The 71,236-nt window shown below is 49.4% G+C and overlaps 2 protein-coding genes across 2 annotated transcripts in view; one reads left to right on the top strand and one right to left on the bottom strand.

Annotated features, from left to right (window-relative positions):
• The window catches only part of MAP6 (microtubule associated protein 6), a 36,799-nt gene extending 1,204 nt beyond the window's left edge, over positions 1-35,595 (bottom strand). The window contains exons 1-3 of the mRNA XM_035560498.2: positions 34,829-35,595; positions 13,072-13,285; positions 11,647-11,843 (exon numbers count right to left, since the gene is read on the bottom strand). Of these exons, the coding sequence (XP_035416391.2) occupies positions 11,647-11,843; positions 13,072-13,285; positions 34,829-35,595 (1,178 nt within the window). The remainder of the gene's footprint in view (positions 1-11,646; positions 11,844-13,071; positions 13,286-34,828) is intronic.
• An 11,151-nt stretch (positions 35,596-46,746) lies between these two features.
• Positions 46,747-65,598, top strand: MOGAT2 (monoacylglycerol O-acyltransferase 2). Its single transcript, XM_035560494.1, has 6 exons — positions 46,747-46,840; positions 53,520-53,698; positions 62,392-62,596; positions 63,439-63,613; positions 63,771-63,970; positions 65,444-65,598. The coding sequence occupies exons 1-6, from the start codon at positions 46,747-46,749 to the stop codon at positions 65,596-65,598; spliced, it is 1,008 nt and encodes a 335-aa protein (XP_035416387.1).
• The last annotated feature ends 5,638 nt before the right edge of the window (positions 65,599-71,236 follow it).

The raw sequence follows: 71,236 nt of genomic DNA, 5'->3' as shown, positions 1-71,236 counted from the left end.
AAAAAACGAGACACTTGAGACAAACCTGCCCTGTGCAAGAGGTTCATGGGGCAACACCATGTTTAGAGCCACGGGAGGACAGCTCTTGCTCAAATACTCACCCTCGTCCTGCCCTTCGTGCTTACAGGGAAGAGCCATTTATTGCCAGAAGTGGTTGGCAGAGGCTGGCAAGGCCTTTCCCCAGTGTCCCCAGTGTCACTGTATGGGGACAGCTTGTGCAGGAGTCCTCCCAGCCTACTGGCTTCCTAACTGGGAATGGGGTGAGCCCAGCACCCTAAATAAAAGGATGAGGGATAATTCGGGGCAGCTCTTTGGGAAGCTGTCCGTGTCAGGTCCGACCAGCCCTGTGCTGCCGATGCCCGGACATCTGCTGGGACAGGACCTGTTTTTCTGGACTCTGGAGAAGGCTGGAGAGGTCGGCACATCCTTGCCAGTGGGCAGCACGTCCAAGGGCACCTGCACACCACTGGGAAGGTGGAAAGCTGCCCGCAGCTACTCCAGGTGCCAAGGAAGCGACCAGGTGTCTGCACCTGGTCTACTATGGGGTGATGCAGCACCTATGGGGCCCAAGCTCAGGTCTTCTGTGTTGTGTGATGCTCCAGGTTGTAGCAGGGCAATGCCAGGCTAATCCCAGCTCTTCCCTTGGTTTGGTGTCCAACCCTGCTGGAGTTTTCAGGGGAACTCACCCTTTCCAGCAACCTCACTATGGTGCCTCTGCTGAGGCAGCCATGAAGGCTGGCGCATACAGTGCGTGTCTGCAGGGTGGCTACTGCTCCGTTTTAATCCCTTGGCCCTTTCCTTGTGAGTGTGTGCATCCTTCAGCCATGTAGATGTGACTCTGTGATTCTGTAGCACAGGCTGGCTAGGAGCCAGCCTCCTGCAGGAGAAAGAGGCTGCGTCCAATCCCCATCCTCTTTGTTTGCATTGAATACATAGAATCGCGTGATTGTCCTTCCCAGTAAATCTCATTCAGAACCTGTTTTAAGCTGGGAGGAGTATAGAGGGGGAGGTAATTACATTATTTTCCCCAGGCATTGGTGCCCAGGGACAATGCAGCATTGCACAGCCTCTCACAAGCCCCAGCTGCTCTCTGTGGGGCTGCACAACGAGGTCCAGCCCTGGGTACTGGCCTTGGGAAGAGTGCTAGGAGGGTGAGAATCAGACGGTTGGAAAGAAAGACAGATCCTGAGCCGTAACAAGTCCTAACACAAAAGCAGCAACATTTAGAAATAGTCTTTGTCTCAGCCAAGCAAGGAAATAGACTGGAGATCTTTGCACGCATGAGGGCTGTCAGCGGCCAACCATTGCCTGGCGAAACCCATTTGTGTAGGAGAGGTTAATTACATGATGTGACAAGGTGAGAAATGGAGAATGGGTGGATTGGAGGTGACAGATCATTACTCAGGTTACGGCCAAGAGACAGAAACGTAGAAAATTCAGCAGGGGTTCATTTCCCAGAGGCAGCATCTGGTGTCTGGAAAAAGCCAGATGACCACCACAGACATACTTGGCATGGTCTTTTCTTTGCTGGTCCTGGTGTAAAAGCAGGGAGCACACCAGGACCTCCAGACACTTCTGATGGGCAACATCCCTTGCAAGGACTGTGCTCTTGTGCCTTGGGGTCCAAACTTGCTTCCAGCGATGATGGGTCCTGGCGGAGTTATCCCATTGTTCACAGATGTGGGGGACCTGCCTATGGCTCACCCCTGTTTCTCCAAAGGTTTTGGTGGCCTCACATCAAAACAGAGCTGGTGATGTTTATCCTCCTCTGCAAAATTATCTTAATTCAAAGAAGTTTAACTATTTGGGAGTCATAAAGCAGAGTCAACTCCAGGCACATGGAAAATTAGACGATGCTTTCAAGAGTAACTAGAAGTAGAAGGAATCCTCTCGTGGTGGCTCAGGAACAGCAACACAGCTCTGGGCACACATATCTGTGAAGTCTGACATCAAAGGGATATTTTTTTGCAAAGAAGCATGAGAAATCTGTCTCTTCTTTCCCAGGTAACTCAGGTGAGGAGATGGCTCTCCTCTGGGGAAGAACTGACCTCTTGGTTGGGGTGCTTGCCCAGGATAGCAGTGACAGGTTCATGTTGCTTGGAAGACATAAACTCATCGATTCCTGGGCACACACTTTAATGATGATGTTAGAAAACATGGCCAGTCACTTCTTCTGAATGCTTTATTGTACTTTGCACACCAAGTTTGCTTTCAGTATAGCAGTGACAGAAACACAAGTCTTCTTTGTCCTGGGAAACAGCCTTAGTGCTGTACTCAACATCTGGCCTCCGTAACATCCCTTGGAAAAAGCAGCAGCACCAAGCAGTGGGAGCTAAACCTGCAAGTTACAGCAGGCAAACGAACTGCTTCAGCCTGGGTCTGGATCTAATCTAGACACCCCAGTGTCATGCAGGCATCTTGTCCTAAATACATGCACTCCTTAACACTGTGCAGCTGAGACTTTTGGCTGCTATTTTACACTGCTCTAGAGCATCCTCACTTTTGGAGCCTAGAGTATGTGTTAGGAGCAAGAGGAGGCACAGTGAAAGCACAGCAGGAGGGAGTAGATATGGGAGCTGTTGCCCACACCAAGTGATCCTCTTTTCCTGCTGCATCACTCCAATATCTACACCAAAATTCCTAGAGCCTGGAGAAGTCAAGCACAACCCAGCTGCAGGTCTCACTTGTCCTTGAGTGTATCTCCAGGATTCTCATAGGGAGGACTGGCCCTCCCCATACATTTCCTCTCTTCTGCGTGCTCTTGCACAGCCAAGGTCAGGCAGAAAATCACAGAAGGAAGCCTGGGGCACCAAGCACTGCTTGATCCATGCCCAACAAGCTTCAGTTTGGCCTTGAGTTAGGTCTTCTGACCTAACTTCTGCAAATGGCCCACGAAACCAAGACTGATGGCCACACTGTGAGCCTGACTGTTCGCTCAGCTTGGAAAGAGTCTCCTTTGCTTTCTGGCAGAGTGGTGTGTACTGAGACCTCCAGCCAGCATGGACCAAATAGCACTGTCAGGCAATAAATTAGGACAAGGAAGGCTGACAGTGAGCTAGGAGAGAGCAAGGGTACCCCTGAGATTTCGTCACAGTTGGGTCCCTGCTGTACTCACAGGGTGAAGGGACCATGGGCAGGTTTAGTCCAAGCCCGGGATGGAAAAAGCAGATGTTCAGGGCATCTTCTGAACCTCCAGAAGCCTCCTGTGCATCTGTCTCTGAAACATGCCCTGCTGCTAAGCCAGCTTCTGCTTCTTCCCCTGAGAGGTGCATCTGCTTGGCTTTCCAGCGATGCACTTCTGCCCACTGCTTTCTCTAGTGTGTTGAGAAACATAATTTCTTCCACATTGTCTTCTTCTGACATATAGGAAATACATTTCTTTTAACATCAGCTTCTTCTGCCCTGGGCTACAAGACTTCTCCTTTGTTCGCCTCAGTCGCTACATTTCTTGAGCCACCTGCCAGCCCAGGACATCTCTACACAATGCTGGAGAAAGGCCAAGCTCTTATCAGATGCATCAAAATTGCAAAGGACAGACGGTCATGCAGCTCTGAATACGCCAGGCTCCCACTTAGACAACAAAGCTTGTCACTGTGGCTGTAAAAAGAAAGGCACCAAGGAACAGAAACATGAGCAGAGCCATCCCAAAAGACTACAGACAGAGCTGTGGTGGCAGGACTGACTGAGGACTGGCCATGAGGACAGACACACCGGGCACTTGCAGACACAGCCACTGAAGCCACACCAAGAAATGAGAGAAAGAAAAGGGCCGTCGGAGGGTGAGGTATTGTTTATTCCAAGCAGCGAATGCTACCACACAGTACAGGCAAAGAAAAAAGGCTTACAGTCCAAGAGAGACGAGACCAGACACCAGACAGTAACTCAGGGAGGGGAAGGAGAAGATCCCTGGTAGAGCTGGGTATTTGGGATGCCCTGGAGGTGCTGGAAGTGGGAGAAAGTGAAGGCTTGGGGAAGTAGCTGTGGAGCAGAGGCTGGCAGGGAGGATGGAGGGAAAATGAGTTTGAAGGTAAGAAGGAAGACATTGTGGAGGGTGGACAGGGTCTGGTGGGGTGGTGAGGGCATTGAAAATGCATGGGAAGGAGCTGGGGAAGGATTTGGGGAGAGGGGCAAGGATGTCCCCTGTCCTGTGGCTCCAAAGCACCAATTCACCAGCTGAGCCCTGCAAGGGTGCTCCTCACCCGTGGTTGGACCCAGACCCCTCCCAGAGCCAGGCAGGGTAGAATCCTAGAATCATTATGGTTGGAAAAGCCCTCCAAGATCATCTGGTCCAACCATCCCCCTACCACCAATGTCACCCACTAAATCATGTCCCCAAGCACCAGGCCCAGCCTGCCCTTGAACACCCCCAGGGACAGGGACTCCACCACCTCCCTGGGCAACCCGTCCCCATGCCTGACCGCTCTTGCTGAGAAGAAATGTCTCCTCATTTCCAACCCGAACCTCCCCTGGCACAACTTGAGGCCATTCCCTCTGGTCCTATCACTGGTTACCTGTGAGAAGAGGCCGACCCCCAGCTCCCCACCCCTTCCTTTCAGGCAGTTGCAGAGAGCCATAAGGTCTGCCCTGAGTCTCCTCTTCCCCAGCCCAAACCCCCCCAGGTCCCTCAGCCGCTCCTCACAGGACTTGTGTCCCAGGTCCTTCACCAGCTTCGTAGCTGGGGACATGCTCCAGGACACGCTCCAGGGCCTCGATGTCCTTCTGGTAGTGAGGGGCCCAAAGCTGAACCCAGCACTCGAGGTGCGGCCTCACCAGAGCAGAGCCCAGGGGGACGAGCACCTCCCTGTCCCTGCTGGCTGCACTACTCCTGACACAGGCCAGGATGCTCCTCACAGATATATGGGAAGAATCAGCTTTTCTTTGGGGGCTGAGGGCTGCAGCGTGGCTCTGGCTAGGGTGGGGTGGGAGGTAGAGAGATGGCAACAAGGAGGGGTTCAGAAGTGTTCCCCCTTTCCACCTCTCACACCAGGAAACTGCTGACAGTGAAGGAGGGGTTATGGTTACGATGCCCCAGTGCCCTCACACATCCCCAGGATCTGTCACTACTCCTCATCCATCATTTTCTGGCAGTTGTTTTCCGTGGATTAGGCTCCCTGCAGGGAAAGCTGGCGTTTTAGACAACACAAAGGTGCCTTGCGTCCTTTAGCAGGCCTTTCTTTCATCCTTGGGCTCACATCTCCTCCACATGACAGTCCTCATCAGGCAGCTGTTTCCAAGGCACCCTGAAACAGAAAATAAGTCTGGTTACAAGCAATCTCCACAGTTCACGATAAACAGCCAGTCCTGAAGTACTCAGAGCTGTGCCACCCCTCACTGCAGACATCTGAGTTGTGAATAGGCTCAGCTGCATTACTGGAATCACTCCCAGCCCAGAAACCTCGTGGGGATAAGGGCAAATTGAGGCAGGCTGTGAAATCCCCAACTGGATCAAACTTACCAAGACACAGCTCGAAATGGGAAGAGCTGAAGTCGGTGTCTGGACATCATGATATTTTGCAGCAATGTGCAAGATTCTGTTCATGGTGCTGAACATGGTCATGTCTTCACACTTCTTCCTGCACAGCTCCTCTTCTTCAACTCATGTTGGCGTTGCTGTTGGGAAGGGTGGTTCCTGGATGCCAGGAGGTGCCAGCTACGGCAGAGACATCTTCCTAAGGAGTCCCTTTCTCTCCTGCACTGGCACGCCTCTAAACAAACCCCAAGTCCAAAGGATCCTGAGAAGCAAGAGGCTGCATTTGTACAAGGGCTGACATGTCAGCTGATGAAATACCCCTGCTCATCCTTGGACCTTGGTTTACCAGCCAGGGATGTAAGGTAATGGTCAGTGAGGTTTTTCAGAGGAAGCTCAGAGATTTGGTAACAGCAAGAAGTAAACCTCAGTCCTGTGCCCAAGCCACACAAGCCCATCTGATGCCAGGAATGGCAACATCCCACAAAGGGAGGGATGGAGAGCATCAGGCACCAATCTCTTCATCCCCAACCTCTTCATCCTCCCCTGCACAAGTCTCCCGGGTGTGTGAGCACACGATGCATCTGAAAGCACCGGATTACACCCAGCCAGCACCTCCACACCAAATTTCCTTCTAAGACAAAGCATTTAATTTTCAATAACTCAGTTCCACGCTTTGTAGAGACATCACTCTCACAACAGCCCTTGGGAATGGGTGGGCAGTGCCTGTCACTAATGACCTGGTGAAGATTAATGAGTTAGTCAGTAGCAGTGAATTCAGACAGTGATGGCTGATGAACAGGGAGCCCAGGTCCCAAATGCTTGGTCTCAGCCCAATTGGTCCTGCTGTCTGCTAGAAAAGCATCTAAGAGGTACTTTCTCCTAGAAAACCATCAAATCCCCTCCAGGTGTGCAGGCTTTGCAATGTGGAGCAAGTTCAGAGAGCAATAGGGCAGCAAGGGGATGTTCTTCAGCGCTGAGTGTGGGTGCCTGGCTGGGACCAGACCACACATCCATGCTGCAGCAGGGCAAGGACACTCTGCCTTTGTGTCTTGGTGGAAACATTTTGCTGGCCAACATGGATTGTCACAGATAAGCCCCATCAATGACCAGTCTCTTAAGAGTGAACATTTTCTCCAGTATAAACTGTGGAGGGGTGAAATGATAAATCCCAGGACATACAGCCCAGCCGAAACACTTCAGAACTCATGTAGTTATGCGTGATGGATGAATGGATGAGGCTGGTGGAGAAGGGAGAGGGAAGGCAGTGATATGGCAGGACATCAGAAAGCAGCATTGTTGTTAGCATGTAGTCACAGATGGAATAAATTCAGAAAGTGAGCTGTAAATGAGGCAGTGATGAAAAACAGCACCCAGCAATGGCAATGCAGAAAAAGGTCAGTGCTCCATGGAAGGCAGCAGCACAATGCTGGAGGAGGGATTTCAGCATACAGCCCCAAAGCAGGCAATTTTTCCCAGGTAGGTGGGGATGTTATTGGAATATCCATTAAAAGAGAAAACATGGTCAAAAATAAAAACTGCAGGTAGGAGCTTACAGGCTAGGTAAAATAAAAAAAAGAGATGAAACTAAGAGTAGGGTTCACCGTTTTGAAACCAAGCTGTGCCCTCAGCCCTGCTTTGTTCTGAACCACTATTTTCCCAGAGAGCCAGCACTCCCACCGATGCACAAGTCAGTGCTTTGCACTTCCACAGTGCCAAGTGCCTGTTCAAAGCTGGCCAGGCTTGCTGTGCATTGAAAGTGCTCATCCCAAGCATCTGCCACCTCCTTTCAGCATGGATTTATAGCTGTTGGACCCCTCGTGGGTCCTTCAGGAGGTTCTGGGCACAAGCGAAAGCTGTAGGCTGTTGGGAAAGGGCGTGTAAATAAATCACTTGGGGCCACAGCATCTCCCCTCCCTCCAGCTCCCGGAGGAGCCCGGTGTCTGCTCCCTGCTCTGGTGCAGCGTGCACGCGAGCGAGGTGCAGCAGCAGCTGGCGTGCCAGGCACTCACCGCACGGACGCTCTGCTCAACACACGGTATGCGTATATAAAATAAAAGCCAACTACCTGCTCCGTCCACATGACTTCACTGTCCATCTTCACCTTTGCAAACGCTTAGCTCTCGCGTCAGGCTAGTCTGAGGGCAGCAGGCACCTAAAGGGAGTCAGACTGCAACAGCTCAGTTGTATCCCTACGGCAGGCATGGAGGGCGGGCATCCAAACCTGATTACGGTTGGGAGGGTATTTCACTTAGCTGTGCTTCTTATCGAGAAAACAAGATCAAGGAGGTGGTATTCGTCTTTAGCATTTATTTATCATTGGAAAAAAAAAAAAAAGAAAAAACCCTTTGAGCAAGCAAAGATCACAAGCACGTCACAATCAATTGGCTATACATTAATTTGTGTGTGTGTGTCTGTGTGTGTGTCTGTGTCATTCTCATACGAACAGCAAGAATGAAAAAGCACCACGAAGAGGTGTGCTTAACACATTACAAGAGACAATTTGTGATATGCAACCAAACCCAGGCCACAAAATATTAATTAGACACTTCCTATCTGCCTCCAAGAGGCAAGAGTTTGTGGAATTCATGGGAGCCGTGTTTTTACACCAGACGCGTTGCAAATGAAGAAGCAGGTGATCGGTGTGCAAAGCAGTCAGAAAACAGGAGCTCGGTAAGCAGTTAGCACCATTTTGCAGAAAGGAGAAACAGTACAATACAGTGAAAATGAGAAAGCAAGCAACTGACAGCATAGGAACTTTCACAGGGCAGAAAGCAAAACATTACTATTTTTTTTTCTTTTTACAAGGAAAGCAAAAACATATTACAAGTTAGCGGTGAAACAGTCAGCATTGTGGTAGCTGGAAACACAGAACAGCAGAGCACTCTTTCCCAGTGGGATCGACAATCTCAGAGTCCAAAGTGAACTTGAAATGGCAGAGTTTTTGTCTCCTTTCTGATAAACCTGAGTGGGACGGATTGGCAGGAAGTCTGTGGGAGGTTGAGCAATGCAGGATTTCACCCTGAGGCCTGACTCTACTGCGGTTCCCAGCACTAAATGCGATGCTAAACCATGTGCTCAGATGTATGCTGAGGACCTGGTGCAATGGAGCAAAGGAAGGATTCACATCCCTACTCGGTGGCTCTCTAAGATGGAGGCCCTGATGGTTTCCCAGGCTCTTTCTGCAAAAATTGAAACCTTCCAAGGCTTGTTCATCCCACCCAAAGAGAGGTGTCCAAACCAGGCAGATAAATGGCCCTTGGAAGGTGACTCCACTAAAGAAGGTGCTTTGACCACTGGCAAGCCCTTCATGTCTAGCTTTGCAGTCAGAAACCTCCAAAATCTTTGTGTATTAAGGAAATATAAGGCCGCATTCTGACCACTCATTGTTCATATTTAATTCAAACACCATGACGGATGCTCTTCATGGAGAAGAAGCAACCTTGAGGACCAGGATGTTGAGTAGCTGCTCCAGGCTGTGGATATGCTTGGGTTAGGTGGTCGGAGCATGGCTCTTACTGACATCCCTTGGGCAAAATTTGGTTCCCATTGAATTCAAGGGCTAAATTACCACTGAATTCAAGGCTAGATGGTGGCAACTGCGCTGTCACTTGGAATGTGAAATTTAGGGCAAAAAAATAACCAAGAGCATGGCATTGCGTGGTCTTTCTATGTGTGCAGTGAGCTCAGCGTGCTGGACTGTTGGTAACTGTCTAAGTGCCTTCCTGACATTTTCTGCCTGCTGCCACACGTCATCTTCACGGCTGTTGCTATATCCTGAGATAAGAAGGGACGTTATTGAAGAGTGTGAAGATGGATGAAGCACCTAAATGCCAAGAAACCACACAGAGTCTTTGAAGCTGTGGCTCCTCTGGCCAGCTGCCCCTTGTGCAATGAGGTGGGAAGAGCTGGGAGCTGCATTCCCCTCCGCGAGTTCAGCGCAAGCCTTTCACCGAGCTGCTCTGGAGACAGAGCTGAGCTTTGCACTCGAGCAGTGCTGCAGGGGCTTCTGAGCACTCAGAAAAAGCAATGGTCACTATGGACAGGTCAGCGTCTCCATGGAGCATGCACATTGAAAATGCATTACATTCGCAAAGATTTCCACAGTTTTACTTCCTGGAGGATTTCCCTGGTTTCCTCCTAAACATTGGAGGTTTAAATATATATATTTCTATATATGAATATATATTTTCCACATACACAACCTGACTAGCTCATAGCACACAGTTCTAACACAGCTAAGCTTGGAAATACACCACTGAATTCAGAACACTACACTTACTTATACTCAAAGCTTTAGGCTGTTAGCGCAAGGCAAACAGGACACATCACACAATACACTGAACTTGGCATTTATTCATCACTAAGGCCAGCAAATGTCACTATCCTTATACCACAGAGCTTCTCTCCTCTTTGGAAACTGTCTGTCAGCCTTATAGCCCATCACTCACGCCTGTTTCCAAGAGATCCCATCCTAACGGGGTGAGGTTCCAAAAACGGGACTCTGCACCCTCCCAGCCCATCCCTTTTCCTATTAGGTAGTTTCACTTCTCTCAAATGTCCCAGCAGCAAGACTTTCCTCACTCAAACATCTTTACAGCAACACAGTTCTGAAGCTCTTCTCTTACACCACCTCCCTGCCCGACTTCCCGTCTCTCGCTTCGTTCTTCCCAATTGTCTACTCTCTCAAAGTTTCAAGCTGGACTGCGTGTTAGGATAGAAATATCGAGCTGCAAAAACAAAGAAGGACCCTGCACCTTCACTTGCACCTATTCTGCACAATTGCGACAGCAGAGTTTAACAGCTCCGTTTGGTCAGATCAGGGTTAATCCTGATGTATGTAGGACCCAAGACAGGAGTTAGGCACGTAAATTTGGGTTGGGACCATAGACCCAGCTCCCACTGACTCAATGACCCAAATTTTGGGGTATTTAGTGCCAATCTGGCCCTCCAGCTTGTGGAAATCCACCCAGTCCCATCAATTTGAAGGTGCTGGGCTAGTCCATACTTGCTGACAAATGGTCCCCCTCTGCTTGCAGCTTCCAAATGGGTCTTGCTGGGCACAGTAAGATTGAAAACCTGAGATCTTGCTTGAAGGGAGTCAGGGGATCCCAGCAACTGGTTTATGGTCCTGTTAGGATACTTACAAGCCAATGTGAGCTCCAACAACTAGTAGAGTCAAAACAACGGAGGCCAACAGCTCTAGCCAACCTTGGTGACTCATTTCTTTCTATTCCTTGGAAGGCCATACCTGCAAACTAAACTTTTTTCTTCTGGAATCTAGCGCTGTCTACTGGCACCCCAGAAGTGAAGAAAACAGACCAAGATTCAAAACAAACCAGGAACAATTAAAAAGATGCATATCCTAGGTGAAACAATGGGGAAGAACAACCTGCTGATAACCTCTACTGGCCTGCCACGCTCTTGGGAAGTCTTCACTGCTCTCTGCACCTTCCCTCCCTCTTAATTTGAATCAAGGCCTTCAAGTGGTCTTGAGGGGTGAAGCTGCCCTGGTGCAACCACAGCTACCCCCAGCTACCCTGGGGGAAGATTTGGCCCTTTATTTGCAATGGGATCTCCTTCCCTGTTGCTTTCTGGAGCAAAACTCCCACAGGTTTCACCAGGAGAAATGGCTCTCAGCCACACCACCAATTCTATCAGATTTATGGCAAATCCATGGCACCACAAACAAACCTCTGATCCTCTCCAAGGGCTTTTGCCTGCTGACACCAGTGGGAGATGACTGAACAACGACCTACCCCAAAAAGGGCCCCGTGGGATGCGAGCACAGCCCCTCGACGGGCACTTCCACGCTGTCAAAACACTGAAGGACCAAGCCAAAGGAAAGGGACAGGCTGCTGGACGTACTCACAGTTGATCCATAACCTTCATCTCCTACGACCCCGCTTGTGCATTCCCACATCCCTCCTGCGCTCGCCCTCACTCTGTGCAGAGCCGTGTTGTGCAGGCAAAGCAGAACAACCTGACCTCAGAAACAAGGATTCGCTAATCCTCCTTGGAAATAAAACAGAAAAGCTTCTAATACAATCAGAACAAAAAGCAGATTAGAAGCCTCTAATTAATTTTGTGGCCTTTATTTAATCAAAGGAAAGAAAAATAAAAGGAAAGAAAGAAGGAAAAGAAAAAAGAGAAAGAAAGGAAAGTGCAGTGACATTTACTCTTTCGCCTCAGCCAGTTTATTGTTCATCTCTTTACTTTTCTCCTTGTCCTCTGGTTTTGCTGTGTTGGAGGTCTCGGCGCTCTTTTTCTTGGCAGCCCGGCCCGATGCAATCTGCTTGTCTTTGGCCTTTTTCAGGGGTTTATGGCTTGTTGTGGTCTTTTTTGGTTTGGAAGGCTTTACGCTAGGCTTTTCCACCTGCATGGAGGGTGACATGCAAAACAACACAGAGACGTAGAAAGAGAGGGAGAGAGAGACACAAGGACAGGTGGAAAACAAAATTTAGATGAGAAACATCATGAACATCACTTATCTACTCAGCTATGCCCTGCCACGAAGGAGCTGCGTGCTTGTTGAGTTGCAAATGGCCAGCTCCTTTCGTGGTGTTGATGCCCCCAAGTCACAGTGTCCATGAAGCCAGCAGAGCAGTGCCCATTGCATCCAAATTGGGGCACAGTAAGGCAAAGAGCGGGGTGAATATTACCAGACATTTTATCAATTTTTCTATCTGCCTCTGACTTCAGGAGGGACTTTGCAAGCGTAGGAGGGATTGTCTCTCCGGAGTCAAAGGCAAGAAAAGATGTTCAGAACAAAGAGGCAGGTACAAATCCCCACCTTTCTTGCAGGGCATGATTCCTCCATCTGCTTTTCCCTAATAAATGGCTACAGCGGAGGAAAATTACTTGGAGGTAGCTGGTGTGCGGGCCACTGAGTGGTACCTGAGTAAACTCTACACCATTGTCTTGCATCCACCTGCTTCTACAGCCCCAAAAACAAGGAGTACAGCTTCAAAATTAAGGAGGAACAGAAGCCTTCAGCTCCTCCATGCTATCCCTCTGAGACCTCACAAATTTAAGCAGTTACAGACTCTGAAAAGGACAAACAGTCCTAGGTTTAATACTGCATGGACTGACTCCATTTATATTCAAATTCTCTGTTACTGCTAGAACACAAAGGCTGGACGAGACTTCAGTCCAAGCCCTTCTTGACACATCCTCCATCTAATCAAAGCCAACCATGCTTACTGTCAAAACCTGAGGAGCTCTCTGAATTAATTGCAGATCTAGATCTGGATCTTACCAGGTTGTTCCTGGGGTAAAGTGTAATGTGGTGTGTCTATATCATTAGAGGGAAAAAGAGAAAGCCATCCAGATTAATGACCTGGGAAATGACAAAGCAAAACCACTTCATTTGGGCCCTATTCTCACTTCTTTATAGTTTGACACAAGGAAGTTTTGACTCCAAAGTGCATCAACTTCCACTAGACTCCAACTGCGAGGTGGAACCCTTGATGCACCCACTGGTCTGAAATGAAGATGCCACACCAGGGGAATGAGCACAGGCAGGTTCAGCCCAGCCTTACTGTGTTGGCCATGTCCCACCAGGAACAGTGATGGTCCTGGGACCCTTCTGCTGTGTTTCTCACCTTTGGAGGTTCTTTGTAAGGTTCACTGTAGAGAGTGCGTATCCTTCTGCGCTCCAGGAATTTGTTATCAGCTGGAGCAGGCTTACTGGTTTCCCCCTTGAATTGAGCGCTGTAACTGGTTTCATGGGTCATTTTCTCCTCCGGCGGCTTGTACTGGGCCTTGGCTTTTATAGCTTTCACAGGCTTGACGTCTATCCATGGTCTGAACTCATTTCTGAAGATGAAAAAAAGAAAAGGGTTCAGGAATTAAAAGAAGGAAAATAGCGGTGATGTGGGAACTACCTCCCCACTGCTCTAATTGGGAGGGCTTCTGCCTTCAGTCAGGTTTACCAAAAAAAAAAATAGATCTCACAGCTCATTTTCAACCATATCTTATACGCATCGATACATTAGGAAAACTTCAAATTAAATTTGATCTGTTAAAGCCAGCCAGTCGTAGGCACTGGACAACCCATAGCTACTTCTGTGGGTGAAACCATCGAGGCTTTTCTGGCATCACCTCTGCCCTGAAGCTATCTGCAAGCAGTTCCCAGTTCTCATGGTTAGAGTGGAAATAAATATTGAGAAAACAACCTCGAAATTCATGTTCTCCTGCATGTTGGTAACTCAACCCTGGACACACACTTCTCACCAAGCTTCCCCTTAGGCAAGGTACAAGTGTAGGGAGACAAAACTTCCTACAGTCACCCCTCATGCATGTGAGTGCTGAATTGCATCACATCTACACCATTTCATCTACATTTCACCAAATTATGTTCAACAGCTTTTGTTAATTCTATAAAAGAGCAATAAAAAATAAAGCTGTCTCAGGTGTAAACCCAAGCAGATGAGGAAATGCACTGTTTATCAGGTATTGTGAGCTATGGTCTTTTCTGTATTAGATGAAGATGAATTTCAGAGTTACTGAAAAAAACAAGTCCTTCATTTCTTTTAGACAGAGCTGCAACTTTTTGAGAAAACAACAATATGTTGCAAAGATTTTTAGCATCTGTGGACACATTCTGGTTCCCATCTTTCTCTTGTATTTTTTAGTTGTCCCAACATAGCACCAACAAGTTTCTGGTTTTGAAGCAACCCATTTCATTTTCTTTCTAAAAACTGCCTTTCATCTGAGAGTGGAGATGGAGAAACCCCTGTGTGTTGCTAACTTAGGTTGTGCTCAGACGTGGTCCCAAGCAGCGTGTTCAGATCCTAAAGACTCCAAGACAAGCTCCAGGAGATATCCTAAGGGGTGACAGGAGCCCTCTGCAAAGGGGTGATTTTTCCTTGGGGAATAAAGCTCCTCTTAACTTTGTGAAGCAAGGGGAGGTTGCAGACCCCATCCCTCCTGCCCTGGCCCACTTACCCACCCACGGGCTATGTCACCGAGCCCCACGTGAGGGTACCACGTCTCTGCCATTCAATCCCTTCCTGTAACAGCTCCGAGCGTCTCAATCAGCTTCAACCAAATCTGACAAATGGTCCTGAAGATACTCAGCTTCTACTTTTATGAAAATAGGCAGTTGGACTGAGGCCAGAAGCTCAAGCAAGCTTTCATACACACACGGTCCTCCTTTTAAGATGCCTACGTTGAGGTCTTACAGCAGCTACAGGGTGACCATGTCCTTGTACTCAATGCAACACAGTCTGCGGAGCCTGGAGAGCCCTTCCCTGTCCCAAAGGTTGGTTCATGCCCAGGGTGTCCTGAATGGCTCTTGGGGCTGTTGACTGTTGGGAACACAGACATCCAGCATGCATGAAGACACATAAATGTAGGGATGTATTTTGTGAGCCAAATCCCACCTTCAACTCTCCATCCTCTCTTAATATCGACTCCAGCTACATCCAATTTTCTTTCCCCCTATTTCTTCATGTCCTTCCCCCTCTTATATCATTAAGCCCTTCTGGGGCTTGGACAGCACTGCCCAAGGTGCACCCATTCTGCCTGTTTGAAGGATGCTGTTCTACATGAAATTGCGGTGCACTGAAGGAAATATGCAAATATTCCCTTGGCTGCTGTTCACCATGTCACCCATTCCTCCACAGAAGGTCCTCTGCAGCCCACTGTTAGAATAGCTTTCCCATAGGAAGTCTTGAGAAAAGGAATAGGAAACATCTTTACAGAACTGGATTAAAGATGTGAAAACCTCGTGGATAATTTCCATCCCAAGCTCCTCCAAAGATAGGAAGCTTCTTCCTAGGATCCACTATTGTCCCATAAGTACATTTTCAACTGTTTTTTAAAGGCTACAACACCATAAAATAATTCTCTCTGTCCACGTCTATCTGTCCCTCTGATCCCTTCCTAGCAACTTCTGAACCCATTTACTATTTTCAACCACATTTGTGGCAGACGTGTAAGTCTCAGAGATGAAAATTACAACATATTTCCTCAAAATCAGCGAGTGGGCATAGAAGGAACATCTGAATGGTGTTTTCAGCTGAGGGAATGCCAGGTAAAATTAATTTTCTTCTTTCTAAGGCCACAGCCAGGTGGCCAGCCAGCCTCCATGTACCAACAGCCCACCAGCAAAGCTAAGCACAAGCTGTCATTTATGGCAGCAAAGAAATAGGGACAAAGGATGGAGGCATGTAGGGGCTGGAACTTAGTGATGGAACACAAGCCAGGGCTTTGGCCATGTCCCTGTGGAGTCCCACCAGAGCCATCCTGGACCAGCTGTGACCACATTAAAGGTTTTCAGGGCTCGCCATTTCACTCAGGAAGATTTTAAGACTTGCTCTCTGGGCATGACATGGAGGGGCTGAGCTGAAATAGAGACTACAAGTCTCCTGATTTTCTGCCCAGCTCTGATCCCAGCCTTAAAAAATATAATTGGAATCAATCAGGAACTCAGTGTTGACCTCAAATGGAAATCGAAATGAAACTCAACAACAAAAAAAAGACTTTGTGAGACATTAGATGACCTTTCCAAGCCCAGCTCAGCAGGAAAAACTCCCAGGGAAGATAATGGGAGTTTAACCCCACAAGATGTGACCAGAACATAGCACTGCATGGGATGAGAAGACGTCTTGCAAAATAATAGGCAGCAAACCATGGGGTTGGTGTGAGCTCCAAGCTACGGCATGCAACCCTCTCTGGAGATGCTCACCAACAGCCACGTAGGCAGTCATTGCCTGCATCGCCTGCAGCCAGAGCAGAGCGAAAGGGAGGATGGAGGGGGAGACGGGACCAGGTTTAACCACATCAAAGCTTTTAAAGGACTTCAAGGGGAGGCTATGTTTGTTCAGAATCAGCACGGGATGTTAAATGGGTTCTGGTGAGAGCAGTTTTACCAGCACCAAACCCAGCCTGATTCCCTCATCCTGATGTGCAAGTGTGAAATACTGAAGGGCACAGAAAAGGGAGGCTGGGAACTTCATGGTGGAGTCCTGTGCAGAGGGGACATTTGTAGCTTCATCTGCAAAATTATAGCTTAACGCACCCCCCCCCCCCAAAAAAAAAAAAAAAAAAAAACACACACAGATTTTTCACTCAAAAAAAAAAAAAGTCCTTTACAGCATGGTTGGCCTCAAATGTTTCATTCACTCTAAAATCAAAAGTTAACTTTCTTCTTCAATTTCTGTAATTGTTTTCTTTCCCATTTTTGCTTATTCTGCCCAGGACAACATGAAATGACTCTGACTACCATTATGAAGCAAAATAACAAACTGCTTCAGAAGGAATATTTCAGAAAACCACGTTCCTCCTTAATATTCCACTAAATGGAAATATACATGTGCATTTTGGCCAAACTAAGTAGTGAATTTGTCTGGGATTTTCAAATAATTTTGCCTTTCTGGAACTGTAGTTTTTGAGAATGTATTATTCTCTCCCAAATATTTTCCAGCTCCTTTCTTTCTCCTAACATAGGAAAAGAGATGTTAAGTGGAATGAAAGGATGGGAAACCTAAAATCAATGGGAATGCCTGGTCAGACTCTGCAACTCACTGCCAGCCACTGAAGTGCAGCATATAATGAGATTTAATTAAGTTGTGTCTGTTTAGATGGACAATGAGAATATTTAGTCTTACCAAAGGAAATTTCAGCAACACATTTTTGAGATAATAGCTAACACCATTCTTCAGCAGTTATCTGTTCTCTACAACCCTTGGCCACACTGAAGGAATCTCCCATCTCCCTCCATTTATTTGGTCCTGGCCAGGATTAACCAGAAGATATTGGGCTAGCTGGGCTGCGAGCAAATTTTGGTGCAGCCACCCTACTCTGCTCCCAAAGAATTGCTCGCATGAAGGGTACATGCATGTTTTGATCCTAAAGCTGTTCACTTTTTTAACGTGAACCGAGAAGTTCCATTCGGACTCAATATAACCTCCTATATATATCCTCCTACAAACACAGTTAACTTTACCGATAAGCCTGTTCAGTGGTTAGTGTCTTGCAAGAGCCAAGACATGACTCCTAAGACATTTTCAGGAATAAAGGATCATTGTTCCACGCTGAGGTCCTGAGTGCAATAGCAAACAGCACAACATGTTCCTGCCTACCAGAGAAATAAATCTGAAGTCCTGGATGTGGATGACTTCTTGCTGCTCCTGATTTTCTGACACAGCGTGTCCCCTGCACCCCAAGACACTGACCTCATCCATTTCACCCTACCTCCCATCCCACCCACCTTTGGTGATGAGGCCAATTCCAGCCAACTCCTATTGCAATGCTCTTGCCAATGTACAAAATTGCCACCGCAAGTGCAAGAAGAACCCGCTCCTTGCCTGCTGCATCAAGTGCCCTGTCTCCAACTCTTCCATGGATGCTTAAAGACAGCTTTATCCTCTAATGCCCGTGCTATTATTTTGTACACAATAATTTACTGTAAGGCTGAGCTGAGACTGTGAATGGTGTAATGAAACTCCTGGTGCCCAAGATTATTTTTTCTCAAAGAATAATAATCAACCACTAATGCATGCATGCAGGCACATGCATATATATGCACACAGAGCAAACCAGTCTGGACAAACCAGTATCTAATGAGCTGTGCACAAAGACTAAAACAATGCAATATATTAACATATGAATTTGAAGCTTTGACAATGCACAATGGAGCGAGTGTGAGCAGGCTGGGGAGGGACCAGTGTCTGTGGACATCCCTATTCAGACCTGGTGTAGAAGAGGAGGAAAGTGCTGAGCCTTCAACAGGGCAAATTCAGCACAGACTGAAGCAGGCTACAAGCAAGATATGATTAATGTACCGAAAGGGATGAAGTCAAGTCTTTTGGCAGAACAGAAGCACGCTGCAATCCATTTATGAAAGCTGCTTGAATCAGCAGCCTACAAATCATGGGTATTGCATTGCCCAAAGGCCATGCAGCTCAGCCTTCCAAGGATGCAGGATTATTGATCATGTTCAAAACCTCACAGATATACAGCTGAAGGCAACAGCGAATGTTGAAAAGGGCCAAGGAGCTCAGAGAACAAGAGATCTTTTGAAGACCAGCCCCAATGCTAACAGCCCAGAGGCTGCTCGTGCCTTGGGATAGAGAGATACCAGAGGAACAGTCAGCACCTGGGACATGGAGCAGTGTGGAGAGGTCTGGGTATGCTAAAAATGGGTGAGCCCCCACTTGCACTCCAGTTGTAGGCATGCAGCAATCCCCCAAATCCCTGTTGTAAGGCAGCCATGGAGAATGCAGAGTCCAAGCCAGCTAGACGACATCCATCAGCATCTACTCTACCTCCTGGTGGGTGAATGTTCACCAAAACGAAGAGTGGGGACTCCGGGGAAGGTAACAATGGGCCATCCCACTGATGAAATGCTAAAAAACAGGGAAAGGTCCACCTAGAGGTCTGGAGAGAGGCTAAGCCCAGCAGCAGTGTGACCTGAACCCTCCTGGTGTGAATCATATCCCTAGGGGGATTTGCCAGTTTGTGCCTCTCTAAATTTCTCTTGATGTTACACGAGCTCATTCATCCTGCAGAGGATGGAAAAAAGGGAGGAAAATATGAAAATGGTACCAGGTTTCTAATAAGCTGGTTTGTGACCAAACTCAGCCCAACTCCAACATTCACTTTGCTACAAGTGACTTTGCCAAGGGTCTAAAATATGGCTGTGCTGTCTTCGTTCGTGCAGTCTCATCCCACCTGCCCTCCACATGGGCAGCTGACTGTCCGATTTGCCACAAGGTTAAACAAACCAACCGGCTCGTGGCAGGGATGTTTTGACACAAGACTGTAGCAAGATGGGGTTTGGGAAAAGTGCTGCCACGGGGAGACGTGGCTGCAGAAACCGGAGCAGTGCCTCCCTCACAAGACAATGTGCACAAGGTCCCAGCTACCACCAAGGCACGGACACATGGATCAGTGAGGCTCCTTGCGCAGAGATGTTTTCAGCACCTTGCTTCAAGTGTCTGAAGACAAATCGGATGAATTAAAAATGTGTTGGTTCAGTTCAGCAAAATGCTCCAGCATATGCACAATGGCTCTTAGCTGCTCCTCACATGTAAATATGGCCATAAATGACTTCCTGAATCAGAGCCTGGCAGACCACATTGCAAAAGCTATACATGAATCAACGATGCGATTTTTAAAGAGGGGAATCTGGCGTGGCAAGGTGTGCTAAGGATGAGGAAAATCAAGCTTTTTAGGTCAAATGAAGCAATTGTATTTCACAGACTCGTCGCACAACCAGCCTGCCCCAGCAGCAGGAATCCAAAGGCATCACCGAGGGGCCAGGGACTTATAGGAACAAGGCAAAGGGGAGATCACCCACCAGCATTGCTGACACCAGTTCTGGTCCCAAGTGCTCCACACACGCTGCTGTAGCAGCCCCGTTCTCCGAGGGAGTTTTCACAAAGACCTTTTCCAGTTGTGGTCCCCCAAATGATGGGGAACCTCCCCTCCCCCCTTGTCCTGACTTTCCTGGAAGCTCTGGTGTGAAGCCACTTGAGCTCCTTGCCAGCTCCCGTTCCCGAGATCCTGGCCCTTCTCCAGCCTGGGGATGCGTTAGTGATGCTGCAGTTCAGCTGCATTGGAACTGCAGGGCTTGCCCTTGAGGCAAAAGATGGAGACAGGTGGTGCCGGGGATGACAGGTAAGGTTTTGTCTGAATTTCTTCAAATTATCATCCGAACCACGGATGCGGAAGGATGGGTTTCTCCAAAGGAAGGTCAGGAAATGGCTGTTTGACATGAAATAGAAGCACTGGCTTTCTGCTGTGGCGACTTTATTCATCTGGCTGTGTTTCTCCTCCCTTCAGGGAATCATTACTTCCCTTCTTTCTGCGTTTCTAATGCAGCTCAAAATTAGCGTTGCTTTTTGATTTCATTTCTAGCCTGCATGACAGGGTAATTGCTCATCCTGACATGGGAGCAGAAATAAATCCAGCGGTGAAGGGGGTAAAGGAGGAACAGGGGGAAGCTTTAACAGCAGCTATTGTTTTGCCACGGCAGTGCTGAGCTGGAGCATTGCTCTGTGCTCCTTGCTGCAGCAGCCACTACACGACTGTATCTGCACACCCTTCACATGCCGTTTGGGCACCAGATGTTCTAGGACTTAATGAAAAAACATGAAAAATTGCAGATCTATTTAGTCTGAGCTGCTGTTATTTTAAGTGCTGGTGTAGGCTTTCATATAAGACATAGTCATCTGGTTTCAAAATGTTTAAGAGGCAACAGGGCAAAATCAACTGTGGGGTGGCCATGCGAGGAAAAGAGGGGGCTCAGGTCTGGGTCCCTTTGAACATTCTTAGAGAAGCAGAAGAGCCATGAACCGAGCTCCATGGCAAATTTTGTTTCAAGAATAAGCAGTATTCAAGTTTTTCCTTACATTGGGCTAGAGCATTAACATGTTGCCAAAAGTCCAAGGCAAAGAAAATCTTGAATATTATGCTTTTCTTCCTTACTGCCCAGGGCAGCTAAGGGCACAGCCTAACCCCAGCACCTCCTGGCAGCATCCCCTCTACCTGTGATGCTCCAGCAGGGCAGACGGAGATCCCGATGGAAGGTCAGAGCCCAAATTGCCACTCACACCGATGGGTCTGTCTCCTTGATGCCTAATGGACAGAGGAGCCTGCAGCCCAGCTTAGAGGCCAAGCTGAAATCTGAACTGCCTCTTATTTTCTGTTAGACCACTGAAATCTGGGTGCAGGAACAGCCAGGTGCCTCCTAAGTGATCTACTTCCACAGCTCAGATCCTCCAAGCTAAAATATCACCTGCAAGAGCAAAGCACACATGCATGCTTAGGCTCCAAAACAGACTGATTTTATCCTATTTTAGTCTACAAAGTAAAATACAAGAAATAATAAATAAACCAAATACGTATATAGGCTTTGATGCATAATACCATATTCTCAGAACAGGAAAGGGAATTCAAACTCATGACACACCATACCTCATCCGTCCAGCAGGCATGTTTGTACTTGAAGAGGTAAAATATGATGTGTGTGTCAGCTCAATAAGCTGCATTTCCACCGTGTCCCAAGCACACACCACCAGCAAGCAAAGCCAGTCATGGGGAGCACGTTGTATATGACATGTGCTGGGTGACAACTACACAGCTACCACTAATGCAACACACCAAGTATACGAATGCAAGATTAACCTACATTTGGTCCGATCACTCGTTTTTGCTGTGAAAATGTTCATTCATGTATTTGGGTTTGTGATATTTCTTTACCAAATTTTTTTGGCATGTATAGTGACCAGAGAGTTGCTGGCTTTGACAGAGTTTCTGAATTCTGCTTTCTATTCTATGCCTTCCCGTGCCATGCACCCATTGAGTGCTTCTTTAGTTAAAATTAAAACTATTATTTTGGAAGAAGTATAATAGAGATGAGGGCGAAGGGCACGGATGAAAGAAGAGAGCTGAGTCCTGATAGACGATCTTGACTTTAACATTATTAAGCTGTTAAAAAAAAAAAAAAAGCAGTTAAAGGCTGAGTCAGATTTCCCCCCCATCTTGACCCTTAATACAGTCTCACTTCAGGGGCTGCAAAATATTGACGTATATGTGCTTCATGCTCTGGATGGTAAGGTACAGAGCTCCCACTCCAGAGTGTACATGAGAGAATTAATAGAGAGACTTTAAAAGCACCATGGAAAGACTGAACAGGGGCTGAGCAGACAGTCTGAGACTCTCAGAGGATGCTGTGGGTTTTTTGGAAAGAGGAGAAGAAGACAAGGCTCAATTTGCCCATGCAGCTCTTTAGGAAGCGACAAAACCCAGCGTCACAAGTCCCTGGGGCTGCACAGGTGTAATGGAGACCAGAATTAGGTGCCTATTTCTGAAGATATCATACCATTAAAGCACATCGCATTTAACTTCGTAATACTCAGTCCACGCTGCTTAAAGTCAACCCATCTTTCCTTAGAAGCTAACCCTGCTTGCAGGTGGCACAAAAGTAGATGAATTGTAGAAAATGAGCATAGAAAATGCTCTCTGCTTCCCCACCACCCCTCTGCAAGCCTGGGAAGCCATCAGCATCACTTGGGTGTCACTAACGATGGAGCGGGGATGGCTCGGGCACCCAAACAACTGCATGAGTCCCATGGCACCAAACCCATAAGTGCTAGGACCGTCAGAGCCATCTCTGGGGAGTCTGGGAAAGAGACAGCGCAGGGCAGTGGAGCAGATGGCTGCCTTGCAAAATCTCCTCCTAATTAACTAAAACATGGACTGATGTATGTAAGTGCACGAAGCAATTACTGGTCACTGCTGGTACCGCACTGTCCGCACGAAAGCTGTCATGAAATAAAGGAGTGTAAGGAGGACTGGGAAAGCTTCATATGAGGAAGCAGGCTCTGGAAAAAGGTTATTTTATAATTAATTGTTTGCTTTCAAAGCTTTCTCCAGTGCTTGCATCACAAGGAGTGGAAAGCTGTGAAGGCAAAATGTAGGCAAAATGGGTCGTGTCTTCCCTTTGAAGGCACTCACATGCAGTGACTGATGAAAAGCATCACTGCCAGCACTGCCCCCGGGGCTGTAAATGCCAAAACACTGGTGGAAATGCACTGCTGCCATCACAGACCCACAAAATCAGAGCGCCTGCATGCTGGAGGCACAGCAAGCAGCCAGGAGCAGCAGGCAAGGTGTGGGATTTACTCCCTGTGGAGGAGAAAGCCAAGCACAAATGTGAATTTTAATCTCCCGATGCAACATGCACCAGGGAGCTAAACCAAGAAGAGATGAAAGAAAATCCCAGGGCATGTGCATCTCCATCACGAAACGTGACATGGCTGTGTGTGCCAGAGGAGGGGATTTAGGATCGCTGTGTGCTGAAAACAAAGCCCCACGAGATGCACAGGCTGGGGAGAAACACCCTAAAAGCCTGGAAGACTTGGATACTGTTCTCACTTTTGGGAGCATTTTTATTGACGTGGTTTTGGAAGACCATGGGATGTTATCACCCAAGGGGCTGATGTCTTGGGGTCTTTTGGTACCTCCCTGGAGCATTTGGTGGAGGTTGCAAATGGGACTTTGACACTGTGCTGGGCTGATGCTCGTGTGTCCAGAGCTCCCAGAGCAGCTCAGGCTCTTGCCTGCTCCACTAGAAGAGCCTTAAAAACACCTCTGGAAATCTGCTTGTCAAAAAGGATGTTGTAAATGTGGAACTGAATAAAAAAGCGTGCCCACGACATGCTCTCTGCAATCCCAGCCCTACCTGCCAGAATACACCTGGCTGCTAGCACATGGATGTGGGCACTGCAACTCCCCTCCTAAAGCAAATACAAAAATAAAACCCTCCCAGGCAGTAAATTTGGGGAATAAAATAAATTAAAAGCCCAAGTTTTATAGCTCATCTGCAAAGAACTGGAAAGAGGACTGGTTATTACTAAGCACTTTGGTGTGCGCAGCAAATGTTTACAGCCTCTCGGAGCCATTTGTATCCATTGGGTAAATAACACCCGTTTGGAAATGAGATGATCTGCAAATACTTCTTCTTTTGGAGATGTTCCAAGCTTAATCGAGAAATAAAACATGCTAGGGACAAGCATATTAAGCAGGTACTTAATTGAGAGATGAGACAAAGGCACTGCTCTTGTCTCGCAGGCAGGGCATGCATGTTTTAAACACACTCCTAGATTGCTATTTATTGCATCCGACAGAGCAGAAAGGCTCGGGAAAAGCACTCCTTCCCCTCCCATAAATAATTCACCATTTGTAACAGTTCATAAAATGTTTATATTAACTAATAATTAAATATTGCATATAACCTACATTCCAGCCAGGAGAAAAATCAGCCTGAAGGAGGGTGGGGAAAAATGACTGCCCTAAAGCTGTCACATCAGACTAAAAAGGGCAATCCCTGCCTACACTCGATGCTCCTTCTGCTCTGTTGGACCAGACCCTGATCCTGCCCCTTACAACAGGGTTTTTCCATTGATTTCCAGGAGCTTAGCATGGACATGCTCTCACGTGCAGAAATCGTGTGGTTTTCCATGCAAGACTTCCCCATGCAATGGTTTTCAGCCAGAGGCAGTGGTCCCATATTAACCCCTGCCATTGAGCAATAATGGTTTTCACTTCAAATCCCCAGCTACGTATCCTAGCAGGATTCAAGCCCACTAATGGGTTACTGGCTATTTGGTTGTGAAAACCAAGGTCCAACATGGGACAAGACTCCAACAGCTGTACCCCAGCATGGGGTAAAGGAGCAGGAGGAAGGCAGGGAGGACAGAGGGTAGTGGGGAAGTGGTGGAGGAGCAGCAGAAGCCCTCAAGATAATATGAATCAAATATCATCATGTGTACACCCAGGCACCTTTTATTAAAACTATAATTGCTCGATCCAACCCATGCCCTGGGGAGCATAAAAAAAAAGCAAGCAGCACCAAGGTCACTGCAGACAGAAAATCAATGCAGGGAACGAATTGTAATGACTTTTTCTTTTTTTTTTTTTTTTTTTTTTTTTTCTAGAGTCAAAGAGATGGACTGTGGAGATGTCCTGCTGGCTTCTCCAGAGATGTGCAACACCCCTCAGAGCTTGGGCTTGCTCCAGCAAAACTCTTAGTACGTTTTTAGCATTCAGCATCCAAACCCTGCTCCTCTGGTGATTAGAATGGGTCCAAGCACCCCAACAGATGGCTGTATCTTGTATTTTCGAAGGCAGTGACTCTTCTGGTGTTTCTACCCAAAATAATTCAGGACTTTCCTGCTTTCTGCAGTCACCATGCTTTCTGCCCTCCTGACCTCTCTGACGGACATCCTCAGGACTCTGCCAAAATAGAGAGCCACAACCTGAGTAAGACTTGACTTTACTCATGTGGAGATATGTTACATCTTACACGTCACATTCCTCTACCCACATCCCAGTACATTATTTGCAAGAAGAGTCTTTTTTATTATTACTATTTTCTGGGTGTGCTATTTTTCAATGCGATAACATTACTGACATCTGATTTGTGATTGATTCCCTGCAGGATTGCTCCTGCACCAGCTCCTCCCACCTGTACCAGTATTATTGGTGGTTTCTACCTATGTCATACCCTCTTCCCTCCTGAACTGCTTCGTATCGATTTCAGGCTCCTTCGCCAATACACCAAGACCTCTTTGAACTCCAGTTGTAGCACGCAAAATGATTTCACCAAACACAAGCGATGGCCTCAGCACGAGAGCACATGGATGAATCTCCTGACTGCAAGAAGGAATCGGTTACAAAGGCAGGAGGGAGGCAGTACTGCAAATTTGACCTGCCTGGGGGCTATTTAAGGCTGGTTGCACCCCGTTCAGAAGGGATGAAGCAGCCCCTTCCCTCCACCATGCCGCGAGCCGACCCAGAAGGTCTGTGCTCCCACAGCAGGAGGAGAGCATCAGGGTTGCCGCACATTACATATGCCAGCCTTTTTTCTGTTAGCCCACTGGGAACGACAGACTATAGCAAAGGCCCACACACAGCAACTGTCATCATCTAAACAATATCAAAGATCCGTCCAAAAACGAGTTTGCTGTTGCCAGCCAGGGGAAAACAAGAGGTGAAATAAGGACTCAGCGGCTGGTGTCCCTTAGCCTATGTGCTGCACACCAGTGATGTAAATATCTTTTCTTTCCATATGGTCTTACATTGAGAATTATACACTATTTTCCTATTCTTTCACATTTTCTGAGCATGCAGTCACCCAGGCATGTTTCAAGCCATGCAGCCGCAGCACAACCGCCCTGCTTTTGCCTCGTGGGGTGCTCATTTGTTCCTGCACGAGCTCTGAGCACACCTGCAGCACCTCTCCACCCTCCCGAGGGATGTCTCCACGTCTCCAAACGCAGCACAGGGAGGGAGAAAATAACAACCCAGACCAGAGTGATTCCCCTCGTTTCACCTTCTGCATGGTGTCTGCTGAAATCCAAATCTGGGACCAGGTTAAAACAATCAGAACTGTTTGCCAGCTTGTTGAGAGCTTAAAATAAAATGTGTCCTCTCCGTATTTCAGTGCCTAAATGCTGGAGCAAAGTGGCTATGAAAGCAGCCTGTGCAGAAGAAGACCGCTTCTAGGCATGCTAGCCTTTTCCATGGCATAAAAGCAATATAAACCAGCTGTTTTCTCCCATTTTGCAACATGCCAAAAGCGCTGTGCAGAAGCACCACGTCCTCACTCCCTTATGGCTTCACAGATCATCCTGTTTGACTTCCCAACCTTCAAACAGCAGCGTGACATGGTCAAAAGCCTGGTTTCCAGATCCTGCATGGGAGCAACATCCCCAGCAGGCTGTGAACAAGACTGTGATGTGTATGTCACCCCTGAAAGGCTGCTAGGTGTATCTGAACAGACACTGGAAGACCAGAGGTGCCCGTGGTTTCTGTAGGTTTCCAGCCCTTGCAGTGGTCAGGGAGAGGCAAATCACAGGTGGCCAGAGAAGAGAAATCTCTTTTTCCTCCATGGGCAGGTGTCAGCAGGTTAGTTAGCAAACCCAGGACAAACATGAAGGGGAATTGTGGCAAACAGGTCTGGAGAGGAGCTCAAAAATCCACAAACCCAGCAAAGAAATGGGGAAAAAAAAAAATCAGACTTTTGCATCTAATTCCCCCCTTAGATGAAATAACTCCACCAATGCAGAGCTTGCTCTGTTGCACTGGCAGCAAAGCGTGGCTCGAGCCGCAAAAAAGCCTGCAAGGCACCGAGCATCTTTGCAACCTCCTGCCCAAGGCTCTGGGTTGCTGGAGCTCCACAGCCCATCAGGGGATGTGGGCTGGGAAAGGGACCCCCGCTTTGCTGGAAAGTGGCACCTGCAGCTTCTCCTTCAGTGCCTCTGCAAAGAACCAGCCTTGGGTCCCGCTGCTTCCCAAATCTGGGAATGGGACAAGTTGGGATTAGTGGCCCTTCCTGTGTTTCCAGCCCACCTGAGCACGATGCACAGATTTCTTTTAGGCACAGCTCCCTGTCCCAGAGCAGAAACGTGGCCACCTTCATGATAAAAGGCAAAAGAAAAGCCTGAGGCTCAGCCATCAGGGCTGGTCCCGAAGGACTTCCTCACTCCACATCGGAATAACCCTAAATTTGAGTTTTCTTCACTGCAACATCCTGGCCTGGCCAGCTCCAACCTTCTAAAGGCCAATTTTTAGATGGTTTAACTGGGTTTCTGCCTAAACCCAAACTGTTCTCTCCCCCATAAATGCATGTTTCTTAAGGTGTCTGCTCATCTTTGTTTTAAGAGAAATATGTTGGATCCCTTTATTTGGGAAATGATCTCTCTGCCTGTGCAGCCAGAGTACCCCTCTAGCTGGATTAATGAGAAGGAATTAGGAGAAAAAGGACAAAGAGGAAGAAAAAGCCAATCTAATCACTAATTGCATATGAACATCATTTAATCGACAGCTAGCCCTCGCACAAAGCACCCCCACAAGAAGCGTATCGTTTATAAAGGCAGCAGGGTTGGGATGAGTGGGGAAAAGGAAATCCGAGCCATCAGTGCAGGGGCATGAGGATTTAATTCCCTGCCAAACGTGCCGGCAGCAGGGATCTGCAAGAGGACACACTGGTCCTGCAGGGCCCTAGGGAGAGCAAGGGGGCCTGATCCGGGCTTTGGGCTGCGCTAAGACCCAGCACCAACCCCGGTGCTCTAGGGAAGAGCCCTATTGATTTCTAGGAGCAGAAGCCCTGCTGTTTGCAATTAATATATAGCTCTTCTCCAAAAGGCCACTGTCTTCCTTAAACACCTTCTTTTTTTCCCCCCTTTTGAGCAAGATAAGCAGCAAAGCACCTGCACAGCCCTATTAAAGAGCCAGAAAAGAAAAGCAGCAGCCCAACATCAGCGTGGCGCCAGCGACCTTGGGGAGCATCTCAGCCTGAAATCTCCGTCTGCTCCCCAAATGTCACCTGGTGGGGCTGGGGGGGAAAAACGTGTGAGTGCTGAAGGACATGGGGAGGGATGGTGCTGTGCAGGAGGCGGGCTGCATCCATGGGGCTGGTCCTGCAGGGCTTTTAAGCAAAAGGAGCTATTGATAAAAAGCAAAACGTGTTTGCTCCCAAACACCTGCAGTGTTGGACACAGGGAGAGGAGAGCAGGTAGAGGCTAAAGCAGCAACTTCCTGAACACTCCTATACACGTGTGTGTATATAAATACAGCCAGAGAGAGAGGACATCTGAAGGATATTCAGGATGCTGAGTTATAGATCAACAGAAATCCAGCTTCCAGGTTTCCTGAACCTGTCCTTCCCCATCCAACTGGTGCTGTGCTCAGCCCTGCACAGCACAAGGCTCACCTGGAGCTATCAGCACCAGGGAGAGCCACAAATACATTCAGCTAAGGGCAGAGAAAAGCAAGATTGATGTGGGATGGAGTGCAGGAGTACTTAGGAAGCAAAGGTTTTAGGAGACAGGAAAAGCAGAGGTCATGCTCTAAATGTGAGAGAAGACAAATTTACAACAGCTCTTTGTGATTTATCTGGCAAAGGAAGGACGGGAATAGTCCTGCTGTCTGAATTAGATGATCCGTCTCCTCTTATCTTTATTTATTGTTTACTTTCACAGCATCAGCTTGAGGCTGCCAAGTGAAACTGGGGTCTGTTCCACAGCATCTTCTCCCGCGTGCAAGAGAGGCTGGTGGTCTGAACAGACACAGCAGCACTTGGGAGGGCAGCAGGGATGTCTGACACATCCTCTGCTACGAGAACCAACCTGGCAGACAAAGGAAATGTGAAAATCTATCGGAAGGCTTCAATCCTGGGCCACGTGGGAAATTATTAATTAAGCCCGTGACCGTGAACATCAGCAGAATGGGAAAATGGGAAAGGGAAATGCGAGGCATCAGAAGGCTGAGCTGCAGCCTGGAAGGAGGTTAGCAGTGTTTAACATTTTTAAGGTTGACTTCGGCACACAAAAAAAAAAAAAGTAGGGCAATAGTGATGAGACCTCCTAATGACACAACACTGTAGGCAGCACCAGCATGGAGGAGGATGGGGATATCACAGAGGAAGAAAGGGATTGACCTTGACCGTCTTGTTCGAAATGGGATGAAAAGGTAGTAATAGTACTAAACACCAGGATATCTTGCTATGGGATGGCAGCTCCATGGCTGGGACTGCCTAAGAGAATGATGTGAGGTCCTGGTTATCAGAGGTGTTCCTCTTGTGGTGTCTGATAGCAGAAACGTGACATGGAAATGGGGAATCTCCTCTCCAAACCCATGAACAACACTCTGTGTCTGCACCTAGAAATGCTGATTTAATTCAGGAAGATTTTGAGGGGAAGGGTTGATTCAGGGAACATAACAGAAACTAAAAAGCTTTGGCTTGCTAGCTGCAGAGCCAAGCAATCTGATGGACTAAGGGACACAGGGCAGGGACCCCCCGAGAGAAGAAAAGCACTAAATAACCCAGTGCTAACACAAAAACAAACCATAACCTGGCCGTTGCCATGTTCAGGCTGGAAATGAGATGATGCCTCCGAACCACCAGGCTGGGGTCTTGGCACACTGTTCAAGTTGGAGTCATGCAAGTAAAAATCCCTAATTTCTGAGAGTGGTACCACACGTTACTGAAAAAGGCTGAACAACGGGGTGCCTACGATTTGATTTACTGGTCCAGAGCATCCTATCCAGTCCTACCTGCGTAAAGGTCCCTGCTGAGGTGATGTAGCAGAGCAGAAACAGGGGAAAAACTGCTCAAAAAAAAAAACACAAAAAAACGGGAAAAACTGTGACAGTCCTCACTTACATGATTAAACTTTTTAACCCCCAAAACTAGGTGGTTGCACCCAAGCTGTGTGTTGGTATCAGTTTTTGGCTCGTACCCCATCCCACACCCAGCCTGGGAAATATGCATGGGACCACTGCACCACCAGAAAGGTGCAGGTGATCACGTCCCTGTGTCCAGGAACGTGTCCTGGCAATGTTTAATTTATTAATGTAGACATAGCCTATGATCTGATCAGAAATCTCAGAAGACAAAGGAGAATTTCCAACCAAACCTGTGTGAGCAGCATTGCTGAGCATCTTGCCAAAGTGGGCCATGTCCTCCAATGGAGATTTTCAAGAAAAGATGGGATAAAAATCAGCCTGGCATGGTCTAGAAACATCATCTCCTTCCTCAGGACTGGAATTTGGACCAGATGGTCTTGGGAGGTCCTTCAGCCCCACATTTACAGTACCATAACGATGCAGTATGGATTCCCCATCCTCACACAGCCTGCTCCAGCGCTCCTGTGTGGACATCCCTCCCCGAATTAGCTCCTCTTTCTCAGAAAAAGACCCAGCAGGTGCCCAGCACTGAGTCATTCATCTCTACAGCTTCTACAGTCTCCCCTTTGCTCTATATCCTTAGTACCTCCAGGGCTTGAGATGAATGACAGCACATTAGCAACAGGCAATTCATTAATACCAGAGGCAGTTCCAATTTGTCCGTTGAAGCCTCTCTTGTTTTATTTCCTCTGATAGGAAAAGAAATTGGAGAAAAAAAAAATTGCTTCGGTCAAAAAGGATATCTTTCTGGTGAAGAACTTGAGAACTAGGTTTCTCAATATCACTTCTCTGGGGAAAATTCATTGCCTTATTACTCATTTCAACACAAAGGGAGCAATATTTCTCATTTCTGCAAAAGGGGAGATATTTCCCCTTTACCTATCACATCTTTTTTTTTTTTTCCCATGGAAATAAAAAGTTAAGAAAGCAAGATGGAGGAAAACAAAACAAAACAGAATACATCTAACTTTAACATTTTTCCATCATTTTCCAAACAAAAATGGGAAACCTTCATTCCTTTGTGTATTTTTGCCGAACACACCTCAAATTGTTCCACTGCCGCCAGCAAACCCCACTGCCTGCACACCTGGTCACCTTCTGTCCCTGCTCCCAGACCCCCAGGGACAGCTCCAACCTGGGAGTCCGTTCATCCCCATTGTCTCCATTCCCATCCTCTCCATCCCTATCCTCTCCATCCCTATCCTCTCCATCCCCATCATCTCCATCCCCATCGTCTCCATCCCCATCACCTCCATCCCCATCCTCTCCATCCCCATCCTCTCCATCCCCATCGTCTCCATCCCCATCGTCTCCATCCCCATCACCTCCATCCCCATCACCTCCATCCCCATCACTTCCATCCCCATTACCTCCATCCCCATCCTCTCCATCCCCATCCTCTCCATCCCCAACACCTCCATCCCTGCTTTGCTCCACCCAGAAGAGTTCAGGGGACAAAGCCCACTCCCAAGCTCTCAAGCACTGGAGTCACCAGGGCCACCTTTGTGCCCAATGCAGATGAAAACCCATGATGATGCCACCAGGTCCCCTTTCAGGACACCAGAGAGCTAAACAAGAAAGGGCTCTACGCAGCAGCAAAGATGGGGCCCTTTCCAGGAGTTGCCCCCAGGCCAGGTCCTGGCTCCCATTTGTCCACCTAAAAGTCCTATCAGCCACCTAACCCTAGTTGTCCCAGCTGCTGAAGGATGCCCTGGTCCTTACGTTGGTCCCTCACGGTCCACAGGCCACCACAAGGAGCAGAGAAGAGAGTGGCGAAGGGAGATGCAAACTGCCCCCATAGCATTGCTTGGGCAGCCCACATTTTTGGGAGGGAAACTGAGGCAAGAAGCACCTTGGTGCTGGAACCTGCATCACACCAAAGCACACCTGGCCACAGCGGTGGCTTCCAGCACCTCAGGAACAAAACAGGACACCAAACGGGCATGATGTCCTGAGGCTGCACTCTGCCCCCAGCCCTACAGCATGGTGTGGGTTCAGGTAGGTCCCTGCCTCAGTTTCCCCACTGCAGAAGAGGAACCAAGGCACCAACTGGCCAGCAGATGCCATTGTGCACAACTCAACCACCTCCGAACCTCCTTGATCCCAAGGGCTCCAGCCCATACGTTGCCCCAGGAGTCACTTCACACATGGAAACCTTTAGGACTGAGCTCATCCTCCCAGCATTTCCCTTGCTCTTCTGTAGGATCCCTGGGGCACGCAGAGGCTCCTGCAGATGCATGCAGTCCTGCCATTGCTGCTCCAGCCTTGCTGAAATCTTCTGGGCTCAGACATTAACAAACACAGGGCACATCCTTGGCATCCATCACCTGGGCTGGGAGCAGCCCCCGTCCCCCGTGTCTATCACCACCAGGCACCCTCTGCTCTGTGGTGGAGGTCCCAGTGCACTATTCACTCGGTATAAAGAGGTTAAAAGGGGGAATTTCTCCCTTTTTCATGGCCTGGGGCTGGTCGCTCGATGTTCCCTAGCCGCTAAATAACACAGCAATGCAGCAAGTTTTAAAACCATCAAAAAAATGCTCCTTGGCTTCACCCCTGAGCTGCTTCCCAGCATCCCATTACGCTGATCTGCAGCGGTGGCAAAGGGCTGTAAGGAAATCTCCCCCTTCTCCCTGTGCTGGTGATCGCAGGGAGGCTTCACCCCCGCACGAGCACAGCAAAGGGCACAGAGGACAAGCCCCGTGTTAGCCATCCTTGCTGCTCCCCAGTCATTAGGGGATGGTTTTGGCTCCTGTGTGGCCCAAAAGCTTGCCCAAATAGGTTTTGGAGTCTCCATCCTTGGAGATGTTCAAGGCTCACCCCGTAGGGGCTCCTGGGAGCAGCAAGGCTCTCAATAGTAACACGGATTTGGGGAATTTGGCTTTAAAAGAGAACCCAGACAATAAGCGACACTTAAAAGATGCCTAAACTGAGCAGAAAATGAGAACAATTAGCCACAACATCGCTAATGCATTGATGAAGAGGCGCTTACGGCGCAGGGCTGAGTGGCAGAGCAAACAACTCCTCCTGCAATGAGCTGCAAGGAACAAAATCATGGGGGGGAAGCTGGGAGGAAGGAGAAGCCCTGGGGGTGTCCTAAAAGCTGAGGAGCAACACGGAGAAGGCTAAAGCCTTCATGTTCCCCTTGGGTCCAACACCTGCACTGCCCCGAGCCTTTTTTTAAGGGGGGATGCACAGCCCTGCTGCAACGGTGACTGCATGGAGGGGCGGGATGCTGAGCATCCAAAGATTTAGGGGAAATAAGCCTAATTACCCTTTGCACCAGTGGAAGAGAGCGGCACAGCAGCTCTCCAGCTCCTGGACAGCTTCCAGCACCAAAAAACCTACACCCTGTAAGACGAGCAGACAAAAACGCCCCAAGTCGAACATCACAGAGGCACAAAGTGGGTTAAAGGACGGCGTGTTGCGCTTGGAAAACCTTTTTCCCTACCAAAGGGTTTAACCACAGCAAAAACAGACAACCCCAAAATCCCTGGCATCTCAGTGGACTGCCAGCAGCTGGATGCACAGCGCCCACAGCATCCCTGGCATCCCAGGGGAGAGCCAGGCCTGGCCCCAAACTACAACCCCCAAAATAATCCAAATCTCACTGTTTGAGCCATTTCCTGGCCAGGGAGTTTGAAATCCACATGGATTTATTACCTGTTTGATGCACAGCCTGCTCCCTAACCCATCCCCGGGGAAGAAAAGCGGGCTTTTTCCTAACACCATCACCACCGTGGCACGCACGTAGGCGCGGGGAGAAGCGACAGGACCGCGGTGAGGCTTTGCTCCCAGCCAGCCCCACCAGCCCCGCTCTCTGCCATCGCCACCCCACTCTCGGCGGCGGTGGGCTCTGCCAAAAGAAAGCTCTGGAAAACACAATCGCAGCAAATCCCCGTTGCAAACGTACGTGGCAGGGCAGCAGCCACCCCGCCACTTTTTGTTTTGCATTCCCGACGCATCCAGAAACGCCAGCGGCGAGGAGTTTGGCGCCGCAGATCCCGAAAGGGGGTCCCTTCCTCGGGTGAAATCGGGGCACCCGGACCCGGGGAGGGGATTAAGGGGGGGAGATATTGGGATATGCCACCCCACGGCGCGTTAAACATGGCAGCATCCGAAGGCTGCCCCACCCAAGGACGCGCGTCACCCGCATCCCGCCGCGTCCCCGGGATGCTTTGTCTCGGGGATGCCGCCGGCCCCGTCGCGAGTGGGATCGGTGCCGGTGGGGTCGCAGCGGGTTTCTGGGCACATAAGGATGCGCTGGGGAAGGACCACAGGAGATCTGGGTGTTGGGGTGAAACGGTCCAAAGCTCCCCATGCTAGACAAGCTGGTGGCAGGGGGCGAGTTTGGGGGTGGGAATTTTGTGGGTGGGAATTTTGGGGTGGGAAATTCGGGGTGGGAAATTCAGGGTGGAAAATTGAGGGTGGGAATTTCAGGAGTGGGAATTTCGGGAACTAGGAATTTCAGGGTAGGTAATTTGGGGCTGCAGCCCCACCTGGAGCTGTGAACCCTCCCCAAAAGACCCCACACATTCCCCCCCTGCACAGCACCCACCCGTACCCCATCGGCATCCCAAAGAGACGGCCCCACAAAGCTTCGTAGCCTCATTCCCCCGTCCCGCCGGGTGGGCAGGGGTGGCCCCGGGGGGGTCTCACCTGTAGGACGAGCTGACCCCCGCCGCCACCACCTCCTCCTTGATCTGCCTGTTGAGGGCATCGGCAGCCGCCCTGCCCCTGCCCGCCTCCGCCTGCTGCCCCCCGGGCTCCTCGCCCTTCTGCCGGCCCTTCTCCCTCCCGGCCCCGGCTTTGGGATGCTCTTCCTCGGCCTCGGGGTCTTCCTCCTTCTTCCTCCTCTTCTCCTGAGCCGGCTTCTCCGGGGATGCTCGCTCCGGACCGAGGACCGGCGAGGGTCCCGCTTTTGGGATCCACGGGTGATCCCCCCTTTTGGGGATGGGCCAGGCGCGGAAATCCTTCTGGTACTGCGTCTCCTTCTCGAAGGGCGCATCCGAAGGCTGGTACTCGCTCTTGGGCTTGCAGCTGGGCTCCGGCCGCTGCACCTTCCAGGGTTTGTAGTCGTGCCGCATCACCGAATCGGCGGGGGGAGAAGCGTGCGGGGCCGGGCCGGGCCGTGCCGAGCCGGGAGCCGCTTCCCCACCGCCTCCTCCTCCCGCAGCAGCAGCAGCAGCATCGGCACCGGGCTGGGTGGCGATGGGGACGGAGGGGCGCTGCGGGGGAGCGGGGACCACGGGCTGGGGCTGCTGCTGCTGCTGCTGCAGGGGGTGCTGGGGATGCTGAGGATGCTGCTGCTGCTCGGTGGCCTCCGAGTATTTGGTGAAGACCAAGGGCACGGCGATGTCCGCCTTGTCCAGCTGGTTCCAGAAGCGGGCGATGCAGCAGGCGCGGGTGATGCAGGGCCACGCCATGGTGGCCACGGGAGGGGACCGGGAGAAGGGACAGAGAGAGGGGACGAGGAGGGGGACGAGGAAGGGGGACGCGCCCGGGGAGGCGCAGCGCAGGCACCGCGCAGCGCAGCGCAGCGCAACGCGCCCCGCCCGCGGAGAGGAGGGGGGGAGGGGGGAGGGAGGGAGGGAGGGAGGGAGGGGGAGGGGTCTGTTTGGGGAGGGGGAGGGGTTTTAGGGAGGGGGAGGGGTGTACCTGCACGCGTGCACCTGGAGGGGGCGCGTGCACGGCCGGGTGTGCAAGGTGGGGAGGGGGGGGGAGAAAAGGAGAGCGTGGGGGGAGAGGGGTGTAAGGGTGTGCAGGGAGATGCGCGGTGCGTGTGCACGTAAATGCATGTGTGCGTGCAGGGGAACACGCGTGTGCACCCATGAACGCACGTGCACACGCATGAACACACGTGCAACACATGCACAAACACAGTGCACACATAAAACATGCACATGCGCACACAAGAACACACATGCAAGACATGCAACACATGAACACACATGAACACACGTGCACACTTGCACACACGTGCACACGTTCACTTTCACACGCATGCACAGATGTGTGCACACATGAACACATGCGCACATGTACTCACACATATGTACACACGTGCACACACATGAACACACACACAAGGACACAAACACGCATGCACACATGCATGCATACATATCCCTACACACGTATGCACACTCACACATGCACAGATACCTGCACATGGCTATGTGCATGTGCACATACTTGTGAGTACTCATTCCTGTGCACATGCATGCACACATATAGGCAACAGTCACAGATGTGGACAAGACCCATGTGACCAGACAGACCTGCATTCACATATGTGCACATGTGCATTTGCATACATGCATGCACACTCAGAGTTGCACATGTACATGCACATACATGTGCACACACAAAAATGCAAACACATACAAGATGCACACGTATGTCTCTTACACGTGTGCACATTTGCACAACCATATGTGCATGTGCATGCATGCACACACCTGCACCTGTGCAGGCGCACACACACGTGCACACATACCTGGAAGACATACACATGTGGAAGACATGCACACACATGGACTTATTGAATAAACATACATGCACACACGCACTCTCATGTGCTCATGCACATACACACTCATATTTGCACATTTGTGCAGTCACTCACACACCTGCACAGATATGAATATGCATGCGCACATGCACATACACATGTTTATAAACATATGCACACATATATGCATGCACACACCTGCACATGTCTGTCTATATACACACACAGCAGCACTCATGTCTGCACACACATGCATGCACACTTACACCTGCGCACACCTACACATGTGTGCATACACCTATGCACCCACATGAATGCACATTTGTGCACACATGCACACGAACTTGCATATGGAAACACACACATGCACACACGCTTGCATGTGCACATGCACACAGATCAACCACATGCATGAACACTTGTGCAAATACATGGATACAAATGTGAACACAATCACACACACCTACATACACACATGCACATGCATGCACACTTTTATTTGGATACATGTGTACATTTACACACACTTACACATGCAAGACATTCATTCACATGTGCACAATCACATACATGCACAAGCACACACATGAACACATTTGCACACATACAATCACACATATGCAGTGACATGCACAGTCAGGCACGCACCCCCACATGTGCACACATGCACATATGTGGGCACACACTCGTACATGCATGTACATATGCATGCACACGTTTGCATGCACACGTATACATGCATACACACATGCACAATAATATACACACATGCAGGCACAGGTGCGCACACACACGTGAAAACAGGGACACATGCACAGGCATCCACACGTATTCACATGCACACTGGCACAGATACACTCGTGTGCAACATAGACATTCATACAGAGACATACATGTGCATGCACATACAGATGCATGCGCACACATGCTTGCACACAGATTTGGACTCAGACAGACACACATATATGTTCACATATGGACACCTGCACAAATGTACTTGCATATAGATGGACACGCACACACACGCGCAGAAGCTTGCATGCACATATGTGTGCAGGCATGCACACATGCCTTGCATGCACATTCATGCCTACATAAATACACAAACATACATGGAAGTACTTGCACACACATAGATGTGCACATACACGTGTGCTCAAAGACACACATGCAGACATGCGTGCAAATAAGTGCACACAGATGCACGCAAGCGCACAGATCTTGAACAAGCTGCATTGCCAGGCTGCAATGGACTGATTTCCCCTGCCTGTCAGTTTTTTTTGTGGATAAAACTGCACACACACACGCACATGCATGCAGACACGCACATGCATGCACAGCCACATGCATGCACACACACAATCATTTTATTTCGCCTGATTATTTTTCCACATTTCACTGCAGTGTTACAGCTGCAAAACTGAAGCAAAACACCCCCTCCCAACCCATGTTTGCTGCAAGTCCCACCAATGGCTCCTCCTAACGCTCATTCCTGGCATGGACTCAAACCCCCAAATCCCACCTGGCAGCCCTCTGAGACCCTTGCATCCGAACAGTGCGTTGCAGTCAGAAAGCTGATCCCCACCAGACAGCGCCTGCAGCTGCTGGGAGTGCAGTGAGAGGCAGGATTACTCGTGCTGGGATTGTTTCTTTACTTCAAAGCTTTGCAAACCCTTACTGATTCAGGCCCTGAGGGTTTGTTTTTATTATTATTATTATTTTTCCCATCTTTGCTTTGATTTGCTTAATTTCATCTTGCCTGTAGGTAAATAGAGATAACCTGTTCTCCAGATGGCATCGGAGCCCTCACTGTTAGGGTTGGCTGAATGGAAGGGCTGCCCTTGAAAAAAAAAAACATTATTATTTGCAGATAGAGGTGTCTATACACAACCATTGCTTTAGCCACCAGGATTATATCATCCTTGCTTTTGCAACCGGTGCAATTAGAAGAGGTGATCATCATTAAAGATTTAGGCAGCTCTTCAGCATTCAGGTGGGAATCACAATTTTTTTTTAATGCCCCATGTATTGCATTTATAATAAGCGTGGTATGTGCTCCTTTGTACCCACAACAGAAGTGCTAATCACAGCGTAGGCCAATTCTTCCTCTTAAACCCACTATGATAAAGGCAAACCCAGGAGGGAGCAATGACAACTTTGCATTCAGCTCTCCCCACGCTGCACTTTCCTTTTGCACAGGATGAAGCCATTGGCTCATCCAGGCCATGCAGCAAGTGATGGGAGAGTTGTCCCAAAGCTGCTGGCATTGGACTGCCTGGCCCAAGTCCTGCTTTTTTTTTTTTTTTTTAACCTACTGCTTTCTGCACAGGATGATGCCAAAAGGCTTTTGCAGCCGATGCACTGTAGTTTTAAAGAAATAGATTGGAACAGCAACATGGCAAAGTGGAAAAGCATCGCCCTACGATGGGAAAACCCACCCAAGGTCTGCAAGATTGCAAAGGGATCGAGCTTGTCGGCTGCTGAACCTCAAAGATGTGCTTATTTTTAAATGCTCTCTGTAATTCCATTTACCTGAAGCCTGCCGTGGTGATTTATTAGGGTGTAAAATGCATCTTGGTCTGAGATCTGATACCTGCAGTGAACATGCTCTGCAGAAAGCATCCTGAACTCCATCCATGCTGCTGTCGGGTTTGTTGCACTAAGGGTTATCAGTGTAGTTAATGGCCCTTAGCAGTAACATGGAGCAGGAAGAAATACTTTCAAGACCTGTTCCCACCCCAGTCTCTTACCCTGCCAGCTCTGGGGGCAGTGTCTGCCTTCAGGCAGGTCTATGTGTGTATTTGCAGCACCAAACCCAGCCTGGTTCAGCTCAAGGAGTTGCACCAATGCGGCAGCAGCTCCGTGCCCAAGGTGATGCATTAGTGTGTTTCTGGTGGCTGCAAGCCCATACGAACCCACTGTAGCAGCTCCCATTTTGCAGCTGCAGCATTCCCAGCCCTGCATCCAGCACGCCTGCTCACTGGGGTTCTGCACAATGCCTCGCATCCCTTTGGGACCTGGGGATTTGCATGTGCGCAGCGACCTGGGGTGATTCTGAACCTCTTTCTGGGCTCATCTCATATGAAAATGATCAGTCATGCACCACCCATCTCCTTTTTTTCTTAAGCTGAGACATGGGCAGTGCTGCTCTGGGAGGTTTTGCAGCGTCAGGAGGCTCTGCAGATACCAGGCAGACCTGCATGAAGCAAGGAGCTGCAGAACAACAAAAAAAAAATGCTTGGTGTCTCCTGAAGTGAACTATACAGTTATATATAAATCCTGAAGCATAGCTGCTCATTCACTTTCAGGAATCAGCCATGGAAATAGTTTAATCGCTTACGTCAAGTAAAATCCATTAGCTCTAATCAGCCCGATTGAGTTGCTGGCTACAAACCTCTCTCAGAGAGCATGGCAGTTAAATAAATAAAAATGCCTCTGCGTTTAAATTACAGCCACCGCGGCAGAGAGCAGGGACAGCTTTCCCCGTCCCCAGACTCTTCTGGGAAACAGCCACAGCCAAATGTGCTGCTGCGTGGTGGGACGTAGGGTTGGGGATGGCCAAGGGCACTGGCCATCGCTCTGCATCGGGCTGTAACAAAGTGTGCACGACAATAAGGTTACCATGGAGGGTTGCAAAAATGGAGAAAACCCCAAATTTTGCAGCACCCAAAATCAGTGTTGCCTTCAGGCAGTGGTCCTGTGTCCTGTCTATGCTGGCTTCCTTTGGTGCAGAGGCAAGGAACAGCTCCAGACGCCCCCGTACAATGCTGATGGACATGGTTTGGGAGCTGATTACTGGGGGACCTGGTGAATCCTCTCCTGGCACCCTCAGATGAAGCCAGGATGATTTTCAGCTGAATTCCAGCTACTGGTGTCCAGCCTGGGGCAGGTCTGAAGCTGCTTCTGCTGCCACTGTGAAGGCTCGCCCAGATTTCCATTTTTCCCTGCTGGAACCAGTGGTGAAGAGGGCTCGGCTTTTTGTCTCAGATCAGCAGTTGACATCTTATCACATGCTGTCTGTGCACGTTTCCTCCCCATGCATACACATACCCCCCAATAATTCCAAGAAGTAACGATATGGCATTGTAGGAGCAGTGCAGCAAAGCTCAGTGCAAGACCTTATAGGAGGGGAAGATGGTTTTATTTGAAAAAAAAAAAAAAAAGGAAAAAGCAGCAGTAGCCATCTCAAAGGGAGGCACCTGGGGATCACCGACATCCCCACCGGCATCGGAGGAGGGAGATGGCAGCTCAGCCCATTGCTCATGGGAGATCTCCAATAAGAGGTGTCATGAAGTAAAATAAATAAATAAATAAATAAATAAAACAAAAAAAAACCACCAACAACAACAACAACTAAAAAAGTTGGGGTTGTAGAAAGACTCCCTTAGGAGTCTTTCTCTGCCCTTATAGAGGGACCCCGGACGTCAGCTTTGCTGGCTGAAGCTGGTGAGACCCCAGCTCCAAGGTTAGACCTGGATCACACCTGGACCCCCCTGGAGAAAAGCATTCAGCTCCACACTACCCTGGTGAGGTGCAGAAAGCTCTCTTTACCTCTATTTGTGCCCAATGGCTCTGCTGCCTCCATGTCCCTGCCACAGCACGATTGTCCCGGGCACCCACACAGCTTTGCAGGCTCTGTCTCTGCAGCAGTGACACTTCTGAATTGCTCCTGTCCCCAGCAAGGTGCCACCAGGGACAAGGGAATATGACAGCACAGCAGGTGGCCACTTACAGAGGACTTTTGGTGGCATCTCACGTCTTAAATCATTTTCTAATCACACACAACTGCTGTGAATGAGGATCTGCCTGGGGTGTTCTTGTTCTCCTTGTCAACTTTGTTTATGATTCCTATATGTTGGGAGGGTGCTTCAAGGCTGAATGGGATGGCAGCTGAAGGAAATCCATATCAGAGAGCTGCATAAAGAGAATAATTCCATGCACAGAGGGAAGAATTCGAGCCAGCCAGATCTCAGAATAAGTTTTTATGGAGATTTTGCAACAGGTAGATGAGGGTGTAATGTCTGAAAGACTGTTTATTGAAAGGATCTGCATTAAATAAATAGCAGCAGGGAGAAGTGGGCTTCCGTCTCACCCAGAGCTGGGGATGGACGAAGAACAAGCTCAACGCAACGGTGTCCCACGAGCTTGGGGAGTGAGGGGCTCCACAGCAAGGAGGACCTTGCAGGGGAGATGCATTTACTGCTGGTGGAGTGAATGGGCCGAGAAGGGATGGGACTCAGAGGAACCACTGGATAGTTGCTAAAAGGTTGTCCTCAGCTTCCTCCTGATATCTTGGCCTCCCACTGGAGGGGAAATAAGGCTGGTGGGAAGACCTAGGTGCCTGTATGGATGACTGAGGTTCTTCGGAGAAGAAAAAGAGGGTTGTCTATGGCCTAGAAGAGAAGGAAAGTGATTTGGAGAGAGCTTCTAGCTCTTCCACGGGTGCTGTGTGACAGAGGAGCCTACATGTGGTGGAGTTTCAATAAGAGACTCAGACAGGGGTTGTATCCAGCTCTTATTAGCAGAGCAAAGCAGGACAGCAGTGGAGTCTCCTGGCTTCCCCTACACGCAATACATGTCACTGCCCTGCTCCTTGCACCGTGCAGGTCCTCCTCAGCCCTGATCCTGGAGCGTGGCCAGGTTTCCACGTGGAACCTGCTCTCTTCTGGCCATGCAGGCTCGTGGGGACACCCTGCCATGCTGATTTGCAAAGCTTGGTGACTTGCAAAGCCCGCAGCGTGGTGACTCAGGGCTTTACGGGTTCCTTCTCGTACTCAGAGATGGACATTGATCAACTGAATCGCAAGGGCCGCTGATAAAGGGATTACAGAGGACGACCTATTGAGGGATTAAAGGAATTTATGTTCTCAGATGAAACGTAAACCACAGGAGATCGGATAAATAACTATAAATACCTGAGCAGGAAAAGGCCAAGGAGAATGTGGCTGAAGATATATCATAGAGCACATGAGTGCAAGTGCCCGGGTATGTCAGGAAATAAGGAGAAGTGGTGAGAAACTTACAAAAACTGAGAAAATTGAGGTTTAAAAGCCCTAGGGCTGCGAATAAGTGTAAATTAAACAGCAGCAAAATTCCCCAGGAGGTGCTACCATGGGACTTGTAGGGATTACTTGTAGGTGGTACTGGAGGGGGATGCTCTGCCTGCAGTCCCCACTCAGTGATGATCTCCCTCTGATGCTCCTAAGGAAGAGCTCCTGCTCCATCTCTTCCACAACTAAAACCCAAGCCAGCAAAGAGAGAAGGAGAAGGAAGATGTAAAAGCAAGCAGAGAAGCATGAAGTAGCAGGAGGAACTGTGTGGGCCTTTTGGTAGGCACGTCCTGCCATGGGGAGATTCATCTGAGGGCCAGTGAAGTTTTCTCATCGTTATCATTGCTCTTGAATTTCAAATCATTACCCAAATCTAGGAAGGGAAAGTTGCTGGAAGTTACACGGAAACCCTGGGAGTAAATCTACATCTTCTCATTGCCAAATAAAAGATTACCCTTCTCATCCCCTATCGTCACTTCCCACTGAGCAGGGACGAGGATTGTGGCACTGCAGGGGCAGACCTGAGGTAAGGTTGCTCTTAATTACATGCTCTGTATTAAGCATGGCTCCTTCCTACAAGAAGGACACTGAAAGGTGATCCCCCGCAGCCCCAGCACCGTGACTTTTCACCTCTGCATCTTTGGCCCATTGCTGCGTGAAGCCACTCCAAAGCTAAAATCCTTCTTGCGGTTCTGGACTAAGGGGTTTCACACCAACCCAGATCCGTCACAAAGTCTTATTTTTTTTTGTTGTTGTTGTTGCTATATTTTTTTCCTCAAAGATGATCCCATGGCTATTAAGAGTTGTGAAGGGGACTCCTGTGGCAGCAAGACCCTTTAGTCAGGATGGGGGGCCCACTATGGGACCAGGACCTCTCTATAAAGCAGTGCAGAGCTGATGGAAGTGCCTTTTTCAGTTGTCACCCCCATCTTCCTTTCTCCTGCCAGAAATAAGTCAGCAACAGGAAGGGAGAGCAAGAGGAGAGGGGCAGAGCAGGACAAGGGGACTGGTAGAGAGCAGGATGAGATCTTTGGAGGTGCCTCCCTGCAGAGAGAGGAATGACTTAGGCCTGGATGTAGCCTGAGGTGCTTATGTGAGCCAAAATAGCCCCTTCGCAGGCCTGGAAGTAGTCTGAGGTGCTAATGTGGGCCAAAATAGGCCCTTTATAGGCCTGGATGTAGCCTGAGATGCTACAATGGGCCAAAATAGGCCCTTCATAGGCCTGGATATAGCCTGGGGTGATAATGTGAGCCAAAATAGCCTTTTCATAGGCCTGAATGTAGCCTGAGGTGCTAACATGGGCCAAAATAGCCCCTTCAAGTTCCTGCTCCTCAACAGCTCCGGGCTGAAGTCTTCCCTAGCATGAGACCAATGCCTGCAGGGAGCAATTTGCCTCCTTTGGAGCTAGACAGCTGAAAGAAGAGAGCTGAATGCCCGTGAATGCCTGGCCTGCTGCAATCCTGTGGGAATCCTGGACTTGGACTTCAACATCCCAGCACTGGGATGGTGGGGCCAAGGGGTGGGGCTGGTTGGAAGTGGTCTTGGGGGTCTCATGGTTTGGGGACAGCCTTCAACAGTACCACTAAAAGCTCTTCCAGAAACCACGGTCCCTGCTTGGATGCTTGTTGGGTGTCATAGGCCTCTAGACACAGCCCTCATGGAAATATTTGTCACCTTTCTGCTCACCATACAAATTCTTTTCTCCTCTATTTTACCTACTCACAGCAGAGAGCTGCATCTCTCTTGCCTCCTCCTGGCAGTCTGGGAATCTCCAAGCCCTTTCTAATTTAAGCCGAAGATTTCAAAGGCCTTTATAAGCATTTTTCTCTCCTGATTTAGGGAAACAGAGATACAAAAAGCAAATGGCATGCCCGAGGCAGAGCAGGACATAAATATTTATTACCCAGCTGAGCCTCGCTTCACTCTTTGGTCAGCTTTTCCAAGGAGCCGGCTTGTACATCAATAAATCCGAAACATGCTTTTTTTCTTGTAATAATAAGCCACAAGCAAAGAGCTGCTTAGGGAAACAGGGGCACATCTGCTTTGGGGTTTGGCCCGAAACATCTGGAAACAGAAAACTCTTCCTAGCTGTTTGGGTGTCCTTCGGGGCTCAGGTGTGACCCTTCCCACCAGCAGGACTGCGAGGACTGTCCCCTAGTTGGTCCCCCAAGAGCCTCCCCAGCCACAATGGGGCATGCACAGTGCAGGAGGACCAGAAGCCCTGCACCTGCAGCTCTCTGCAGGGCGTTTTGGGAATCGCTGGTGGTTTCTCACCAGGAAACATCCCGTCTCCAAGCAACAGAGCCAAACGGGTTAAAAGCCTCCTTTGCTTTCCAAAGCAGACAAGGCCTGGAGACAAAGGATGGTGAAGGGGAGGGATGCAAATAGCACCTGAGCCAGTTTTAGCTCAAAGAAAGCAACCGGTGTCTTTAGGAAAAGAGCCCTTGGGGTTTCACCAGAGCTGTGCAGTTTGTATTGACTATGGAAAACGGAGTCTAAAAGCTGTAAATTCCTTATAGCTTGGCATGTTCCTAGGGCCTGACAAAGGGGAGGATTACTTTTCAGCTAGCACCTCTGATTTGCTTTTGCCAAGAGTTGCTTTTACTTTTTGTTCTGTAATTCTTGGGCACGGTGAGCTTGGGGATTTGAAATGCCCCTTAGACAAGCAGGCAACGCCTTTGTATGTGCGCCGGTGCTTTCGTAGCAGATCAGCTTATTGTTTAATTCAGTCTGTTAGCTGTATTACTCTGTATCCTGGTTACAACAAGACCCTTGGTTTTCTTGGGCCTCCCATGAGATGATTTCTTTGTTTACCTGAGCGGCTTGTGAGTTCTGCAAGGACTCTTTTTTTCCCCAAATTTCTGAAATTTTTCCATGCGGAAAATTGCAGGGTGGAATTTGATGCACGTGTCATGTCAAAGGTGCAGCCCGTGCACCTGCTTGGAGGCAGAAATGCAAAAACGAGGTTGTGTTTCCTTTCTCATTCATCCATGTAAGGATATGCAAGGATGCACATGGACACTTGTCTGCCTCATCCATCCACCCAAACACCCGTCCATCCACCCTTCCACACCCCCAATCCCCCACTCAGTCATCCACCCACCCCATTATCATCCCACCCATCACTCCATCCATCCACCTATGCCTCCATCCATCCCTCCATCTCTCCATCCATCCATCCATCCATCCATCCATCCATCCATCCATCCCTCCATCCATCCTCTGGCAGAGGTGTGAGCCTGCTTGTGTGCCCCAGTGAAACACCCATGTGCTGTTTGCATGCCTCCATGGCTCACACCGAAACCCACCCAGCCCTTTGCACGCCCAGCAGGCACAGCCTTGAGCTTTATCTACACATTACATATTTTGAATCATAAAGCCACTCCTCAGAAAAGCCTTTTTCCTCCCACCTCAGCCAACACTGCTCCCACAGTCTCCTTCCTTACATCTCTCTCCTGCTCTCTCCTGCAGTTGCTTCAGCAAGAAGGGTGGTTGGATTTTTCTTTTCCAAAGCTGTAGTGCTGGAGGAGACTTGCACATAGTCCCTTCAGCTTCATATCATCAGCAAATACAAGTGTCCTGCCCTTGCTTGTCCCTTCTTCTTGTCCCCACCTGCCATGCACAGGGGTCTTGTAGGCGAGGGGGCAATAAAGCACGTGTGGTCATGCCTGGCTCACATGCACAAGTGCCCAATGTTCTCTAGAAGCACCTAAATATTGTGAAATTTGAAGGTGACAGGCACATGAAGGCAGAATTCTGTCCTGACGGAAGTTTAACTCCTAGATTTGGGTGGGGAAAGCTTGAAACCCTCACCATCTAACCACATGGTGACTTTCACATTGGCACAAAGCCGGTGACACCTCCCAGCACTGTCCCTCTCCTCCCCGTGCCACTGCACGTTGCACAACCCCCTATACTGTAAGACTGGGTAAATATTGACGGGCGACTTTGCACTTTGCATTCGCCACTTGCCGAGCTTCCTTCTCCTTCCGAGGCGCACACGCAGAGCCAAGATGAACATCGAATTTGCTCCGCTCTCTCTGCCTTTGCAGAGAAGGCTTCAGACCGCGTCGGTGGTCCAGTGGGTCTTCAGCTTCCTGGGTCTAGGTAAGAGGCAGCTCCTTTTCCCTCTCTGAGAAACCAGAGCAGCTTTTTCCCCAACCCAAGAAGACTGAAGGTCTGGGATTGAAGGAGAGGGGCATTTAGGGAGCCTGAGTGATTTGCAAGCCATGTTAGGACAAGTGGCTAGCAGCAGAGGCTGCACACACATGCCTCTGTCTTGCAGCATGGGTGGCTCCGTCTTACCAAAGCATCTCCTTTCTCCTCCTTGTTTTTGTCTCTTCCAACCACCGATCACAGCATGGTGGCCCCAGGCTGCGTGTATGTGCTTGGGCATATCTTCAGGTTTTATGCAGCCTTTTGGGGGTTTCAACTTCTCCTGCTCCTTGGGTTTAATGTTTTCCTGGTCTAAGGTGCTGCACCGCTCAGCATTAGTCATGAGAAATGACATTCCTCTGCCCGTGGGGTGGTGCAATGGGAAGAACATGGGGACTCAGCTTTGCAACCCTGGGAACTGAAACCCCACTTTGTACAGACCCTGCTGCCTACCCCAAAAGGGCAGGTTTTGGGGAAAACCCAGGCAGGTTGGAGAGGAAACACAGCAGCAACCTGGGCCCCTGACAAACTCACTGCAGGGGCCATGCTTCATGTTCAAACACACTGCTGTGTGGAGGGCATCAGTTGCTGTTGGAAATGAGAGATGTGCAGTTATGGATAGGATGGACCAAGCAATCACAGAATCAGTAAGGCTGGAAAAGACCTCCAAGACCTTCTGGTCCAACCATCCCCCTATCACCAATATTACCTACTAAACCATGTGCCTAAGGAAATGAGAAGATGGGAGAGACAAAGCCAGCTTATTAGAGGGTGAAAACCATCCAGGGTGATCAGGAGCCAGGCTATGAGGTGGCTTCCCAGAGTTTGCCGTCATCATGCCAGTTGGCTTCGTAATTTCAGATGGAGTCTGTGTAAAGCCCTCTGCTTTATCGCAGCAGGACAGTTGTTGGGCAGTCCCAACACACAGCGGCAGCAGAACTTTGGGTTTATAATTGTCCTGGCATGCAAGCATCTCCGAAATGAAGAAAGCACAGGTTATGCTTTAGAGCCTCATTAAGTTTCTAAGATGGCTCCATCGAAACTCTTCTACAGACCTGGGGCTGAATGGCTACCTCTGCACCAGTGTCTGGTGGACTGGAGCACTGGGCCATACTGGTCCAGATGGTGTGGCTGCTTGCCTGCCTCGTGGCACAGGCTTGGCCCCTGCTGAGCAGCACTCTGCCAGATTCTACGCTGGAGACGGCCTTGCAGGAGGAGATGTGGACGTTGGGAGAGATCTGGAAAAGAACATGAAGCCCCGGACCTGACCAACCAAACCGGGGACATTTTGGGGTGCACTCTGGCTCTCTCCCTGCCCCTGTCCCCAGGTTTTCTTCCATGGTGCCTGGCAGGGATGGGAGATAGTGGAGATGTGGCCGTGATGTTAAGGGATGTAGAAACCTGTCCCTGTGTTCCAGCACGGATGCAGCCAGGGCTTAAGGAGTGTTAATGGTTATTTTCCAGCAAAACAACTTGCTTCTTAGGTTTGCCCCTCCTTGGTACCAGGAGCAGGCTGGCACTTGACTTTTCAGTGATGGAGATGACTGCTGGAGCCAGCTGAAAGCCAAAAGATGGGCGGAAAGGAGAAACCCTCTGTGGTCAGAGGGTAACATGGAGCTGCTCAAAACATGGGCTCTGCCTCCTGCAGGGAAATGCGGCTTGCTACAGGTGAAGATGTGGTCCTTAGGGACATGGTTTAGTGGGTGACAGTGGTGGTAGGGGAACGGTTGGACCAGATGATCTTGGAGGTCTTTTAACCCCCAGGCACAGAGGCCAGCCACTCCTCGAGCAATGCAGGACTGCCAGCTGCTCCTCTCTTGCTGAGGTAGCGCCATGCTTCCTTCTGCTGCCAGAAAAGGGCTCTCAAAAACACACAGCCACCTGCTGCCAGACATTTCTGCAGCCCTTTGGCTGGAGATCGCCCTTCGGCTGCAGCACCGTGGGCTGCTGTTGCCATGGCTGTGCAAATGCATCCCCACAAGGGGCTCGTTCATCCTCTACTGTGCTTAATTTGGATGCTGATGGTTGCTGGAAGGGGATTTCATGGTGCAAGGATGGGTGTAGGGTGTGGGGTAGGGACCCTGTTGCCTTCCCTGCTTTCCCCTCCCAGCACAGACCAGTGCCACCTCCTAAGGCGATGGGGCTAAGCTTCTGTAGGGCACTGAAATCGTCAATTTGCTCCAACACTTCCCCCAGCCTCTCTCATGCTTGGGCACGGGCACCTTTCCAGACACACCACGTGGAAGGACTCGTGGCCGAGGCCACACTAACCAGCCCCTGGCAGGGGCAGGAGTCCTGTGCCCGCTGTTTTTCCGGAGCCAGCACAGCACACCCAGCCCTTGAACTCTTCCAGTCTGCAAGGCTGGCTCAAAGGGCGTGCAGTGCCAGCGTGAGTCAGCCCCTTGGTGGCTGGGAGTAGCCCACAGCCTCAGCTCATCTGTGCTGAGAGCTCTGGACTGGCACTGAGGACCACAACGTGCATCTTGCAAATCCTCCTGGTAAGTACAGCATGAGTCTGACCTGCTCTAGGGCTGCTGCAATGCCCAAAATCTCTTTCCGAAGGCTGCTGTTCCCCTTATTTGAGGCTGAATGAGAAAATTCTGGGTGAGCAGCAGTGCTGGGCCCAGCAGCTCTTTGACAGGACATGGTCCCTGTGTTGACTTGGCCAAAAAATTCTTTTGTGTGCTTATAGCTCAGGACTCACATGGAGCCCATGGCATGTATGTGTGTTTTATGTGGTATGCCCATGGTTTTGGTGCAGCAGGGTTCACCCCTCTGCCAAGCCAGCAGCAGTGGTTGCCCAGACAAGTCTTCTTTTCCATCTCTGTAGCACCTCATCTCCCTTTGGAGATGCATCTTGAAACCTCTGTACCCATCTGCTCAGCAGATAAACCCTGCAGAGCATCCTCGTCTGGTTCCTGTTTCCCTCCAGAGAGGGACTTGCAGCTCACATTAAAGCTACTTAACCCAGGATGCCCACCACCAAGCACTTCATTTTTCCTTCAGGAGGTCCCTTTCTTTGAGGAAAACCTTCCCAGAAAAGTGCCCAGCCTGCGAGGGGAGCCAAGAGGGCCATCACGCCCACATGGATGTGCCTTCTCTTTGCTGGCTCCCCTCTGGCCATGGAGATGTGAGGTGCCAGGTCCTGGACAACAAAGTGTCCACGCACCTCGCCATGGACAAGGGCAGAGAAACCTCCTGGCACCCGGCCTGAACAGAAAATGAGAGGTTTAGGGTCTGCATGGAGCTGTCCTTGCCAAGGGCCCTTTGGTTTTAGGTTGAAGGGGTGTCTCCTCGCTCTCCACGGCAGTGCAGGTAGGGCTGCAGACAGTCTCAGCCCAGCCTGGGATTATCTGGCCATTTCCAGATAACCAAACTGATGTGATTGCAAGGACACAGTGCCTTCAGACCCATGACAATACCTGCCTCGAAAGGTCTCATAAAGACATAAGCCATTTCCATACCCTGCCAGTTCTGGGTCTCCACGGGGCAATATTTGCACAGAACACTCTTTTTAGCACAGTTTGCTGTGTGTGGCTGGCTTCCCATGAAAAGTCCAGACCTGCAGAAGGAGGAGATGAGGATCAGGTCTGCCTGATCCAGCATCGCTTACCTGGCCCCACACCCCCAAACCTGCTCATTCCTCCTGGTTGTGCCAACGTGGCCTGAAAGATGGGAGCTTGGGGCTGGGAAACAAGGGGGCTATGGGGCAGAGAGGTGGGTATTGTAGAGATGCTATGGCCAAATACTGGAAATAGTATTCCCCTCCCTTTCCCTTAAAAAATAATGTAAAGGCAATGTAATAACCACATCCCACTGCCACGTGTGTGCCTGAGGCACCTGCAGTCCCCATCCTTGCTGGGTCCCTGGCTCTTCAGAGCCCTAGCACCTGAGGGGGCCCAAAGACTGGTTTCAAATGAACTGAGGACTTGCAGGTTTCTCCCCATCCCCATCACGACACAGGCTGTCATCGCTTTCAGAAGCTTTTCTGAGACCTGACGGCTCTTTTTGGACTGCTGCGTGGGCACAGCGGGTTGTATGTCGGCTGCAGTTTGGCCCCAGAAGGGAGATATCTGCTGAGGTTCCCTGGCCAAGGGCCTAATGCCATGTTCGTTATATCCTTTAAAGTGTACGCCTGGCAGGGAGCCCAGAAAATGACAGTTGTTTGTAGGAAAGCAGATGCCAAGGAAAATAGGGCTGTCATCCGCGCAGCTCTGAAGTGGTTGCTGGTCGAGGGAAGGGCAGGCAAGAAACCCTTGGCTTTCCTCATCTTCCTTGATTCAGGCAAGTCTGGGGGTCTGCAGGAACATAAATAAATCTCAGTCCTGCAGCACGATCCTTCCCTCTAGCCCTTAACTCAAATAGTCACAGGATTTGGCCCTTTCTCCTGTGGGATGTTATTTTTCAGTGCCTTGTGAATCGGGAATGCTCTGCTTGTGTTGAAGAGTTTGAGGACAGGACACACGGGTGTCTGTTAGCAAGTCAGGGCCGTGCTGGCACAGGAATAGGTGCTTCTCTTGCAGCAAGCAAAACGCCATCAGATTTTACAAGCACTTAATATTGAGTGAAGGTCACCGCGTGCAAATTCCGCCCTGCCAAAAAACATTGCATCACAAATGAATTGAGGGAGAAACTAATTACTATATATTGCAAGATAAAGCCGAACTTGGATGATAAGTGCATGGATCTGGACCGGAGCCACTCCTCCACCTTGCAGGGCATACCTTGAGCTTTGCACGGTGTGATAAAAGGAAAATCAGGCATTGCACAGCTTTGCAGCAGACTTGATGACCTGGCTGGTAGGTGCAGTACAACCTGCAACCTCCCCGAGCAGCACTTGTGTGTTGTCTGGACCTTGGAGCTTCCTTTCATGTTGGATGCTGTTTTCCTTGAGAGTTATAAAGATTGTGGCTGGGGCATTTCAAAGGAGTGGCACCAGTAGCAGCAGTTTGTCCTGACCTGGAGCTTTGAGGAACTGTGCAGAGCTCTGCAGTGCTTCTCCATGCTCTGCACCCAGGTGCCTGCCTTGCCTTCCCGTTCAAACACTGTTCCCTGCAGTGCTTCTGCCTGCATGAGGACAATAAAATCCCAATTCAGCTTTAAGAAGGTTTAGGATCCTGTCAGATTATTCCTTTTATTATTATTATTATATATATTATATATATATATATATCATTTTTTTCCCAGTAGGAATTATCAGTGCCATCATGCCAGCAAAAAAGTGGTGTTTATTTGTTTGAACACACAAAGCTCCGGGATCAGGGTGACTTATGACAAAAATAGACTGCAGACCAAATCTACTTATCCTTATCAAGATATTCTCTTCCGATGAGAACACGTGAAATGCTCCCAAAACCTGAAAGAGGTCAGGCATCAGGGACAGCATCATAGAAAAACACATTTTTTTGAGAGAGAAAACTGCATCGAGGTGCATCCCTTGGTCCCTTTATAGTAAAAGCAACGACGAATTAAAAGGAGGTCTCAATATATAGCATCATATACCTCTTCTCTGGCAGAAAAAAACACCACCCACAGTGTAACCTATGAGCTGGGGAAGGCGAATGTGGTTTTTAGCTCAGTCTTTCCCTTCCCTGACAGCACCCTAAAGAACAGGGCCACCAAGGCTTCCACGGGGGCTGATGGAGAGGACACAGCTCTCCTATTTCCCAGGCACTTTGTAGGGTATCTGCTTTACCTGGTGGCCACCAGTGCTTCCCAGTTTCTGTGCAGACACACGGTGCTGGGCTCGGGTGGTATTTGATATGCCAAGCGATGCTTGTTGGCACACAGACTTTTCTTCTCTTGTTCACCTGCCAAAACGCAGGGCGAGAGGGAGGCAGGAGGTAGAGGACAACGCTGAGCACTGACTGGAAGCAACTCAGGAAGGTCTTTAATGACTTGGGAAAGTCCCAAGTCATTAATGACTTGGGGAATGAAGTAGAGCACGCTTATAAAATCTGCAATGACACCAAGCTGAAAGGACTGAAAATCCTCTTCAGGCCAAGATTAGGGCTTACAGTGAACCCAAGAAGTAGAGGAAAAGGCCCAGAATCAATAAAAAAAAATCAATAAAAAGTAAACTCTTATACATGGGAAGATAAAAATAAAATAATCGTGGACAGTAATTGAAAATGAGGAAGCCATGGCTCAGGACAAAGTGGTCGGGGCTGTGCAGACAGGACATAGTGCCCTGGTTTGCTGACATCGCAAAATGCCAGGTGCTGTCTGGGGATGTTAACAGGAGCATTGGGGTAAGACATGGACGTTCATATGGCAGAGGTTGGAGCAAAGGAATGGAGATGGGATCTGCAAGACCCTCTGCAGACAGAGGTCCATCAGTCTGGAGGGAAGAGGGGGAAATAGATGGAGAAATTTGGAGAAATAGATGGCTCTGCAAGGACTGGAGTTAAGCTGCTCTGCAATTCCTGGGGCAGATAGTAAAAGAAGAAAAACCACCTCTTTGCGTCAAAGGTGCCTTACACTGATAAAATAATCCAGCACTGAGCCCAGCTCAAGCTTGGGCTTCATGTATGGGCCAAACAGACCAAGTCCCTTCAGGAGAACCAATTCTAACCATTCCCACCTAAGTCAGCCCCCCGACTCACCGCTGCTTTTCTCTCTTTCCTCCCAGCACAGTGCTGCATAGCTCTCTTCATCGGCCTCTTGTTCACGAGATTTTGGCTGCTCAGTGCCCTCTACGCTGCGTGGTGGCTCACGGACAGGGAAGCACCCAGCAGAGGAGGGAGACGGATCCAGCTCTTACGGAACAGCGTCGTCTGGAGATACATGAGGGACTACTTCCCCGTCACGGTAAGCGCCGCCAATCCCTTTGGCTTTTAGGGATTTTGGGGGACCAACCTCTAAGGGCCAGCCTCAGGACCTCCTTTGTGCTTGGAGGTGGGTCTGGGGGTATCCGCTGTGGCACAGGGAGGAGGAGGTCAGTGATGAAGGCAGGAGGCAAAAATTGTCCTCCCAGCTCTCCGAATGACTGCATGACCCAATATCATCCCAATCACATCCTTTAATCACCTGTCTTTTACACACCCATTTAACCTTGCTGCATTCTAGCTGATAGGAACATCTCCCCTGGCCCATTTCCCATGGTATATTGCAATTCACCTGCTCTTCTGGCTGCACACCATTTACCCAGTGGATGCAGAGATAAATTTTGACCAAAAAGCTTTGGTCAAAAAGCTCTTTTTTTTTTTTTTTTCTTAGGCTTTTGATCAAAGCCTAAGAGGTTGTATCTTCCTGCAAGGTCAGCCTTCTCCACTGGAGAAGAGGCTGGATGGGCAAAGCAGAGGTGTCCTGGGCCATGTCACAGAGATGCCATTCCCCTGAGATGCACTTTCATGACATTTCCTGACTTACCTTAGTGCATGTGGCAGGCTTTTGACCTCAGTCTTTATTTAGTTTCCCCTTGGCATGACATGAATGCGTGGACCATGATGAAGTCCTGCCTCAGCACCATCACAGGTCTGTGCATAGCTGAGCAAAGCAACAGCAGCATCCATGGGTCATGCAATAGAGAGAGTTTTTAGGGTAGATCAAGCTACGCTTCACTCTGGGAATTTACAAGATGATTCCTTTAAGGAAACATTGCAGTTGAGTGTCAAAGTCAGCACTGTCCAATGCCCACATTTCCCTTGCAACTTGTGACTTGCTGCACAGGGAATCCTTCTCTGGAAGGCATCTTTCAGTGCATATCCTCTAAAATGCTTGGACTGGACTGCTGCTGCTACTGCCCTTTCTTGAAAGACACATGATAAAGCAAGCCCTGAAAGCAAGGAGATTAATTTAGGGCAGAAATCAGAGCTGAACAACAACAACAAAAAAGAATAGATGGGGTCTGTCTGGATCTCTCTTACCATTTCTGAATAGATGCAATGCATATTTGTATTATAACAGCTCACTTGGGCACATCTGCCCCCAAAATAATGGTGCCTAAAGTGTAACTTCTGATGTTGTATAACCCCATTTTGCAAGCCACAACTCAGTACGATACTGAGCCCAGTGCTGCAGGTAAAATGTGGGCTTTGCCACACCACAACCCTGTTGCACAGACAGTGTGTCCCAGAAAACATTGCTCCTTGTCATCAGAGTGGAAACATCACTCGGTTCTGGAGGAACCACCTCCAGAATACTCCAAAATCAAATGTTGCACCAGGAAAATCAGAGCTTTTTGATTTCTCCTTTATTCCGCTCCCCTCATTTTAATTTTCATCCCATCCTGATATGCCTCTTAGGGTGGTGAAGGTGAAGAAGCAAAAGGCAGTGCTGGCTGTGACCGTGTCCAGTTAGCGGTAGTGTGCAAACTGGGATCGCCTCTCACCAGATCAGGGTAAAACTGGTAGAAATAGATGTGCTGGGTTTAACTGGACCATCACCCTCTCTCTCCACTGTTGGAGATTATTTAATTTTGTACTGGAAGCTGGCAAATGCCAGCCAGACTTCTCCAGACTTCTCCAGGCCCTTGTCCAGGGCCCTTATCAGGAGCTTTTGCAGTGATTTAAGGGTTTCTGGCTGAGCTCCAAGGCAAGCCCCCCAAAAGTACACCATAGTCTCCTGGGGAGGAATGGGAACCCAAGCCAGGAGAGCTTCTGGTGGATTTTGCCATAAAGGACAGGTAGTGCATTGCAGCATTTAATAGGAAACACCAAATGGGTTCCCAAGTAATTATTTCAAGGTTAGAATTGCTGTGAGCTATCCACGTGGCTCTATGCAATATATATTCTGTCATCTGTTTCTGGCCATAAGCTTCTGTTTGAGCAGTGTCAGACCAACCTCTCTGCTAACACATCGCTGCCACCTGAACTCAGAGACACCTCTTCTGGCTGTGTACAGCCTCTACTGAGCATCACCCTGGGCTGTCCGTCTGTCCTTCCCTCCCTGGGTGGCACTGCCAGGAGGAAAGACCAGCAGAGGGAGCATGGCTACTGGTTTTGGCTGCAGCTCGCTGGTCCTGGGGTGCAGACAAGGCAGGGTTTCATAGAATCACAGAATCATTAGGGTTGGAAAAGCCCTCCAAGATCATCTGGTCCAACCGTCCCCCTACCACCAATGTCACCCACCAAACCATGTCCCTAAGCACCACGTCCAACCTTTCCTTGAACACCCCCAGGGACGGTTGGAGGAGCCTTTGTCCTTGCTGGTATAGGAGAAATCAGAGGGTGCCCAAAAAAGCACAGTGGAAAACTTGCCTTGTTTCATACCCCACCTCCTATCTTTTTTTTTCCCCACCTGAAAACCCCAAATGTGCTTTCTTCCTTGTGTGGCAAGACATTTCATCTCATACCTCTGAGCATGAGGTGATTTGCTCCTAGCAGCGTGGAAATTAGGCACTTTAAAGAAACCTTGCTTTTCCATCCCAGCTCTCACAAGGAGCTGAGCTTGGTCTGAGCACACCCACCCATACTCTCCCCCCTGCCAAAAAAAACATCAAGGATGGGGATAAATTGGGAGCAGGATTTGGGGGGGCCTGGATGGGGTGGGCACCCAGCACCGTGGGCTGTGTTTGTGCGTAGATTGAGTTCGTTCAGCCCTGGAGGATTAGGTATTCTGGGAAGATTAAATGTGGCTCCTAATCCTCCTGGATCCCCGCTGCAAACAGCGTGGTCAAGTGTCAGGGTTTGGAGGTGGGGAGGCAGCAAGAGCTGCCTGCGCCGCTCTGCCCTCTGGTATTTCAAGGAGGGGATTTAAACGCTGTTTTTACAGGATCTCGGGGCATGTTTATGGCTGCGGAAGTGAAGAGAGGTTGGGATGAGCGTCTGTTTTCTGGGGATTAAGGCAGAGTGAATTCGCACTTTGCTGCAGCAAGCATCTGCCACGCAGGAGCGTGCAGGCTGCGAGCGCGGGTGAGGAGCACCCTCTGCTGATCCTAGCTGTGCAGAAAAAACACTTTGCTGCTCGGTTTTGCTCCTTGGAGCTCAGCCTATTTTAGTTAGGTGGTTGGCAATTGTAGGGTCAGACAGGACCTGAATGAGTTTGGGTGATTTTTAAAGGCAGGTGAGGAAAAAAAAAAAAAAAAAAAGCGTGGAGAATCCAGGGGGGTGCCCAAGACCTTTTCCAGAAAGGTTATTTCTGCTTCATCCCCCTGTATTCCAATATTCCAACCCTGTTCTAGTCTTTTTTTTTTTTTTTTTTTTTTTTTTTTTTACACAACCACATGATATGCCTGCAATACATGTTGAGCTCAGCTGGGTCTTAGAAGTGGGGAAAATATCCCAAAATGAATCTCTCCAGGCAGTGTGTGGTTGAGCAGGTATCCGTTGATGCCTGCTAGGGGTTGATGGTGCCTGCAGAGAGATTTTGGATCCTGTGGATGGCCCTACCTGTGCTGTGTTCAATCAGCAGTCAGTAATGTGTCTGCCACTGCCAGGTCTCTGCCCAAACCCTTATCTCCATTCGCACATCTCCTTCTCCACCAGAAGGAACCTCTGTTGTCATTGTGGCCCCTTTATCATGAAGAATACACCCAGTGCTGAAGTAAGAACAAATTCCTTCATCGTGTGGCCAAGAAATCGCACATCTTCACTGCTTCTTCTCCCCAGCCCCAACCCCTCCAGCCAGAATAAGTAAGCTCTTTGGTAACCTCCTCTGAGAAGCACCAGGGATGTGCAGAAGCGGAGGACTTAGAGGGACAAATCTCATCTTTGTGTGCTGTCATCATTTACAGCAACCCTGGCAGGCTCCATCTTAGCAGCTTTATTTGGGGCAACCTGAGAGGTTCCTGCTGTGTGGAGAAGGTCCCTGTGGACTTCACGGCACTGTTTTCCCCTCGTGGGGAGCCAAAGGAGATTTCTGACCGACTGTGGGGTTGTCTAAGTGCCAGCTGGACCTGGTTATCCACAGCATCTGGCAGAGCCTCAACTTCTGCCGTTGTGCTTGGCCACTGGTTGGCTTTCTTTTTGTTGTTGTTTGCGGAAATAAAACGCATCACTGGAGACTTTGCAGCCCCCTAGGAGCTCTGCTTTGGGATGGTTCCATCCCTTAGCTCATTCATTCTCACAATTGCATAAACCGTGACTGGGGTTATTGGGGTGCGTTGTGGTTCTGGGTACGTAGGAGGCGTTGCAGGGTGGGAGAGGTCCAAGCCCCCATGAACCAGGGCTTGCCAGGGACGTTCTCTTTCTTTTCCTGGGAGCACGGTACTATGTGTAACTGGGGAACTTGTGTCATGGCCCGTGACGTTAAATATAATTTCTGATTTTCAGTACTCGTGGCTATTCATTTGACTTCCTTCTGTTGGATAGAGGAGAGAAGAAGGCAAACACAGCACACAGCCAAGTGACCCTGAGCCACCTCTCTCCCCTTTGCTGAGGAGCTTCTCCGTCCCATGACTTGGCGCTCTCCTCTCTGCCCCCAAGTGTCTCTGGTATTGCAGCTCCTGGAGAAAACCCCAGTGCCCAGAGCCACCTTTTTCTCCAGTTATCCCTCTCAGACCCCCTCCATTGCCAGGACCCGAACCCCATTTGCCCGGGGAGCTGCTGGCAGTACTCATTCACACTTTCTTTGCTCTCCCACCCCTGGGTGACCTGCCCACCTCTCTTCTTGGTGTAATTCCTCCTTCTTTGTTCCTCCGGTGGTTTCATCCTGCAGAGACACTGGCTGCATGCCTCCTCCTGTGGGAGATGCTCTTTGGAGGTGCCTGGTGGACAGCAAGGGACCTGAGGATTTGCTTAGGGTAAAATTGAACAGAAGTTTACCCTGCTCAAGAGCAGATTGATTAATGGATATAACACCATTGAAAGTGGAGTTTGGGGTCGGGGGGATAAAAATACAATAGCAACTCTGCAATATCTGCAAGCCCCCATGCTCGTCGCAGCCTGGCTCCTTCTAATTCCCCACTTAACCACTTCTGGCTCCCTCCAGCCCTACAAACAAGGCTGGCTTTGGGGCTGAAAATTGCTCTGTCCCCAGGACAAGCTGGTGTAAACCTCTGGGCTCAGGGAGGGTTATATTTTCACACCAGCTTCCTGCTTTTTTGCATTTGGAGCAAAACAGTCCAGGCCACAGGTGACACCCAAAAACCCCCAGCCACATCTCGAGGGGTGAATTAAAACATCCTCGTTAGACCAGCGCTGAACTCCTGTGCTGATACAGCCACTCAGAAGCCCTAATTCCAATTAGCTTAATTCCCCTCCAAAATGAATTAAAAATCCAAAACAAATACCAAACAAAGGCCACATTAATTCCAGCTAAGAGCATCTACTAGGGATGTTAATGCGGTTTAACTAATCCAGTTTAAAATTAAGTATGCCTGAGATCCTCACTGTTACATGGTCTCTTATCAGAGCTGAAGTTCTGCGCGTGCAGCCCCCTAACGTGGCTGAGGATGGCACGTGGGGCAGATCTCAGCACTCCTCTGCAGGAGCTGGGGGATCTGGGGCAGGGGTTTGCCCACGTCTTGGACCCGCATTTGTGTAGAGAGAGTAAGGGGAGGGTCTGCTACCAAGAAGTCACTGGGAGCAATGAACAATTGCAGCTATCAAAGCATTTATCCATGAGGAAGGCTAAAGTAGACCCCATCCTTCAAATTCAAATTAAAGTTTGAGCTGGGAGGGCCATGATAACCGCAGATCTGGAATTGAGAAGGCTTTCTGCCCTGCATCCAAACCTCCCAAGCCCACCACTAAAAGCCAACAGCAGCTCTTTGCCTTCAGGCCACGGGTCATACGCGTTAGCTTGGCACCCATCAGACACCACTGGGATCAGAAACTGGTCTCGCCCTACTAAGAAAACTCCGGGCCAAGATCTCGTCTTCCTTAGATGTTTGCACACAGACCGGCTTGGCTGCACCCTCGAGTCCTTTGGCAATGATTAAAGGTTCAACTCACCCAGAAAGCCCAGGGCAGCAGGCGTCATCCGGCGGGTGCAGAAGTGACAGGAGCCAGGAGGAGGAGGAGAGTGCCACCCCTCTGCACCTCAACCCCAGCCCCGCAGCCCCCAGGCAGCCCAGTTAAGCATTTTGGGGCCAGAACAGACAAAATGTGGGCCGTGTGGCATCAGGTATTAACTTCCCTGGAGGAGAGGGAGCAGCCTGTTTTGCGTGACCTCTGGCAGGAGGAGGAGGAAGGAGCAAACAAACAGAAGGACAAACCAAGTGGGAGGATTGAGTTACTGTGTTAAAGAGTTTCCAGAAGGGTGGTTTAGCATTCAGGGGACTGACCTATGGCTTAAAGGACATTGCCCAGGTCTCTTCTCTGTGACAGGTTTCCTTTCTGACCTTGTTCGAGCTCTTTGGTTTCTCAGTAAGCTCTGGCCCAAACCATGAGCAGATGCTGTGACAAGGACAGGGACCTTCTCTCCCCTCCGGTTTACAAAGCTGGAAGAGGCAATTAATTCAGCAAAGCCACTCAGGCGTGGGCAGTGCTGCTGAAGAAACATCGACCGGATCCATCAACCCTTGAGCAACCAGGCTCCTACCCTCCTATTGCCTGCGGCTTAGAGCAGGGAGCTGGATACGTGGATTAGGTTCAAGCCCCATAACACATGGGTGGTTCTAATGGCCCAAAGCTATGGTTGGTGGGGGTACAGATTTACCGGCATTGAGGCCACTAGGGATGCAAAGATTCACACATCAGAAGCAGATGTGCTATCCAGGAGCATCACTGAAACAGCTGGGGTTGCTTTTAGCTTTGTTTGTGGCCATAAATACCTTAAAAAGTTAAAATAATGAAAAATAAAATAAAATAATATGGTAATGCAGAGAAAGATGAAAAATCTGGCAGCTGAAAATAGGTATGCACTGCCACAGATAAACTACATCACAGGGTGATCTCAATGGAAAGCATCAAGAGGAAATATGAGCACCCAGAAATAGAGCTGGGAATGAACTGCTTGGTTACGTGTAGCAAAAGCAATTCCTCCTGTAAGCCTCACTGGCTGCTGGTTTGAAAAATGGTTTTAAAAGCTACAGTGCTGTCACCCCCATAAATTGGAGTATGGCTGCAGTCCCAGGACATAGCCTCCCTCTTCCCTCTCCTCTCCTCTCCTCTCCTCTCCTCTCCTCTCCTCTCCTCTCCTCTCCTCTCCTCTCCTCTCCTCTCCTCTCCTCTCCTCTCCTCCATTCCTCTTTCCCTGCTTCTAAATCACACGGGGATGAAAGGCAGGAGGTCAACGATGAGTGCAGGAAGCACTGAAGCGAGCTGAAATCACTCAAAAAACGAGCACATCGTGGCGGGGGCTCAGCACCGCAGCCCCCATCTGCCCACCTCCGCACCCAGGCACAGTTGTTTGCTCACTCCCCTCATTAGGAGCAGGCACAGGCAGACAGTCAACAGTGCTCTAGGACAGGTGGGAAATTGGCCACGATGTGAAAAGGTTAAAAACAGACCCTCGTGACTCTCACCCACTCTCTGCCACGAAAGCGCACACACCATTAGCTGCAACCTGCCTACGGATGGGAGCGGGGCACTCGAAGGGTTGGCGGGGTGAAGCACACCGAGGTTTGTTTCTGCTTGTCCCGGGGTGCTTGGGGCTGTCTGGATGTTCCTGATGGCTCTGTAAAAGGGGCAGCCTCAGCACCGACAGCACCAGCAGGAGGGGTGTCACAGCAGTCCTTACCCTCCAGGCGGGTCCCAGCAAGTCCAAACCCTGCCTGTCCCTCGTCTCTGTTTATTCACCCTCTCTCCAGCTGTGCCACCCATTCTCCTTCCCAGTTTCCAAAAACACTTTCAAGTGGCCAAGTATTTTGGATTGCCGCTCAGCCAGCCCCCAGGGGCCAACCCTGTGCTGCACAACACCTGCAATCAGCCCTTCCCCAGAACCTGAGCACAGGCATTTCCCATTCCAGGAAAAACTGCAGCAACCGTGGGCATCCATTGCTTTTTGATGGACCCATCGATTGATTCCTTTGGGTTACTAACACAGGCACAAGAGGCTGGGTTCTTGCAGGTGTTCCCATACGGTAATAAATCCCTCATTTTGTTCCCTGTTAGCTCCGTGAGAGCTGGGGGTCTCTCCCCACGATGTACAAAAGCACCCTCTGATAACTTGACGTGTTTCAGGATGGGAAGATCATTACTGGGGTGGTTCTGGTCATGGGGTGGTGGTCGTAGGGGGAAATAATCACCCCCGTCTCACTTTCTACATTTTTTTCCCTTATTGGAAAATGGACAGGAGGAGGTTTTAAAGAAAAGAGGTTCCCACCAGCATTGAGGCCAGATGAAAGCAACACAGGCTTTGAGCAACCAGATCTAGTGGGAGGTGTAGATCATCCAGTTGGGCTAGGTGATCATTGAAGGCCCCTTCCAACCCCAATCTATGAGTCTATGATTAAAGAATTGTGCCACTGGAACAGTCATTTTGGGCCACAGGGTGGTGAGAGATATGAAAACAGGCAACAAAATACATCGCAGGGAAAAAAAAAATGGAGTTTTTCAGTTGACCTTTCCCAGCAGAAGGCACGGTGGGTGCCAGGGCCCCCCTGAGAGCCCCGCTCCATAGCCAATGCTCCATCCCCAAGGTGACGGCACTAACCCATGGCCCATCCCTGTGCCCAGCTGGTGAAGACAGCGGAGCTGGACCCCAGGCAGAACTACCTGATGGGATTTCACCCCCACGGGGTGCTGGCCGTGGGAGCCTTTCTCAATTTCTGCACGGAGGCCTCGGGATTTTCCACACTCTTCCCGGGCATCACCCCGCACCTGATGATGCTCTCCTTGTGGTTTCGTGTCCCCTTCCTCAGGGACTACCTGATGGGTGGAGGTGAGCAGGACGGCAGTGGGATGAGTGGGTGAATCGGGTGATTTTTTGGGGAGGGAGTGAAAGGTGAAAGCACCAGGGAGGCTTGAGATGATCAAGGGAAGAATTTGTCTCCATCTGTGGCCAACCTGATCCCATCCATGGACGTGGGTGCTGGAGGTGGCACCCAAAATCTCTCTAAAGTTAAATAGCAAGTTAATAGCTATTAATTAATAGTTAATAGCTGTGTTGCAGAACCACAGGGCAGGAGAGGAAGAAATGAAGAAGAAATGAAAATTTATTGATTTTTTAACATCCGTTTTATTTTATTAATTTATTGATTTTTTTTTAACATTTTGAATTATGTTTTCTGTTTAACCAAAACAACATGGTTTTGTTGTTTCTGAATTAGAGATTTCTAATCCTTGTAAGCAAATAACATCAGGGGGCCAAACTCTGCACCAAATGTCACTTTAAAATAGCAACAGGCACTGAAATTCCTGTGTGTTTTACCTAAAGCCAACATTTCACTGACTCTGGAAGGATTCAGGGTGGGACATGGTTTAATCTGACAACAAGCCGAAACAGATTTTCCCTGCAGCTAGTTTTCAGCTTACTTTTTTCCTATTTTTTTTCCCCTGTTCCTCACTTGTAGGCCAGACAGCAAAGGAATAATCACATATTCACGGGGCAAAGCCATGCATGAATCCAGCGCTGTTCTGGGGAGTTGGGCTAAGATTTACTGGAGCGTAGGAAAACTGTGCAAATAAATACTGAGCACCTCTCTGGAGCTGGATAATGGGGAAAAATGGGAGGAAACCACAGCTAGCCAGGTTGTTAATTTTTTCTTCCTTTCTGCCTCCCAGGCCTTGTGTCCTCCGATAAGGAGAGCGCATCCCATGTGCTGCAGAGGCCAGGCGGGGGGAACCTGCTGACCATCATCGTTGGCGGGGCGCAGGAGGCTCTGGATGCCCAGCCGGGATCCTGCACCTTGCTGCTGAAAAATAGGAAGGGATTTGTTCGCGTGGCCATCGAGCACGGGTGATGAAAGGGATGGGGTCAGGGGGAGCTTGGGGAGGGATGCTCTGGGCTGTGGGCGGTCACTGGGATGTTCCTGCTGAGTTGGGCGGGTGGTGAAGGGTTTTAGGGATGGGTTTGTTAACCTTCATGGCCACATTTTGGGTTTGTCTTCCCACAGCACCCCGCTGGTCCCTGCCTTTTCATTCGGGGAGAACGACCTCTTCGACCAAGTGAGCAACCCCAAGGGCTCCTGGCTGCGGCGAATCCAGCACCGGCTCCAGCAGGTCATGGGCATCTCCCTTCCCCTCTTCCATGCAAGAGGCATCTTCCAGTACAGCTTCGGGCTGGTCCCTTACCGCCGGCCCATCTGCACCGTGGGTAAGTCCCTCCCCAGCACGAGGTTGGCCAAAGGGGGGGATCAGGGATCTATCAACACCCTGCTAAGCTGGGGCATCATGACAGAGAGCACAAGATGCCATGGGCTAGCAATTTGTTGGCAATGGAGCATCTCCAACTGCTCACCCATCTTGGCTTTCCACCCTAGACATAGCTTTTTATAAAAAGCTCCTGGTTCTGGGACAAGGTTTCCCTAAGATAGCAAAATTCCCCAGCAAAAGATACAAAGAAAATCTTAAAAATGTAGCTGGGGAAGAGCGCCTGAGCCTGAGGGCAGCTCTGGAGGCTGTGATGTGATGAGTTAAGCTGAATGTGGTGTTGGAGCTTCTTCATGATGTGACGAGTTCAGTGGTGTTGGAGCATGTTCAGAGCAAACGAGATAGCACAGAGGAAGAATAGTACATGGGTCCCTGCATACACTGCTCTGGGACCCAGGCTTGGTCTTACTGCACAACCCAACCCATCTGAACTGCACCGAGAAAGTGTCAGAGCAAATATTTTGCCAACCCCAGCCCCAGCACACCTTCTGGGTACGAACCCCCGTGGTAGAGTTGGGTAGAACTTCCTCCAAGCCAATTCCACGAGCACAAGTAGGACAACACCGACGTGGTTTGCAGGTTTGCTCTGCACCGAGTGCAGGTGCAGCCACAAACCCCAACCTACCCCCAACAACAAACCCCATGAACAAGCAGGGCTGGTTTGACCAGAGACCATACCAAGCCTCAAGAAAATTGTTGGTTTTGATGGAATTCCACCCGGTTTCCACAACTCCATGCTTGGATCCTCAGCGCTGCTGATGGTCTGCGAATCAGCCTAATTACAGCGGCTGTTTGGAGAGGTCAGAGCTCACCCCACTGATCAGGTTTGACAGCCAGCAATTACTTCTAATTGTTTTACAACCCAGTTGGATTGTCTCAATGGTTTTACAGCAGTATCACAAAGGATCTTCATTAGGCTGATGAGGGGCACTGTTACCCGATGATGGAGCCCTCTGCCGCTTGGCAAACACAATTAGGGCAAGAGCACAGAGCAAGAGAGGTAGCTCAGGGCCTTCCCTGTCCCCTGCTGCTGGTGGCTGTGGGAGATGAGAAGGGTTTCTTCCAGTGCTGGCAATCAAATTATTTAGTTTTGCTCTGGAAAAAAGAAGTATTTGAGATGTTAGGAATAGCTGGAGGGAATGTATAGGGATGCAACGCTTTTCACTCCAAAGAGCTTTACAGAGAGTATCCACCGACTTTGCAGATGGGGAAACTGAGGTAAGGAGAGATGTGACCCAGGAGAGCCAGGAGCTGAACCTCCATCTCCCCACCCCCTTGGCTATGCTGTCTCCCAGAGGAGACACGATTGGTCTTATTGATCTGTCCACTGTGTCCTTGGAAAGGTGGGACCCAGCTTGGGCTAAGGCATGCAAAGCACCCAGAGGGACCTGACCGAATCTTTGTGCTCTCTTTCCAGTTGGGAAACCGATCCCAGTGCAGAAGAAGCACAAGCCCTCTGAGGAAGAAGTTGATCGAGTCCATCAGAAATACCTGGAAGAGCTGTGCAAGCTCTTTGAGGAGCATAAAGCTAAATATAACATCCCAGAAGACAGTCACCTTGAATTTATATAGAGCTCCTCTCTGAAGGTGGAGTCGTGGAGACCAGGCTCCAAGTTTTCCCCCATCTCTGGGACTACTTTGCATCCTCCCTTTAGTCCCAGGTAACACGTGGGCCATACAGCATGGGGAGAAGGACTTGGTTTTCCCAGCATTTGCGTGGGGTCAGAAGCAGAGTTTTCATTTCTTCTCCCTGGAGGACACATAGAAGATAACACAAAAGCAAAATCGTGTTTGACGAACCCAGCACTATTGAAACCCCCCAGCAGAAAACCAACACTTCCAGTCTGGCTTGCAGGCCAGTTTTTGAAGATATTTCCAGGCAGAGATGAATTACTGTTTCCTTTGCATTTAGTTCAAGTTTCATTTTCACAGCCTAGCTGAGAAAAACGTCGTGCTGGAAAAAGTCGATTCCTCAAAGATATTTAAAAGGACATAAAGACCTTTACTAGAAAATAAAATAAAACTTTTTTTTTTTTCAGTTTTCTGACTTCAGAAAAAAAATTGGGGCATTGCTTCAAATAACAGATGGGAATCTCTCTCCGAATGCCTTGCTCAGGGAGAGTCTGCAAAAATGGGAAGATGAGCCGTAATTTCTGCTTAGCTTATGTGTTTTTTATTTAATATTGTTTGTTTTGATCAACAAATGATCGCTGTCTGCCTGGTGCTCTTGTGTCCAGCTGCTCCGGGCTCTTTAGTCCCCTCCTGCACTACAGTTCACCGAAAGCTCACACTCCCAGCATGGTGCTGGGCAGCCTCTGCAGCAAAATGAGGCCATCCCCTATGACACGAAAGAAATAAAACCTTTATAAAGGGCAAATCTCTTCCAGGGGGTTTGCCCTGCTTGCAGTTCTCGGTCCTGGCTCCTGGAATCATGCTATAATGTAATTAATTTAATCCCAGATACCTCGTGATAGGAATGCCTCGGACACCATGGGAGCATGTCGTCCCATCACCAAGCATGTCGTGGCACAAACCAGGCCATTTCCTAAGGAGAGAGCACAGCCAGGAGATGGGAGAAGTGATCTGGGACAGGAAACACGGCTCATAAAGCCCCGTTTGGCAGGTGATCAAGGCTTTAAATAGCCACTGCTTCTTGATATCCAGAACTTCCTTAAACTCCACACTTAATGGGATTTTGCAGCGTGGAAGTTTGAGGTGGCAGGAAGCCATCTGCTCAAATCAGCTTTACATCGCCCTATACCTTACACCAACACCTTCTTCCTCCTCTCCCCTCATCTCCCTCTCTCCTCCCCATCCATGAGGAGCTTCCTGCAGAGCACATGCACTTCATTGCACCCAGGGCTTTTGGTATTGCAGCTGCAAGAATTGCATTTAGCAAGGAAAAGACGCCCCTAAACTGGTGATGTTATTATGTGTAAGGGCCATATCTCTTGGGGGGGGGGGGGTGGTGGTGGTTATTCTTTTCCCTTTCCTCCCAGCTCAGCACTGATAAAGTCACTCCACAGGATTCTTTGTCTGAATGGCTGGCTGCAAATCCGTCCTATTCCCGGAAAACAAGCAGTAACAGGGAAAAATTGGACGGAGCCCTTATTGACATCTCAAACCACTCCTTTAATCCATTATAATCCTGTCAAATAAAGCAGGTCACCTGCTATGATTTCTTGCTTGTTTGCTATTAAAAGACTTATTTTTTTGTCCTTAATGAAGGGCAGAGGTGCCGAAGCAGGAGGAAGATTTATGCACCAGGGAAAGAGAATTGATTCTCTCCCACCCTTTTCTTTTACTAATCATCACCACCCAAGCTTTATGCTAACTCCAGCTGTTTTTTTTTCCTGTCCTTTCCTCTGTCTTCCCTGCTCCTGGTCATGCCAGGATCCCAGCAGATCCCAGCAATACTGTTGGAGGGGAGCAATGGGGATGTCCCCGAGGACACTGTGGGGTGTGTGGGGATGTGAGAGGTCCCCAGGAGTGAGGACAAGGAGCTGAGACCTCGATGCGATGGGAAAAGAAGTGAGGTGCTGCTATGGGGTGGAAATCACCTGTACCTGGGGGAAAGGATTTGGGTTGGATGTGGTGGCATTGAGGAGATGGAGAGATGGGAGAGAAAGCAGGATGTGAGGTCCAGTCCCTGGACAAGGCATTGGTACAGATATGAAGGATCAGATCTGCAGGAGTGATATGACCCTGTCCCAGCCTGATGGGGAAGTGACAAAAAGGATGTGTTCCCTGGTGGAGATCTTGGGCTTCCCTTTGTGGAGCCAACGTGGTGATGCTGGAGAGGCACCTACGTGGAGTGGTCCTGGCCTGGGATGGTCCTTGCCTGGGATGGTCCTGGCCTGAGATGGTCCTGGCCTGGGATGCCATCCTGGGAGATAGAAAAGACAGAAAACAGGTGATCAGGAAAAAAATCCCAGGGAGGAATGGGCAGCAGGACACGGGATCTGTCTGCAGGCTGGCGGGGCAGCTGGGGACATGCGAGACCCCATGGAGAGGACCACGGTGCTGGAGGAGAGGGGTGAGAGAAGGGCATTGTCTATATATATAGTTGGCTTCGTCTGAGGTCAGTTTTATCTCACAGGCTGGAACGTGTCCTTGATTCCTCAGGGACCTATATAACCGAAGAGGTCAATGCCTGCGCTTGTGTTAAATATAACATTAGGAATAATAATTCATAGGCATGCTTGCTGCTCCAGGGGGGGCTCAGAGCAATGCGAACTCTCATCTTCTCGAGGGACCAGAGCTGCCTGTGGGTGAAACGCCATAAGACGAGAAGCTTTTGTGACTTTTTGGCATTGCACAGAGCTGTCTGGAGGGTTAAAACCCCTCCGATGCAACCCAAGAGAAGACAAACATCAAGGAAAGGGAAGGGTCTGGGTCAGCCAGACCCTTCCCAGGCTGTTGCTGTGTTTGGATTCGGACTCTGCAGCTCAGTTTGAGGCACAAGCCACTGATTATCCAAACTCTCACTCCAAAATATGAATTATTTAAAGCCAAAACCATGCAGCATGTTTTCTTCCAGCATTTCCATGTGCTATTCCTGCTGTTGGTTTTGGTCTGAGACACGAGCCCAAAGAGAAATGATAAATTCAGCGCCCCTCTTGCAGAATGGACAAGGTTGGAATAACAAATTTTTGGGACTCAACAGAAATTCTAAATTGGAAAATAAGCTAAAAAATAGGATTGTACCTATCAGATATTCCTCACCTGCCTGTCTCTTCCTCCACCCAATTCCCTTATCATCTCTCCAGGATTTCGGTTCCCAGAGGCTCTAATCTGGCTTTGCCTTACTTAGCGGGTTCAGATCATGAGGCTCAGAAGAAAACCTCTGACAACAGACGAATACAAAATACAGGCTAATTCCCTGAGAGGAGGAAAGCCAAGCAAAACATGCTTTGCCCTTCTGCAGCTCTTCTGCTCGACCCGCAAACTGCTCTGCTGCCCTAGGAGCAGGGTTAAAAGGTTGCCTGGTGTTGCAGAAAATGAGAACAACTTTTGGTTTTCTGCTTGCTGAAGGATTTCCTGCTTTTAATTCAATAAAGTCCCCGAGTGTGGTATGTTAAACATCCTTCCCTCCCACTGCTTAGCCTTCGCCTTTTCGAGACAAGAAATCAAATTGCAAAAGCATTTGAAACCCATCACTTTGCTTTCAAAATCAATTAAAGCTTTTAAAAAAACAGCCAGAAATGCAGCTCTCCCCAAGGATTTTGGACACTTTGACCCTTTTTTTTTATTTTTTATTTTTTCCCCCAATTTGTTAGTTCTGTCTGATTTGAACCCAGGGAGCTGCTTTTCTGCATCTCCCATCACCTGAGCGCACCTCTTGACCCAGCCTTTTGGTACAGGACTTTGGCAGACCACCCTGGTCAGGTTATAAAAAAATCACGAGCACAGAAATAACCTGCAGTGACCAACGTACTGCGTGGACAAACAGCGGATACATCTGATTCATTTTTCAAGTCCGTGCCTACTGCTGCCCACGTCCCATCCCCAGCTGGCACGGAATGGCTCGGAGGCACTAAGCCACCTAATTCTGTGCTAGCAACCTGCTAAACCACCACATCTCTGGGGCACGGGGCGGGGGGCGTCTCACGTGCTTCGGGCAGCACGAGACCTTCAAAAAGAAGCGTGTGTTTGCCAGCAGGGGAAAAGTCTGTAAAAGCAGGTTGTCACTGGCCAGCACTTCGGGTGTGGGGCACAAAGTAATGCCTGTGAGCTAATTGGATTCGTAGTTTGTTAGCCTGGGTGAGGCTGGTACAGCTGACAAAAAGCAGCCTGAAAGTATTTTTGATGAGCAGCTCAAGTTCTGTGTGAGCTCAGGTTACATAAGGAAAGCACCGTGGAAATTATTTGAAATCACTTGGATTTATGAAATGGTTGCAGGCAATGCATCTGAAAACCATGCATGAGCAGAAAATTATGCATGTGCAGAAATAAATGCACGCACAGAAACGAATGCATGCACAGAAACAAAAAAATCATGCACGGAGGCAAATGCATGCACAGAAACAAAATCATGCACAGGAGAAAATGCACGTGCAGAAAAATAAATGCGTGCACAGAAACAAAATCATGCACAGAAAAAAACTCATGCACAGAAAAAAATCATGCCTGATTTGGGGGGAACAGAGTGTTCTGGGTTACTGGTCTGTTTTGATCGCCTACAGTTCAAGAGGAACACATGCAAGCAAGCAGTGCTTTTATCTTCACCACTGTCGAGGTATTTGCGAGAACAGCGTGGCTGCTTATGGCAAACAAACGGTTCATGGCCAAGGGTGCATGTGGGTGCCGGAGGAATTCACCTCCACATCACGGAGTACTTTGAGCTCTGCCAAGAGCACGTAAACACAGCTTTAGGATCCTTCCACAGAGGAGACACCGTGAGGTCGGGATTCTCAGAAGTGTTTACAAAGCGCTTAGCCTCTGCCTTCTGGAACGGAGATCCTTTAAGCAGGATCACCTGGCAACACCGAGCCCCTCATTTTACTCGTCAGCAACCCCAAATCTTCCCCTGGGGTCAGCATGTGCTCTCGAGTCACTCCGTGTCCCTGAGATGAAATAATGAGCTGGGTTAAGGCTTTTTCCATGCCGTTATTTTCTATCGGGCCCGTGACATTACCTCCAAACCCCACCAAGCTCCTTGCTTCCAGGAACAGCTGAGCACTTTACATGTAAATAGGAGCCCTAATCCCTGGAGGGGGGAGCTCCTGGAACCCCTCCGTTGGAGCCAGGCTGCTATGAAGATGAGCCCAGGAGCATCCTAGGGCCAGAGAGCAATAAGCAGGCCCCCGTGGCCCAAATCCCTGGCATCTCCACCCAACTGACCCCCTGTAGGTCGCAGGAAGTCTGTGGCAAAGCCGAGACCTGAATACCCCACCCTGTGTCCCAGGGTCTTAACCACAGCACTGCCCTCTTTATGGCTAAGCCCCTAAGATTGGGGGCAGCTGCCTAGCCCACTTTAGCTGCCAAATGCATCCTTTGAAACGTTTCCCAACCTGTGATGACCCTGCAGGAGACACCCCATGCCCGAATGGTGTTTTATGGTCTCATCCTGGCCAGGAAGCTTGGCTCCCTTCAGTGCCAAAGGATGTGAAAGACTCAGGGGTCACTAAACTGCAAATAAAAAATAAAAAATAAACCAGAGGGGTGGAATAAACATTTCCCAAGTCCTCTGGGGCTCTGGATCCTTCCC

The sequence above is a fragment of the Cygnus atratus genome, chromosome 1 (assembly GCF_013377495.2).
Source record: "Cygnus atratus isolate AKBS03 ecotype Queensland, Australia chromosome 1, CAtr_DNAZoo_HiC_assembly, whole genome shotgun sequence".
NCBI lineage: Eukaryota > Metazoa > Chordata > Aves > Anseriformes > Anatidae > Cygnus > Cygnus atratus.
This window is presented reverse-complemented; position numbering and strand designations above follow the sequence as displayed.

Excerpts from the sequence above, each read along its gene's own strand:
- MOGAT2 (XM_035560494.1), top strand. The coding sequence starts at position 46,747 with ATGAACATCGAATTTGCTCCGCTCTCTCTGCCTTTGCAGAGAAGGCTT. Across the intron at positions 46,841-53,519 it reads CTTCAGCTTCCTGGGTCTAG|CACAGTGCTGCATAGCTCTC; the intron begins GTAAGAGGCAGC and ends CTTTCCTCCCAG. Across the intron at positions 63,614-63,770 it reads CGCGTGGCCATCGAGCACGG|CACCCCGCTGGTCCCTGCCT; the intron begins GTGATGAAAGGG and ends GTCTTCCCACAG.